This window comes from Schistocerca piceifrons, chromosome 2 (assembly GCF_021461385.2).
Source record: "Schistocerca piceifrons isolate TAMUIC-IGC-003096 chromosome 2, iqSchPice1.1, whole genome shotgun sequence".
NCBI classification, from domain to species: domain Eukaryota; kingdom Metazoa; phylum Arthropoda; class Insecta; order Orthoptera; family Acrididae; genus Schistocerca; species Schistocerca piceifrons.
In genome coordinates, this window is record NC_060139.1 from 498158158 (window position 1) to 498230246 (window position 72089).

The 72089-nt window shown below is 43.0% G+C and overlaps 1 pseudogene; it reads right to left on the minus strand.

The window, feature by feature from the left end:
* Positions 1 to 25563: 25563 nt before the first annotated feature.
* LOC124778193 lies at positions 25564 to 25681 on the minus strand (annotated as a pseudogene).
* Positions 25682 to 72089: the final 46408 nt, after the last annotated feature.

Below are 72089 nucleotides of genomic sequence, written 5' to 3' on the forward strand. Positions count from 1 at the left end.
TGCCACCCGTGCTGATGGATACCGTGGGCCACGGGCCGCGCGCGTGCCCACCCCGCTGCCGGTCACGTGGAGCGGCGGAGGCGGCGGGCGGGGGCGCTCGCCAGAGCAGTGAGACTCACCACCTCGTTGCTGGGGCACACAGTTTTAATCCATAAAAAGTTTCACATTTTGGTTTTGATTGTGTTGTAAAGTCTATGCTGCTACACACAACACATCAAGTACCAATGTTGTTTTTTATTCTAGCAACAAAACAACAATAATTAATAATAAGAGGAACTGCTAATAACCGCTTCCGATCATATCTGAAAAAGACAGCACAAAGGGTAGGAGTATCACAGTCTGCAAATAAAGCCAAATTTTTGTGAATAATTCGTGAAATACTAGCTGAGTACCCGGCATTGCCCAGGTATGCATTTATTCCAATTATATTAGCCCATCTCCTCCTTCCACATCTCTCTGTTCATCTTCCCCGCCATTTTCTCAGTCGATCTCCTTATTCCGCGTCTCTGACCGCCTCCTCCACCCCAACTATCCGTCCATCTCATTCTACCCTCCTGCCCATATGCTACTCCCCCCTTCTTTTTGTTCATCTGCTCCTCCCCACTCCCTCTGTCACTGTTCCCCCTGTATCTCCTCCCCCCCCTCTAAGTTCATTTCTCCTACTCCTCTACTCGTCCTCACCACATCTCTTCTTCCTCTCTCAGTCCATCTCCTCCTCCCAGCCTTACTGCCATCTCCCTCCCTCCCCCCTCCCTCAGACCACCTCCTTCTCTTTTCTCTCTCTCCCTCTTTCTCTGTTTATCTGTTCCTTTTCCTTCACCATCTCTCTGTCCAACTCCTCCTCCCACGTATCTGTTTCCATCTCCTCCTACCACCACTCTAGTTCACATCCCCCGCCCCCTCCCCAGTCTCTCTTCACATTATTACCCCCACCGGAGTAGGAGGCTGCTGACTCTCTTCCCCACAGAATTTTCAGTTGCTAAGTACTATGTATACCAAGTTTGATGCAAATCGAACCAGGGATTTAGGTGGACTTCTTTATTTGTGGCTTTGCCTGCATGTGCACAAGTAACATATATGGTTCACATAAATTTAACATATATTTGTACACATCACAAAACCATGGTATGAACCTCTGACAATGGGATGCCTGCAGCTCAGGCTCTCTGTCAAAGTCACTAATGCACAGTATAGGCCGGCCGCGGTGGCCGTGCGGTTCTAGGCGCTCCAATCCGCAGCCGCGCTGTTGCTACGGTCGCAGGTTCGAATCCTGCCTCGGGCATGGGTGTATGTGATGTCCTTAGGTTAGTTAGGTTTAAGTAGTTCTAAGTTCTAGGGGTCTGATGACCACAGCAGTTGAGTACCATAGTGCTCAGAGCCATTTAGCACAGTATAGAACGTTTACAATCGCGACGCTAAAATGTTTTTTGTAAATGCACGTGTTCCCTGAAGTTGATTCAAGCAATTCTTCCCCTAACGTATCGAGACCTTTCTCCTAAACACGTGGATGCTAGTAGGTATGAGATGGGTCGTACTCTGTTGTCATCTTCTCCTCTAAGTAGTCCATCATGCTGCACATATAATCCCATTCCTACCATGAATACTGCACTCTAGTCCCGCCGTGTTGAAAGTATTCTCGGCCGCTGTGGCCGAGCGGTTCTAGGCGCTTCAGTTTGGCACCGTGCTGCTGCTACGGTCGCAGATTCGAATCCTGCCTCGAGCATGCATGTGTGTGATGTCCAGAGGTTAGATTAAGTAGTTCTAAGTCTAAGGGACTGATGACCTCAGATGCTAAATCCCATAGTGCTTAGAGCCATTTGAACCATTTTTTGAAAGTTTTCCAGTTCAATTCCTACATCAAATTCATTCACAGGTGCTGGGTCAAATAGGAGTATTCTTGTGGCACTTAAAAAATAACTGAGGCATGGCAAGTTGAGGACGTCCCAGTGGCTGTGACTGCGGTGGCGTCGGTAGCAGATCACGTCTACGAAGAAAATCTTGTGATTTGTTTATGGTTATGGTATAAAACTAGATTACCGGAAATTGGACACGTTTAACGTAGAACAATAAATTATTTGCAACACGCGGGATTCGGGGTATAAAAACTTGCTAGCCTGCACCACTTCCCTTCAAAATTCCAGCCGCTATGATGTTACGTTGATGAGAAATACCCTTAGGCCTCCGTGAGTAAAGTGTCCAGAGGAGCGAGATAACGCATGAAACTCGACCAAAGTTATGTCATGTCTCTCTTTTGGAAGGAGTTCAAAAAGAACGAGTTAAAATGTTCTCGAGCCACTATAAGTATCGCCTCAGGATCTTCATCGGGTACATGAGACCTCAAAGTCCACAGTCTCTTAGTCGTTCTCTAAGCATTTTTATTCGTAAGCCAAACGAAATCAATATGTAGTGAGTAGACACTCACGTCACAAAACAGACCCCATAAATTCGTTTTTTTCTGCTGTTGTTGTTGTGGTCTTCAGTCCTGAGACTGGTTTGATGCAGCTCTCCATGCTACTCTATCCTGTGCAAGCTTCGTCATCTCCCAGTACTTACTGCAACCTACATCCTTCTTAATCTGCTTAGTGTATTCATCTCTTGGTCTCCCTCTACGGTTTTTACCCACCACGCTGCACTCCAATGCCTCAGAACATGTCCTACCAACCAGTCCCTTCTTTTTGTTAAGTTGTGCCACAAAATCCTCTTCTCCCCAATTCTATTCAATACCTCCTCTTTAGTTATGTGATCTACCCATCTAATCTTCAGCATTCTTATGTAGCACCACATTTCGAAAGCTTCTACTCTCTTCTTGTCCAAACTATTTATCGTCCATGTTTCACATACATACATAAAAACACTCCATAGAAATACTTTCAGAAACGACTCCCTGACACTTAAATCTATACTCGATGTTAACAAATTTCTTTTCTTCAGAAACGCTTTCCTTGCCATTGCCAGTCTACATTATATATCCTCTCTACTCCGACCATCATCAGTTATTTTGCTCCCTAAACAGCAAAACTCCTTTACTACTTTAAGTGTCTCATTTCCTAATCTAACTCCAGCAGCATCACCAGACTTAATTCGACTACATTCCATTATCCTCGTTTTCCTTTTGTTAATGTTCATGTTATATCCTCCTTCCAAGACACTGTCCATTCCGTTCAACTGCTCTTCCAAGTCCGTTGCTGTCTCTGACAGAATTACAATGTCATCGGCGAACCTCAAAGTTTTCATTTCTTCTCCATGGATTTTAATACCTACTCCGAATTTTTCTTCCTACTTGCTTAATATACAGATTGAATAACATCGGGCAGAGGCTACAACCCTGTCTCACATCCTTTCCAACCACTGCTTCCCTTTCATGCCCCTCGACTCTTATAACTGCTATCTGGTGTCTGTACAAATTGTAAATAGCCTTTCGGTCCCTGTGTTTTACCCCTGCAACCTTTAAAATTTGAAAGAGAATATTCCAGTCAATATTGTCAAAAGCTTTCTGTAAGTCTACAAATGCTAGAAAAGTAGGTTTGCCTTTACTTAATATTTCTTCTATGGTGAGTCGTAGGGTCAGTATTGCCCCACGTGTTCCAATATTTCTACGGAATACAAACTGATCTTCCCCGAGGTCGGCTTCTACCAGTTTTTCCATTCGCCTGTAAAGAATTCGCGCTAGTATTTTGCAGCTGTGACTTATTAAACTAATAGTTTGGTAATTTTCACATCTGTCAACACCTGCTTTCTTTGGGATTGGAAATATTATATTCTTCTTGAAGTCTGAGGGTATTTCGCCTGTCTCATACATCTTGCTCACGAGTTTTGTTAGGGCTGGCTCTCCCAAGGCTATCAGTAGTTCTAACGGAATGTTGTCTACTCCCGAGGCCTTGTTTCGACTCAGGCTTTCAGTGCTCTGTCAAACTCTTCACGCAGTATCGCATCTCCCATTTCATCTTCATCTACATCCTCTTCCATTTACATAATATTGACCTCAAGTATATCGCCCTTGTATAGACCCTCTATATACTCCTTCCACCTTACTGCGTTCCCTTCTTTGCTTAGAACTGGGTTTCCATCTGAGCTCTTGATATTCATACAAGTGGTTCTCTTTTCTCCAAAGGTCTCTTTAATTTTCCTGTAGGCAGTATATCTCTTACCCCTCGTGAGATAAGCCTCTACGTCTTTACATTTGTCCTCTAGTCATCCCTGCTTAGCCATTTTGCGCTTCCTGTCGATCTCATTTTTGAGACGTTTGTATTCCTTTTCGCTTGCTTCATTTATTGCATTTTTATATTTTATCCGTTCATCAATTAAATTCAATATTTCTTCTGTTACCCAAGATTTCTACTAGCCCTCGTCGTTTTACCTACTTGATCCTCTGCTGCCTAGTGAAGGATAAAAATAAAAAGTGCTGAAAGAAACAAAGTAGTCTAGTTAAATTTCTAATATACATCACGAACCAGTATATTTGTTTATCCTAGCCAAGTAAATACACTTTAGTATGTATTCGTAAAGTGAAGATTGCGGCTCTTAATTCTGTAATAGGAGTAATTCTCTAACAGAAGTTAACTTCCGCAATACACCTGTCATCGACTTAAATAACTGAAACATGTAAGTTTTGTAACGTAACTGACAGTAACCTGCAACACATCTTTTTGAATAGAGTGTGGCATTCGAACGTGTATTTTATCTCGCCGCTTATGCACTTTGCCCTGTAGTCAAATTTTCTGACTGCGAGAAATAAACGGTCAATAACTTTAAAGCAAATCAAGATTACATGAATTTATTTAACACAAAAACTAAATCTCATGCAACAGTATTGATTTGAAATTGGTCCTCGCAATAAAACAAAACTTGATAAATTTGAAAGTAATGGTCCCTGTGCCCAATGAAAACTATCCTTGAGTACTTTGAATTGTATAGTTAGCATACAGCTATTGTGCAAAGCTGTTGCTCAGCAAACATTTTAATTAAATCGAATACGAGTGATACAATAACTTCTTGAGCAAAATAGTTAATCAAAAACGATATGGATCTGGGAACTCGTGCCGGCCGGAATGGCCGAGCGGTTCTAGGCGCTCCAGTCTGGAAGCGCGCGACCGCTACGGTCGCAGGTTCGAATCCTGCCTCGGGCATGGATGTGTGTGATGTCGTTAGGTTTAAGTAGTTCTACGTTCTAGGGGACTGATGACCTCAGCAGTTAAGTCCTATAGTGCTCAGAACCATTTGAACCATTTTTTGGGAACTGATATTGACTTTTGATAAGTAACAGCATGGCTTTAACTTAAAAACTTCTTTTGAAAAGTAATACTGCTCACAATTTACACACAATAAACTGATTATACATTAACAATTAGCTTTACAAAATCATTGGATGTGAGTGCTATACATTGTCTCAATCATCATGTGCATTGCATTGGTAACAAAACAACTTTCTATACCTTAATTATTTCCAGTGTGGTATCTTACAAATAAAAATAATTACTGCCCGTAGCGGGTAAGTATATATCCAGCACACATCAGATACAACACTTCTTTACAGTTGACAGTCCTCCATACATCTCTATCTAAAGTTACTCTTACGCATTACCCCTAAAACCTTGAACCAGCGATAGCTGTTGAGCAGCGACGCAGCTACACAATCGATACTACATTTTACCACCTGTGGTTCAATATAAAATTTGAAACTTCCTGGCAGATTAAAACTGTGTGCCCGACCGAGACTCGAACTCGGGACCTTTGCCTTTCGCGGGCAAGTGCTTTACCATCTGAGCTACCGAAGCACGACTCAGGCCCGGTACTCACAGCTTTACTTCCGCCAGTACCTCGTCTCCTACCTTCCAAGGCTCGCAGGAAAGCTTCTGTATAGTTTGGAAGGTAGGAGACGAGGTACTGGCAGAAGTAAAGCTGTGAGTACCGGCCGTGAGTCGTGCTTCGGTAGCTGAGATGGTAGAGCACTTGCCCGCGAAAGGCAAAGGTCTCGAGTTCGAGTCTCGGTCGGGCACACAGTTCTAATCTGCCAGGAAGTTTCATATCAGCGCACCCTCCGCTGCAGAGTGAAAGTCTCATTCTGAAATATAAAATTTTCTTACAAAGTTTTACCCTGTGTATAAAACTTTAAATCACGATTTTAATGAAGTAACTCATGTATGTTGCATCAAACTACGCTCAAGTTACCTGCAAAAACTGCATGAAAATTCATCTAATAGTTTTGGGGACTAGCATATAAAAACAGATAGACACGGCGGTTTGCACTTTTGTTATTAATATAGATGGGCCAGTCTTCAAATAAATATGAATGTTTCAGGACATTAAAAACCTAGGGCATAGTCTCTTATGAACTCACCCATTAACATAAATAATGCAACACAATTAAAGGATCACTTTTAGGAACGCCGTATTTGTCTCCCATTACAACGCAGAAATTTGAAATTTGGCTAAAGGGTACGTACAGCTTTTCTCTATTACAGTGCAAAAGCATGGCGCCCTGGGATGTCATCTCGGGGCTGTGCGGCGCTTTAAACAGCAAGGCGTTGACTCAAGCGAAAATAAAAGGCCAGGGTTGAGAAGCACATGTGTCGAGTATGATGGGCTAACGATATCACACTGGCTCCAGATCTCATCACAATTCTCCCCACTGCCACTGTGGTCGTGTCACACGTTGCGAAGGTCGTCACATTCCCTCTTATCCACATTGCATGCCTTCTTTTAACACGTCTGCGATGGACTGCTGTGAATTTAATACACTTGTGAATATTACTTGTTTCGTATCAGTAAATTAGACCGAAGGGCAAAGACCATGGAAACGCAAGGCAAAGGATGTGACGTTAGTAGCGAGTAGTTGCGCAGTCTGCCCTCGATACTGCAGTAACACGTCGAGGCGTGGACCCTGCGATTTGTCAGAATGGTTCTGGAGAGGTACTGACTGGGCTCACATCAGGCCCGATGTTAGCAAAAATTCCACTAACAGTCAGTAAAATGGTTGTTCGTTAAAGCACAATAGGTTTCGCGGCCTAAAACTCAATCATTAGGCGCAACCTACACGGTAAAAAGCCAAGTACAGCGTCATCACATTTCGTGGTGTAATGGTACTTGAATTACGCAACCACTGCGGCACCTCACCTGAACCTGTCGATACCGGTAATATTCTACTGTGTTTCTGCAAAGTAGTTGACATACACTCCTGGAAATTGAAATAAGAACACCGTGAATTCATTGTCCCAGGAAGGGGAAACTTTATTGACACATTCCTGGGGTCAGATACATCACATGATCACACTGACAGAACCACAGGCACACAGACACAGGCAACAGAGCATGCACAATGTCGGCACTAGTACAGTGTATATCCACCTTTCGCAGCAATGCAGGCTGCTATTCTCCCATGGAGACGATCGTAGAGATGCTGGATGTAGTCCTGTGGAACGGCTTGCCATGCCATTTCCACCTGGCGCCTCAGTTGGACCAGCGTTCGTGCTGGACGTGCAGACCGCGTGAGACGACGCTTCATCCAGTCCCAAACATGCTCAATGGGGGACAGATCCGGAGATCTTGCTGGCCAGGGTAGTTGACTTACACCTTGTAGAGCTCGTTGGGTGGCACGAGATACATGCGGACGTGCATTGTCCTGTTGGAACAGCAAGTTCCCTTGCCGGTCTAGGAATGGTAGAACGATGGGTTCGATGACGGTTTGGATGTACCGTGCACTATTCAGTGTCCCCTCGACGATCACCAGTGGTGTACGGCCAGTGTAGGAGATCGCTCCCCACACCATGATGCCGTGTGTTGGCCCTGTGTGCCTCGGTCGTATGCAGTCCTGATTGTGGCGCTCACCTGCACGGCGCCAAACACGCATACGACCATCATTGGCACCAAGGCAGAAGCGACTCTCATCGCTGAAGACGACACATCTCCATTCGTCCCTCCATTCACGCCTGTCGCGACACCACTGGAGGCGGGCTGCACGATGTTGGGGCGTGAGCGGAAGACGGCCTAACGGTGTGCGGGACCGTAGCCCAGCTTTATGGAGACGGTTGCGAATGGTCCTCGCCGATACCCCAGGAGCAACAGTGTCCCTAATTTGCTGGGAAGTGGCGGTGCGGTCCCCTACGGCACTGCGTAGGATCCTACGGTCTTGGCGTGCATCCGTGCGTCGCTGCGGTCCGGTCCCAGGTCGACGGGCACGTGCACCTTCCGCCGACCACTGGCGACAACATCGATGTACTGTGGAGACCTCACGCCCCACGTGTTGAGCGATTCGGCGGTACGTCCACCCGGCCTCCCGCATGCCCACTATACGCCCTCGCGCAAAGTCCGTCAACTGCACATACGGTTCACGTCCACGCTGTCGCGGCATGCTACCAGTGTTAAAGACTGCGATGGAGCTCCGTATGCCACGGCAAACTGGCTGACACTGACGGCGGCGGTGCACAAATGCTGCGCAGCTAGCGCCATTCGACGGCCAACACCGCGGTTCCTGGTGTGTCCGCTGTGCCGTGCGTGTGATCATTGCTTGTACAGCCCTCTCGCAGTGTCCGGAGCAAGTATGGTGGGGTCTGACTCACCGGTGTCAATGTGTTCTTTTTTCCATTTCCAGGAGTGTATTTCTGAGACAACATTCAGATTTGATTTCATTTGTGATGCATCGATATGTTTATATTGCAATGATAATATTCTTATGTGTATTCTTTCTTTTGTCACTATGATCTCTGACGTATTTGTAACTCTGAGTTTTGGGCGCGTAAGCGATTATTGGTTAGTTGTTGAGTTGTTAGACAGTCGGTCCTTGAGAAAGTCAAGTGTTGGACGTCATGTTGGAAAGACGCGTAACGTAGTCAGCTTATAAAACGTGAACTTTAACAGTGACTGTGAGAGACATGTTTTCAAGTACGTTTTGTTTTGTGAAGTGATGTTTTGTGTTTACGTGATATTGCAATAAAAGCAATTAAAAGGAAGTGTAACTTAATTTGGGAGTGCTGATTATTTTTTTACATCAGTATTGTCCAGCAAATGTGTAATCTCCATGAATGGTTTGGAGAAGCGCACCTACAAAACTTTTGAATATAGCAGAATAAAACCTAGGCCTCTTTGCATCCGAGCTTGGAATCATAAATACCTAAATCTTCAACGATTGAGCCATGATTTTACGACGAGGTCAGCGTGAGAAACGCGAAAAGAAGAGTGCCTAGTGTTTTCATTATTACATGAAATGACTTTATTAACTGTGCTCTAACGACACCTGCCACATAATATGACTGTTTTTGCCCGAAAATGCAGTATTTAGCAGCGTGAGCAACACCACAATCGTTATTAAAATTTTGACCTTTGTTGTGGAAGGGTTGTTGGAGTGGATATTAAAATTAATAAAGGAATGTCTAAAATATGCTCACAAAGTTAAAAGATCGTATGCATACCCATCGCTCCTAGTCCAACTTTGCTATTCAGTGAATATTGTCGCCGACCTGTGTGGCCGTGCGGTTCTAGGCCCTTCAGTCTGGAACCACGTGACCGCTACGGCCGCAGGTTCGAATCCTGCCTCGCGCATGGATGTGTGTGATGTCCTTAGGTTACTTAGGTTTAAGTAGTTCTAGGGGACTGATGACCACAGATGTTAATTCCCATAGTGCTCAGAGCCATTTGAATATTGTCAATAATATGGCGAGCGAAAGGTAAGGAAGACGTGCTCCAGTCTTTAAAATTTACCTACATCTAAGAATAAAAAAGATAAATATTTTATAGTGAGCAGACGCTAAAAGTTTTTAAAAAGGAGTCAGATTGTCAATAAGAAATACACACTGCACTATGCAAATTACTATGTGGATGTATCAGGTGGCATTAACAGCACACTTACCGCGGAGAAGGGCACAGCATCACAAGCTTTTCAGAAAAAATACAAGCACAATTCATAAAAAAGAGAAAGCAGAAATTTTCAGATATAAAAAGGAAAATGTACAGTTCACATTGAATAACCACTTAGAATCACAGCACCTTAGTTTTCTGCCTAATTTTATTTATACGATTGGGTACTACAACATAATAACATTCTTATTGTTCTCGCTTGTAAAGGTAGCGACCCTGCGCTCCCCGTCGTGAGTACATGACGTCACACTGTGCACACGGATAGCTTCCGTTCGGCCACCCAGCAGGTCTTTCTTTGTCGTTCGCGCGGGCCGCTTTTACTTTGCCTAACACCGAGCTACTCTGCCGTCACCCCTGATACATCCTACATAGTGGTTTGCATAGTACCGCGACTAATCATGTTAGAGTGACCATTTTCTATCGCAAGCCACCGATCACTATAAATATCTTTGTTTCTTCTTTTTAGAAGCAGGCAATTTGACAATATTCATTGAATAGCAAATTTGACTAGGAGCGATGGGTATGCCTATGGTCTTTTAACATTGTCAGTATATTTTAGACATTCCTTTATTAATTTTAATATGCACAAAAGTGGTGACACTGTAGCGTGTTTTTACCTTGTAGGTTGCACCTGACAATGCGGCTTTAGGCCGTGAAATGGTTGTGTTTTAATAAACAACAATTTTACCAGCTGTTCGCAGGATTCTTCCTAACAACACGCCTTTCAACAGATCAGATTCCCAGAATATAAGATAGTTTGTCACAGCAGTCCGTCGGTCACATCTTGTAACATTTCATCGAACACTTGTGGTCCGTCCTGTGCGGCGATATATGAGTGTGGAAGCCTTCTTCCTGCGTTATTCCACATACATGACCAGACGCTTTGACCTTGAAAACATGAACTACGACTTCAGATATGCAGTGACTCGTGAGTCTTGCACAGATTATCGACCTGCGTTCAAAGTCGATTAACCGAGCGAGGTGGCGCAGTGGTTAGCACACTGGACTCGCATTCGGGAGGACGACGGTTCAATCCCGTCTCCAGCCATCCTGATTTAGGTTTTCCATGATTTCCCTAAATAGTTTCAGGCAAATGCCGGGATGGTTCCTTTGAAAGGGCACGGTCGATTTCCTTCCCAATCCTTCCCTAACCCGAGCTTGCGCTCCGTCTCTAATGACCTCGTTGTCGACGGGACGTTAAACACTAACCACCAACCAACCATCAAAGTCGATTAACTAACGATGTGCCCCAATGTTCAGTACACACCTGCTTGTAGCGGTCTGCCCTTATGTCGTGACTACATTAGTGTCGTTCACAACATATAGCCGCATCATCCACTGCTCATCTTCAAACGAGACAATCCTTCCCGCGACTTTTGCCACCTCAGTTTATTCGCGCAAGTTCTACCTTAAGCAGCTTATACTGCTCTGTCCCTCTTTTCCTGACGATTTTTGTGTTTCCTTATTTATCGCACAGGTAAAAGTGTGCTACTGACAGCTCCAGTAAAAGGAATGAATCAGTCATTCTCCCCCAGGTCTGTCCGTAAACGGAATGGGAAGAAACTTTGAATTATCACCCAGTTTACAGTGATTCGGTAGAGTACACGGTGTTTCAAAAAGAAAGCACTGATATCAATACACCATATTTATTGACCAACACCTACTACAAACATGGAATGAATTGCAAAATACTCACAAAATCTTCAAGTTTTAGCTGTGCTGTTACAAATACTCTATGCGTCAACCAGCAACAGCACGAACAACATGCAGACGATACCTAAAATCGTCCTAACCTTTGCACAATTTACCGGCTTTTAAAATTTATGGCGGCTGTTATTCTGCTCTTCACTTCTTCTATGTCAAAAGGTTAAGGGGAGCTAACACACTTTCCTTCACATATCCCCACAAGAAAAAATCGCATGGGGTCATGTGTGGCGATCTTGGAGGCCAAGAATGCATGGCGGTGTCTCGGGGTCTCGTGCGTCCTATCCATTGTTGAGGTGGAGTGTACGTTTGTAGGGGCCCTACATGTTTTCCACGAAAAACGGCACGAAAAACGTTCACTTTAGGTGAGTCTCTTTAGTGCTCTACAATGTCATGGGGGTTTGAAGTCCCAATTTCCGCACATTACATGGATTCACTTTACCGCTAACATGAAAATTAACCGTGGTAAAAATGTATCGTCTTCCATGTCCTCTACTCAAATAAACCTGTTCCTTTTACCACCAAACCCGAAGAGCTAGCACTAATCGTAAACTGTATGATTTGTAGACCAAACGATACCTTAACGCGTGCCACGCAGTTGTATGTAGCATGCCAGGTCTCTCCTTATGCGGCGAGGAGACATTCGTGGACTCTGCAGAAATTTTAGTCGAATTCTTTCCATCAAGTGCTAGGTCGAGCTGGACTCTTTACCTTTGCACAAGCATCCTGTTTCTTCGAATCGGCGATACGAGTGACAAATGTTTTTGGGCGCAGGCGGATCAATGCTAAAACGCCGACTAAAAACTCGCTGGACCGCAATTACTGACTCATTCTTTGTAAACTGCAGCACGTAAAATGACTTATGCTGAGTGGACGCAACATACTTCGACTGACTGCAAACTGACATCCAACGGCGACTTTCTGAAACTCTACGCCCATTCAAATACCCACACATTTCGTTGCCGGCAAGTCCCACGTTTCATAATTATCACCGTCCAAAATCATGCCATTCCTTTTGAAGCGCCCTGTATATCTCGTGGCCTGCGCCATTATTCTTCGTTCATTTATAATGACTGTACGAGGTTTCACCTCGGCCCACTCCGCTTCGAAAACGCTTCTGTTGCAATGTTGTTGGTGAGTGGGACTGGTGGAGGATGGGTTGAGTAGAGGTGGGGGGGGGGGGGGGGGGGAGGGGCGTCACCGGAGCAGCTGGCCGCGTCAGGCAGCTGCACACCAGAACGACTTTACGATCCTAGTCTTAATTGGAGAGCCCCAACATTTCGAGCCGCCACCTTCACCCTGCGTCTCTTCTATAAGGAGCGCCTGGCAGCTGTATTTGAGAGAGCAGACAGGGAGCTTTGCGACGTAATTGCTGCCAACAAACACCGTAACGGTACCAACTATGGCGGATTGTGTTCATTGAGTGTGCGAATCGGTTACTTCACAGTAACGTCTATTAGGCCGCAAAACCCTTCTGGCAATCTTAATAAAAATGCTAGAAACTATCAACAAATGCATCTTTTTTAGTTGACTGAGGCACTTACTTCACACGTATTTGGAAATCCGTCGAAGCGTGATACAGAAAAGTGTGCGGTTCCAAGGTGCTACCCCAGACGGGTGTAAAATGAATGTGCGCAACGGAGAATAATAAAGGCTAAAATGATGATTTGACCCTGTCTGCCTACCCCCTGAAGCATATCTTACGATCTTTTAATTCTATAAATTACAATCTGAACATAAATGAATAATGAAGGCAACTAATCCTACTAAATGATAAACGTAATTCCAGCTTTCATATTTATTGCAGATTTTAAAAAAATCTTTATATTACAAAGTTTACATTTCCTGAGTAAAATTACTAATCATTTGCCCAATTCTGCCCCTTATTACGACTGGGCGATCTATTATCAATAACGCGAAATAACTGACATCATCTAAGTACCAAACACTAGATGACACAGTGTGTGGAACCTCAGTGGAAATAAACTAACATGATCACAGCTGTTTGGCTTTTATAGCCCTAATAAGCCGAAGCAAATTGCGATATCACTGTAATTACTAATCGTATGCCCAACTCTGCCCCTTATTATGAGTGCATGATCTATTATCAATAACGCAACATCATCTACGTACCAAACACTAGAAGACACTACTTTCAAAGGTGATCTACGGTGGTGTGGAACCTCAGTGGAAATAAACTAACGTGATCACGGCTGTTTAGCTTTTATAGCCCTAATAATGATACTGCGTGAAGAGTTTGACAGACCATTGACAGACCAGAGTCGAAACAAGGCCCCGGGAGTAGACAACATTCCATTAGAGCTACTGACAGCCTTGGGAGAGCTAGTCCTGACAAAACTCTACCATCTAGTGAGCAAGATGTATGAGACAGGCGAAATACCCTCAGACTTCAAGAAGAATGTAATAATCCCAATCCCAAAGAAAGGAGGTGCTGACAGATGTGAAAATTACCGAACTATCAATTTAATAAGTCACGACTGCAAAATACTAACACGAATTCTTTACAGACGAATGGAAAAACTAGTAGAAGCCGACCTCGGGGAAGATCAGTTTCGATTTCGTAGAAATATCGGAACACTTGAGGCAATACTGACCCTACGACTTATTTTAGAAGCTAGATTAAGGAAAGGCACCCTACATTTCTAGCATTTGTAGACTTAGAGAAAGCTTTTGACAATGTTGACCTGAATACTCTCTTTCAAATTCTAAAGGTGGCAGGGGTAAAATACAGGGACCGAAAGGTTATTTACAATTTGTACAGAAACCAGACGGCACTTATAAGAGTCGAGGGACATGAAAGGGAAGCAGTGGTTGTGAAGGGAGTGAGACAGGGTTGTAGCCTCTCCCCGATGTTATTCAATATGTATATTGAGCAAGCAGTAAAGGAAACAAAAGAAAAATTCGGAATAGGTATTAAAATCCATGGAGAAGAAATAAAAACTTTGAGGTTCGCCGATGACATTGTAATTCTGTCAGAGACAGCAAAGGACTTTGAAGAGCAGTTGAACGGAATGCATAGTGTCTTGAAAGGAAGATATAAGATGTACATCGACAAAAGCAAAACGAGGATAATGGAATGTAGTCGAACTAAGTCGGGTGATTCTGAGGGAATTAGATTAGGAAATGAGACACTTAAAGTAGTAAAGGAGTTTTCCTATTTGGGGAGCAAAATAACTGATGATAGTAAAAGTAGAGAGGAAATAAAAGGTAGACTAGCAATCGCAAGGAAAACGTTTCTGAAGAAGAGAAATTTGTTAACGTCGAGTATAGATTTAAGTGCCAGGAAGTCGTCTTTGAAAGTACTTGTATGGAGTGTAGCCATGTATGGAAGTGAAACATGGACGATAAATAGTTTAGACAAGAAGAGAATAGAAGCTTTCGAAATGCACTGCTACAGAAGAATGCTGAAGAATAGATGGGTAGATTGCATAACTAATGAGGAGGTATTGAATAGGATTGGGGAGGAGTTTGTGGCACAACTTGACTGGAAGAAGTGATCGGTTGGTAGAACATGTTCTGAGGCATCAAGGGATCACCAATTTTCTATTGGAGGGCAGCGTGGAGGCTAAAAATAGTACAGGGAGACCAAGAGATGAATACACTAAGCAGATTCAGAAGGATATGGGTTGCTGTAGGTACTGGGAGATGAAGAAGCTTGCACAGGATAGAGTAGCTTGGAGAGCTGCATCAAACCAGTCTCAGGACTGAAGATCACAACAACAACAACAACAGCCCTAATAAGCAATTTGCGATATCGCCGTATGTACTGCGTCCAGTGAGTCGAAGTGATTGCTCTCCTACTCGCCTGCTACGATGTAAGAACTCCAACACAAATAAACTCTTTCAAACACTAGGACGGCAGAAGGCGGTCCTCTGACTAATATACTCTAATACTGTCTACTCCTCTCTGTGTTCTACAGACGAGAAACGCGAACTCCCAACCACAAGGATGGAGTTCAGACAACAACTCAATGTAAGTATAGGCAGAGGAAGTGCTCTCATTTACTTATCGCTGCGTACTCAACGACGACTTCCAACCCGGAGGTGAAGTCCAGAATCGTATTGGTTGTGGTTGTAGATCATGGCAAAATATGCGGATGAGTGCTTGTAAGGTGCGAAATTACAGCAACCTCACACGGTGCAGCACTGACGTCTGCGTAACGTTTAACGTTTAGGTCTTAACCCGTGTGATGGTTATTTGAAACAAGATAAAGGTGGATCTAGACGACACGTCTCTTTGAAATCAATGTGTTCCATCCATCCATCAATCGCAGAACTTGTTGTGCGAAAACTAGGAACAGCTCTGTTGCGTACATTAAAGTTCGTAAATGATGACGTTGACACCATCGTGATTAATTGTCAGTATCTCTAATATCAGTCTGACAAACCGTTTCCCTAATCTAGAATTCTCTTGCAGTTTTCGGTCATGCATGCTCTTTATACATCTGCACGAACGTGGCCCTTCATCAACACTTTGCTTACCGTTCCGAAAGTTTGTTTGCCTTTCGTAGATACATTTTCTTCTAACGACTTCTCTGCGTATTATAACCGCTTCCTTCATCGTTTTTTGTCACTTGTGACGCAACTTCATGTTTGTACACCCTTTGATAGAGCTATGGTAGGTATAAAACATTGTTAGAAACTATACAAAATGTTTTCTCCGAACAATATTTGGAGCAGTTAGTACAGAAGCCCACTCGAAGTGTAAATGGCTCCGGAAACATTATTGACCTCTTAGCAACAAGTAACCCAGTGTAAAAATGGTTCAAATGGCTCTGAGCACTATAGGACTTAACTGCTGAGGTCATTAGTCCCCTAGAACTTAGAACTAGTTAAACCTAACTAACCTAAGGACATCACAAACATCCATGCCCAAGGCAGGACTCGAACCTGCGACCGTAGCGGTCTTGCGGTTCCAGACTGAAGCGCCTTTAACCGCACGGCCACTTCGGCCAGCTAACCCAGTGTAAATGGGGTGTATGACGAATACAGGGATTAGACACCAAAAGATCGTTATAGCGAGACTGACCACCGCAACATCCAAATTCACCAAAAGTAAACGCAAAAATATCTATTTAAAAGAGCAGATAAAAATCTGCTTGACGCCTTCCTAAGAGACAATCTCCAAACCTTCCCAACTATGTAAGTGTAGACCAGATGTGGCTTGAATTCAAAGAAATAGTAACTCAAGCAGTTAGAGATTTATACCGAATAAATTAATACAATATGTTACTGATCCCCCATGGTACGCAAAACAGGTCACAACATTGTTGCAGAAGAAAGTTCCGTCATCAAAGAATACGAAATAAAGATTCCAGATTCGAATAAAAAACAACTGTCAACGTGATTAAGTTAGAAGCAAATATACTTGGTATTCCGAAGCAGCTTGAAGCACTTAACAAAGGCAAGTCTTCTGATCTAGATAGGAATTATCTTAATTTCAATTGCTGATGCAATAGCCCCCTACTTAGCAGTCATACACACTGAAGAGTCAAAGAAACTGGTACACCTGCCTAATGTCGTGTAGCGCCCCTGCGAGCTTGCAGAAGTGCTGCAACACGACCAGGCGTTGACTTGACTAATATCTGAAGTAGTGATGGAGGGAATTGACACCCTGAATCCTGCAGGGCTGTCCATAAATCCGTAGGAGTACGAAGGGTTGGAGATCTCTTATGAACAGCACATTGCAAGGCATCTCAGATAATGTTCATGTCTGGGGAGTTTGGTGGTCAGTGGAAGAGAAATTCAGAAGAGAGTTCCTGGAGCCACTCTGTAGCAATTCGGGTCATGTGGGGTGTCGAATTGTCCTACTGGAATTTTCCAAGTCCGTCGGAATGCATAATGGACATGAATGGATGTAGGTGATCAGACAGGATGCTTACTTACGTGTCACTTGAAAGAGTCGTATCCCATATCACTCCAACTGCAGACGCCCCACACCATTATAGAGCCTCCATCAGCTTGAACAGTCCTCTGCTGACATGCAGGGTCCATGGATTCATGAGTTTGTTCCATACCCATCCGCTCAATACAATTTGAAACGAGGCTCTTCTGACCAGGCAACATATTTTCCAGTTACCAACGGTCTAATGTCGCTGTTGACGGGACAAGGCGAGATGTAAAGCTTTGTGCCGTGCAATCATCAACGGTACAAGAGTGGGCCTTTGGCTCTGAAAGCCCATATCAATGATGTTTCGTTCAATGGTTCGCACGCTGACACTTGTTGATGAGACAGAATTGAAATCTGCAGCAATATGCGGAAGGATTGCACTTCTGGCACGTTGAACGATTCTCTTCAGTCGTCATTCATCTACATCTACATCTACATGGCTACTCCGCAAATCACATTTAAGTGCCTGGCAGAGGGTTCATCGAACCACCTTCACAATTCTCTATTATTCCAATCTCGTACAGCGCACGGAAAGAATGAACACCTATATCTTTCCGTACAAGCTCGGATTTCCCTTATTTTATCGTGGTGATCGTTCCGCCCTATGTAGGTCGGTGTGAACAAAATATTTTCGCATTCGGAGGAGAAAGCTGGTGATTGGAATTTCGTGAGAAGATTTCGTCGCAACGAAAAACGCCTTTCTTTTAATGATTACCAGCCCAAATCCTGTATCATTTCTGTGACTCTCTCTCCCATGTTGCGCCATGATACAAAACGTGCCGCCTTTTTTTGAACTTTTTCGATGTACTTCGTCAGTCCCACCTGATAAGGATACCACACCGCGTAGCAGTATTCTAAAAGAGGACGGACAAGCGTAGTATAGGCAGTCTCCTTAGTAGCTCTGTTATAAGTGTCCTGCCAATAAAACACAGCCTTTGGTTAGCCTTCCCCACATTTTCTATGCGTTCTTTCCAATTTAAGTTGTTCGTAATTGTAATACCTAGGTATTAGGTTGAATTTATCACTTTTAGATTAGACTGATTTATCGTGTAACCGAAGTTTAACGAGTTCGTTTTAGTACTCATGTGGATGACCTCACACTTTTCATTATTTAGGGTCAACTGCCACGTTTCGCACCATTCAGGTATTTTTTCTAAATCGTTTTGCTGTTTCTTTTGATCTTCTGATGACTTTATTAGTCGATAAACGACAGCGTCATCTGCAAACAACCGAAGAAGGCTGCTGAGATTGTCTCCCAAATCATTTATATAGAAAAGGAACAGCAAAGGGCCTATAACATTACCTTGGCGAAGGCCTGAAATCACTTCTGTTTTACTCGATAGCTTTCTGTCAGTTACTGCGAACTATGACCTCTCTGACAGGAAATCAGAAATCCAGTCACATAACTGAGACGATATTCCATAAGCACGCAATTTTACTACGAGCCGCTTGTATGGTACAGTGTCAAAAGCCTTCCGAAAATCCAGGAATATGGAATCGATCCGAAAACCCTTGTCAATAGCACTCAGCGCTTCATGTGAATAAAGAGCTAGTTGTGTTTCACAGGAACGATGTTTTCTAAACCCATGTTGACTGTGTGTCAATAGACCGTTTCCTTCAAGGTAATTCATAATGTTCGAACACAATATATGTTCTAAAATCCTGCTGCATGTCGACGTTAACGATATGGGCCTGTAATTTAGTGTATTACTCCTACTACCTTTCTTGAATATTGGTGTGACCTGTGCTACTATCCAGTCTTTGGGTACGGATCTCTCTTCTAGCGAACGGTTGTACATGATTGTTAGGTATGGAGCTAATGCATCAGCAAACTCCGAAAGGAGTTCTTGTAGGATCTTTTCCCGGCCACAGCGATGTCGGAGATTTGATGATTTATCGGATTCCTGATATTCACGATACACTCGTTAAATGGTTGTACGGGAAAATTCCCACTTCATCGCTACCTAGCATACGCTGTGTCCCATCGCTCGCTTGTCGACTATAATACAACGTTCAATCTCACTTAAATCTTGATCACCTGCCGTTGAATCAGCAGTAACCGTTCTAACAACTACGCCAGACGCTTTTTGTCTTAATAGGCGTTGCCGACCGCAGTGTCGTATTCTGTGTATTTACATATCTGTGTATTTGAATACGCGTGCCTATGCCAGTTTCCTCGGCGCTTTGGTGTACAGCAGCTCACTCGATGAAAGATCCATACCAAAAGACTGCAAAGTTGTACAGATCACACCAATATTCAGGAAAGGAAATACGAGTAATCCGCTGAATTGCAGATCCATACCACTGACATAGATCTGCAGAAGGATTTTACATGTTTTGTTCGATTATTATGTATTACGTCGAAGAGTAACTGTCTATGGACACATTGTGAGCACGGAATCAGAAAATATCGATCTTGCAAACACAATTAGTTGTTTACTCCCACGAAGTAATGAGTGCTATCGACAGAGCACATCAGATTGGTTCCACATTTCTAGATTCCCAGAAGGTTTTTGACATTATTCCTCATAGGAAACCTCCAATCAAGAAGCGTGCCTATTGCTGCACGACTAGATGGATGATTTCCTTTCAAAAATGTCAAAGTACAGAGCAATCCAATGAAAAAGATCATGTAAAAATTGATAATCGGCGTTCTACAAGTAAGTGTTATGGACGCTCGGCTGCTCGTAATCTATATAAACGGTTTAAATGACACTCTGAGCAGCCCTCTTAGATTGTCTGCAGTTGAAGCTGTCATTTACCGTCTACTAAAATCATCAGAGGATCAAAACTAATTGCAAAATGTGTTACACAAAATATCTGTAAGGAAAGGTTTGACGTCATCTACATGAGTACGAAATGGAATCCGTTAAATGTCGGTTACACGATAAGTCACACAAATTTAATGACTGTCAATGCAAATATATATCTAGAAATCACTATTACGAAATTAAACTGGAGCGATGTCTCAGATAATGTTGTGGGAAAGGCAAACTATGGACTGTGTTTTGTCATCAGAACACTTAGAAGATACACCCAGATCGACTTAAGAGGCTGCCTACACTACGTTTGTTCGTCCTCTGGTAGAGTACTGCTCTGTGGCATGGGATCTTTACCAGGTAGGTTTTACGGAGGACATGAAAAAGTTGAAAGAAGGTCAGATCGTTTTGTATTATTGCGAAATAGCGGAGATAGTTTCGTGGACGTGATAAGCGAGTTGGTGTGGCAATCATTAAATCAAAGGCATTTTTTGTTGCGGCGAGATCTCTTCACTAAATTTCAATCATCAGCTTTCTCCTCTCAATGATAAAATGTTTTGCTGTCACCAATATACATAAAGAGATATGATAACTGTGATAAAATAAGGAAAATCAGAGCTCTCACAGGATGATTTGAGTATCGATTTTCCCCAGGCGCTATTGCAGTGTGGAACGGTACAGAAATAGTCTGAAGATGGTTCGAAGAACACTCTGCCAGGCACTGAAGTGTGAATTCCAGACTACTGATGTAGTTGTCGATGTGATACTTTGGATTATTCACAACGGTAGGCATGCTTCAGTGTGGTGGTTTCGACGCTACGCTGCAGTTTTCGATATGTCACTCCGCGTGTTTGTGTAGAAGTGCATGTGTCACACTCATTGTCGTTAGACGTCAGTTTTCTAAGCCTACTTGTGGTTCTGCTAATGTCCTTAATGACTCTCGTTGATTATGTCAAATCCCTCTGGACATGGTCGATCCCGTTCTATGTCCTTGTAGTCGACGGGTTTTAGGTACCTATCTAATGACTTCATCAAAGCGCAGTTAAAAAGTAATCTTGCTCCCTTATGTAAGTTTCATAACTAATATTTAATATTTACATACCTAGTTTTGGAACTAATACTTTCATAACATCTATGTTCTACCGCTTTCAGCTGGTTTAAAACAGGGTTCAGAATACTGGTTGAGCTGCATCTCTTCTTTAAGAAAGCAACCACAAAAACCGTACTCTGTGATTTCTGTAACTTTATGATAACGAAACTGTGCTGTTCCGACTTTGTGTTTACACAGTTTCAGATTTGCAGAAAAAACAGTAGTGGGGTAGAAAATTGAATTCATTAGACTATTCGTAAGTTACCGTAAGAATTCACTATTCTTCAAGTAGTCTGCTAGTAGTTTCTAATAAATTAATTTTAATTTTATTTAAAAAATTATTTAAATTCAACCATTATTGAATTATTTCACGGTATACTTTAAATTTGTAAACTTCGTCAAGCGTAATTTTCATTTTTGGGAATGATTATTTGAACGAATCTTGATACTTAATGACGTTGTTCTCTTACACTGTCGTTTTTATTTTAAGTGACATAGCGTACTGTTTATAGAGTGTTCACTCATAAGGTTAACAATTGACCTGAACGTGAAACAACTGAGGTAAGTCTAGATAAAAAATGATGTCATAATTTTACTTTCATTTCTGAACGATCTTTTGCTTTTATCCGGAGTACCAAATGTGTACAAGTGTAAACAGAAGCAACAGAATACTGTTGATCACATTCGTAAATTTTACTGCACGATCCGGTTACGATAACTTGTATCTAGAACCCAATTTACGGAAAACCTATCCAGTATTTATTTTTAATTTCACTCATAATACGGAAAGCAGCGGTGGTATATTCTGCAGCTGCTGTGCTAATATTAAATCAAGAAATCGTAAGAGAGCGTTGAGCCCTGAAATAGGATGAAGTTCATTACATTTACGATCGGCGTTGGGAGACGGAATTAAATTGTCCGATAAGCATCGGGCGCGGAGCGGCGCAGAAACACTCGGAGGCACGTTGCTCAGCACGTTATCCAAGATGCTGCCATTACAGCCTGGGATACATAGAAACAGAGGATAAGATGCTAACTGTAGACTTAACGTGCACTGAAAAGTGGCGGAATCACATGGCACAGGGTCACCACATTGAAGTTTGTTGTACGTGCCCTGAGACTAGATTGCACGCCTAAATAGGGGATTTGAGTGCTGTCTTACTTTCATTTCATTACATACTGAGGTGACAAAACTCATGGGATGCCTCCTAATACCGTGTCGGACCTCCTTTCGCCCGGCGCAGTGCAGCAGCTCGACGTGGCATGGACTCAACAAGTCTTTGCATGTCACCTGCAGAAATATTGAGCCATGCTACCTCTATAGCACCCATAACTGCGGAGGTGTTGCCTGTTCAGGATTATGTCAAGGAACTGACTTGTCGATTATGTCCTATAAATGTAAGATGGGATTCATGTCAGGCGAGCTGGTGGGCCAAATAATTCGCTTGAATTGTCCAGAACATTCTTCAAGCCAACTGCGAAGAACTGTGGCGCATTGTCATCTAAAAAAATTACATCGTTGTTTGGGAACATGGAGTCCATGAATGGCTGTAAGTGGTCTTCTCCAAGTAGCCGAACTTAACCATTTCCAGTAAATGATCGGTTCAGTAGGACCAGAGGACACTGTCCATTTCATGGAATCACAGCCCGCATGGACGCTTCTGTCTAGGCCACGGTTTTCCAGTCGTCTAGGGTCCAAGCTATGTGGTAACGAGCCCAGGAGAGGCGCTGCAGGCGTTGTCGTGCTGTTAGCAAAGGCGTTAGCGTCGGTCGTCTGCTGCCACAGCCCATTAACGCCAAATTTCGCCACACAATCCTAACGGATACGTTCATTGTACATGCCATACTGATTTCTACGGTTATTCCGCCCATTGTTGCTTGTCTGTTAGCACTGACAACTCTACACAAACGCCGCTGCCCTCGATCGTTAGGTGAAGCCCGTCGATCACTGCGTTGTCCGTGCTGAGAGGTAAAGCCTGAAATTTGGTGTTCTCCAGACACTCTTGACACTATGGATCTCGGAATATTGAATTTCCTAACGATTTCCGAAATTGAATTTCCCATGGTACAACACCTATGTGCGTCCATTGTGCCAAATGTGACCTTGGCATGCAATAACTGTTACACTCTGGGATGAATTTTGACATATTCGACCGTGGGTTAACCTAATGGACAGAGGGCATTTAACATGAATTTCGTGACTATGACAATTAATAGAAAACTGAAAGAATTTACCCTAGGAAATAATGAAAGTAGTGAAAGTTTTTTGTGAATGAAATAATAAACGGTCGCCAGCCTAATTAGGCATAATAATTTTAAACATTAATCTGAAAGAATTTAAATATAATTTAGCAAAGGGTGGTTTCATCCTTGCTCTCTTGGTAGAGTGCAATGAACACACACAAATACCAGACGAACTGACCAGTGGTAAGCATTAGTCATCATTTGCATAAATTGGCAATCACAAAAAGATAATTAGCACTTTACTCCTATTCATCATAATCACCACCTCAACCATTAACCAATTCAGCACCAAAAGGTTGTAACCTCCCCACCGTAATTTAAAATGACAATACTTAATACAAATGGGAGCCGAGTGTAACCTCCCCACAAAAATTTTAAAAGATGGACAATATCTAATTAGAAATGGTAATGGACATTGCGCTAAGTGTAACCTCGCCACAATGAAATCTACTGACAATGACAATCAAACAAAAATTAGCAATCTGACTCAAATATAAATTCTTCACAAAAAATTAAAAGTCCATTCCGTGATAAGAAAATTCAATTAAACCGAAACATCGGTCTTTGGCCCTGTGTAAAACAATCAGAATTAAAGTCTTACCTCAGAATAACTGGATGTCAAATTTCTGCTCTTTTTCGTGCGCACGGCTTGGAGGAACTGCATTGCAAATAATAATATTCCTTTTTTTTGTGATTTTACTGAAATTTTTCTTTAAAAAAAGTGGAGTGAAATGGGAAGTGCAACGAAATCTTTAGTTCAATAAAAATTAAATTTTTGAAAAAATGCTTTTGAAATAAAAATTATTATTGGGGCATTTGTTGGAGAATAATTACAATAAATAAATTTTTACATTATCTAATGATTATATTAATTAACAGTATACCTCATTCAGCATCTTGACCATTGTTGCCGACCGCCTACATCACACAACCGCACTGGGCTGCTACTACTGACCGACCGCTCTGCATGACGACTACTAGCGTACTGCACTGCACGACTACTACTCGCGAACTGCCCTGCACGACTACTACTGACCGACTGCACGCAACTAAATCGAGCTACAGACTGAGAACCGCTCGCAACACTCGCGCGGTCAAGCGCAGGCTCTCTGGTCAGAGACGCTGCAATGCCTCGCCATCGCTGCTGCGTTACATACGTGTTTCAAGGTTATCAAAGACCTCAGGAGACGAAACGAAGTATGACAAGAGTCCTGGTTTGACTAACACACACAAACCACAAATGCATATATATAACACTGTACAAACACTTTTTTACCCTCTCTCATTTATGGAAATACTTCAGATTCCTTTAGCAAAACAATGTTTAGTTTAACCTTCTCATAATAGAAAAGAATATAGTGGGGACCCATAAACTGTAACTTCCTTTATAAGCAGACTATACACACATTTCATAAACAATTTGCATCACACTAATACTGATTTCTAACCCCAATTGAAATGATTTATCTTTCACTGCTTTACAGCAATTTACACTAAGAATATTCTTAATTGACTTCAGAAATAAGTTCAAGGTAAAGTGAAGTTTCAAGTAGATTCAAAATTGTGCGCGTCTTTCATTACTTGCGAAGCAAGTGATTTTAACAACATTTACATGCGTTAACACTAAAACTTAGGCACTTTCAAATAGAAACAAGGTAGTGGTTCTTCATAAACAGGATACTTGGTCTTTAACACGTTTAGGATAGGACCCTGCTTTTTTTCATGAACAGGACAGTTTCAATGTTCAAACACGAATTTCTATCATTGAAATTACTATTGAAAAACTAAAACTAAGAAAACTCCTCCCGAATTGATCATGAAAGCCCAACGGCACCGACCGGCCGCCGTGTCGTCCTCAGTAGATAGGCGTCACTGGATGCGGAAATGGAGGGCATGTAGTCAGCACACCGCTCTCCCGGCCTTATGTCAGTTTCCGAGGCCGGAGCCGCTACTTCTCAATCAAGTAGCTGCTCAGTTTGCCTCACAAGGAGTGAGTGCACCCTGCTTGCCAACAGCGCTCGGCAAACCGGGTGGTCACCCATCTAAGTACTAGCCCAGTCCGACAGCGCTTAACTTCGGTGATCTGATGGGAAACGGTGTTACCACTGCAGCAACACCGTTGACCATTATTGATAAACACTCACATCAATATACTGGTCCATACTGTGACACATATCTGAACTCCTGTAGTTGGTGGAGCAGTCGCGCAACACTGGTGGCAAGCACTTGGCGGCTAAGTGGTACCATGCTCTTGAAGTTGAATACTCTTTATGAATTCTTCTTGGCGACGTCTTTCCTTCATTTCAGAGTCATTCTATGATAACAGGAGCACCATAAGACAGCCAAAGCCCCATCCGAGGCAATTTCAACATCAATTGACTTTCAAATGCCTTACTTGGCACCCGCGTTGTCAACAATACAACGTCTAGCCACTGACTGCGAGCTGTGCTCTCTCTCTCCTGTCACCCAGATTGACCACCAATACCACCTTTTCCAGCGCGCCAAGCCACTTCCTTGTAATGCAACTTCCCTAAGTATGAACCAGTTTTCTACATACAATTTCTCTTTTATAAACAGGTATATTTTATAAATTTCAATAATTTAAACACACTGTTAATTTTTTTCATTACACATATTACACATATCAACTTTCCTTTCACAACTCAATGAACTTAATCAGCAATGAAAAACCACTTGATAGTCGCATAATCTCGCCGGGAACCTTTTCACATGGATCACCTACAAATGGCAACTCCGCCGAGGCACAGTTCTTTTATACCTTGTGTATGCGGTACTACTGTACATGTGCACGTCGCTATTCCACCACTTCATCACCTCAGTGTATTGGCGAACAGAACTTTCTAAGATTACCTTTCTTTGAATTTATATACGCCAAATTCATTTTTCATACATACCGTACAGAAATGAAATGAAATGCTCGTGTGGCGTTGATGGCCAGGTGTCCCCATCTCCGCGCGACCGCTACGATCGCAGGTTCGAACCCTGCCTCGGGCATGTATGTCTGTGATGTTCTTAGGTTAGTTAGGTTTAAGTAGTTCTAAGTTCTAGGAGACTGATGATCTCAGCAGTTAAGTCCCATAGTGCTCAGAGCCATCTGAACCTTTCTTTTTTTTGTTCCCATCGGGGGAAGTTCGGCCGCCGAGTTGCAAGACTTTTCAGTTGACGCCACATTGAGTGACTTGCATGTCGATGATGATGAAATGATGATGAGGACGAAACAAAACCCAGTCGTCGAGCGGAGAAAATTGCCAACCCACCCGGGAATCGAACCCGGGTCCGCCGCATGGCCGTCAAACGCCATGGCTACTCAGCTAAGCAGGCTAGATTTTAGCCCATAAACCACAGGCTTGTCCCCATAAAAAATGTGGAATAGTCATTAATAAATTATTTAATTACTCAACGGATAACACAGATGCCGATCTGGGTTATAAGGAATGGTGAAAGGGGCTTCATAAGCATGGGAGATTTTCTATCCCTCGTTAATACAGGTACTACATTTCACATCGTAACAGACAGTGGTTTAAAGTTGCTTAGAGCGAGCACATGATAAGGAAAGAAGTGACCCGACTTACTTAGCGTCTAAACTGGCTTCATTAATTTGAACTGTTTTATTATTTCAAAGCAAAGTTAAAAGGTGTATGCTACGAGCTTCCGCTATTTCAATTAATTTTGAATGCACATACAAATATTTATGATAAAAATGATCCCTTATGTTGAATTCCAATAGTCAGGCTTAAATACATTTAACCTTACGAACTACTGGTCGGTGGTGAGTAAGAGATGATCATGCGTTCTTTTTCTCAAACACCCAACGGCGGACGCCCACTAAGTTATTGATCCTTACCACGCACCACATACTGGGACACAAAACCTGATGGCGATATCTGATATGCTTCATCTGAAATCTCCGTACCGGGCATAGAAAAGAAAATTTAAATTCCTACGAATTTTCTAAAACTCCAAAACATCGACTTATGAAGTGATCACCACGTGGCTCGATCATGGGCAAAAATTAGAGTATCGTTCACGAGGAAAATTATTTTAAAAAATTCAGACACCAGGTAATTTACCTACCATTTTATAATCGTTCTACAGTAGTAGGAGGCAGAGTAAGGACCACGTATTTGGGTGGAGGCCACAATACCAAAGCTGTTGATCACAAATAAGATTAGTTAAAATTACGAAAATTCACGCGGAAATTGTACATCGTCATGCTTGTCATAAAACACTTCATAATTTTGTAATCACTCTGCAATAGTAGGTGGCAGAGTAACGATCATGACGTTGGCTGATGGCCACAGCAGCAATAATGTGGATCACAAAGAAAACTACTTAAATTACGATGTTTCACACACATCTGTGCACGAAATATACTATAACCTGTTCACTTGTTGAAAAGCTAACATGACCCCTAACAAAGTCTAGAATTTGGAGCTTGAAACTGGAAAAGGCTACGAAACAGGCAAGGAACTTTGTTCGAAAAATAAAAGAAATCGCTTACCGGAGACCACCACACCTTACCTGTCCAGATACCAGAAACTGAATATCCCCAAGCGGCTTTCCTAACGTCCCGGCCCAGGTTTTGGGCACGGGAAAACCGGTACCAAATGACCGCAATGGATTCGAAAACGGTGGTTCGATCACACCACCAGGTGATCTTCTTTGGTCCCAGCAATGCCTGCCCAGAAGTTACAGTTGGCAAATACTGCATCAAAACATACCTGACTACCAAACACTCTGACTGTGCTGGAGCGCCTTCGTCTCTCTTCTGATTATTTTCTTATTCATACAGAGTTGATGAAAGATAGAACACCAATAAATAAATAAATAGAAACAGGCGCTCATTACTCTTCCAGAGGCTCTTTGTCGGACTGTCAGAGCACCGAATCGCAAAACAGACACACAGCATGCCTCATAAGGCTAAAGTTCTTCCCTCTCAAGAGATATATAATGAGTATTCCTGCTAGTAATAAGTGACTTTCCTTGAAAATCGCAATATATATATAAGTGGTTCTTCCCTTAAGACTTGAAGAGAAAAAGCAAAGCAAAGGAATACCGGCATAATTTGCCAGACGGTGCAAATCTCACATTGGTAATGCTTTCACCGACGGCAACGCAAATGATAAAGGGTCCTCTCGTGATGAACGCGTACGACGAGACTAGCTCATTAGATACAATGAAGAGCATCACCACTTCGTAGGTAGAACGTAATTAATCTCGTTATTTACGTAAGAGAGAAATAAATTGTGCTGTAAGTAAGATTTGGGGGAGAGCGATTTCAAGGGGTTATTTGCATGTGTTTTGGATGGGTATCTTGTGTGTTTGTTTCCAGTTATAGTTAGCACAAATTTTAGAGTGTGGAGATCATCAGACCTCATTAAAATTGTAATTGCTTGTGGAAGTAAAACATGTAATTACATGCAAAGTATGAGGTGGGTTTCTGATAATGTAGTACATGGATTAATTTATGTTGTAACTTATTCTCGAAGATTTCTGAATAGCTCTCAGTGAAAAACAACGGGGAAAACTTCCTAATATGTTTGAGAGAATAATTCTAGGGATAAGTGTTTTATTAGCAAATAGGATATTGAGGAATTTAGAAAGCAATTTCTGCTGAGGTGAAAGGAAATTTAAATGGACGGAGTGCGCACAGGGTAGCATTAGTTTTAAAAGTTTCTGATTAAATACGGTAAAATTACAGAAAAATGTTAAAATATTAGTTGATTTGTGGTATCAAACAATTATCGTAGCATGGAAGACACGTTTGCTAGTGGGAATGTGTGCAGAGTGTTTCCACTGTCGAGCTAAATCAAATGTGTTCTGTCTATGCGGTACATCAGTTTTTGCTTGCTATTCTGTATGTGAGTGTATCGATTCCAGTGCGGAGGGCGTGATCTATGTGAATTTGGAAGTTATGAGGTTACTGGTAACTCCACCAAAGTCGTATTACATCTATCATCCTTCACCATTGACGGTGACAGCGGACAGACGCATCTTTTGGCGCAATTCTTGGCCAAGAGGTCTTGAATTTCTGCAGAGGCGGCTGGACTGCGAAAAACCTAAAATTCGAAGCCAGAACACCGATCGTGTGCTGTTTCTGTGAAATTGAAGTGCTGCGATGTTGTCAAAGCACAAAAGCACTGTTGGATGAGCGCCGATGCACTAAAAGAACAGAAAGAATTAACTCAAGCGTTTTTTTTTAATTTAGACGCGTATTTTGGCATTTAATTAATATGCTATGATTTCATAATTTGTATTACATTTAGAAAATTTAAGCTTATAATTTGGAATATCCTGGAAGGTACATGCTGTTTCACCCACCACCACAAAAGTAATTATTGTTCTGACATACAAGGAGGGCACTCTATTTATTACTTTATGTATGTGTTTATTATGTTACCCAAGTCAAAGTTGGTGCTACTTTATGTGTCGAGTTAGCAAACTAACGTGCCACATTAAGTAGACGTGTGTAACATTACGCGTATGTAGGCGAACTAATTGTGGCCTAGAATTCCTGTGAGGTAAGGCGAATTATTGTACCGCTGAACACTAGCGGGCTCGGGTCTCAGTTTCGCCTTTTGGCAAGGTGGTGAGTATGATCGAGTTCAGGTACAAAGACTAGCGGCTTGGGGATTTGGATGGCTGTTGCTCGCGCAGCAGATGTTCCGACAAATGGCGGAGCGTAAGATAATCTTAAAAATGGCTCATTTACAGCTCTTAGAGATTCTACAATAACTTACAGCAAAGTATTAATGCAGATCTGAATACACTGACGATCTCAGATAAATGAGGCATATCCAATGACATAACAATGTTTCAATATCTTTAAAACTACAGAAGTTAATATTTCACAGTGCATAAACTTTTACACAATGAACATCTGAATTAACAACTTTTAATCGTTTCATGAGATTTCAGTAAACGGTTCTTGTATGCTGCAGCCGGCCGCGGTGGTCTAGCGGTTCTAGGCGCTCAGTCCGGAACCGCGCGACTGCTGCGGTCGCAGGTTCGAATCCTGCCTCGGGCATGGATGTGTGTGATGTCCTTAGGTTAGTTAGGTTTAAGTAGTTCTAAGTTCTAGGGGACTGATGACCACAGGTGTTAAGTCCCATAGTGCTCAGAGCCATTTGAATCATTTGTATGCTGCATTGCACTATAGCAATGATTACTGGAAGCTACATATCTGTATCCATTTTTCTATTGATTTACATCTTTTAGATCCTCTTTTTAATGCAAATGTTTGTCTGAACATCCTATTCTTCACATTTACACAGATAATGAATACAGTATGAATACTCACCTATTTTGTTACTTGTGTAATTATTTAATAAATAGTTTACTATATAGGCAGTAACTTTATTTAAAAGTTGATTGCAAGTGCTGTTAAAGAACTGTGCTTGTTTAAAAGTGGTCAGTCGCTTACATTAGCGGACACTACAATTGAGAAGAGAACCGAAAGACCCTTCTGTCAAGTGGGCATAAATATCTGTTTAAACAATATTTAACGGGAATCTATTTTCATTTATCGCGAGCATACTTGTGCAAGAATGCTGGCTTATTTTATTATGAACCAACTATTACTTATAGTTATTGTAAATGATCTGATTGTATCCGAAAGATTGTGACACTTCTTTATTTAAATATTGTTGCAGTAATTTGGTCCGAGAAGTGATCAACTTGAATCAAATCATGTCTGTAGAGCTTAAGAATGATGTATTTTTGGTGAGGATGGCCTTCGGCCAATGGAAAAGTAGGTAGTAGCGGAACACTACGGAAGCCACATGGAAACTGGGATTTTTCAAGTGAAGAGCTAAAGGGAGAGAGTACTTGAAGAAGGCAGACCTGCCTGAGGTAACGTGTGTGATTCGGTCGTGTAGCTGTTTGATTCTGGGTGATGAACGGTCGCTACCATACCTTAACTTCTGAAGGGATTTATGTTTCGAGAGGTTTGAATGTGCTCCAGTACAGATCTTATTCCGCTTTTGTTAAGGAACTGGAGATAGAGAAAGTATGAGATGATGTTCTGTGTATCACATGTTTCAGTTTGTGAGTTGTCATGTTGCACACTGAACTACACTACTGGCCACTAAAATTGCTACACCACGCAGATAACGTGCTACAGTCGCGAAATTTAACCGACAGGAAGAAGATGATGTGATACGCAAATGATTAGCTTTTCAGGGCATTCACACAAGGTTGGCGCTGGTGGCGACACGTACAACGTGCTGACATGAGGAAAGTTTTTAACCGATTTCTCATACACAAACAGCAGTTGACCGGCGTTGGCTGGTGAAACGTTGTGATGCCTCGTGTAAGGAGGAGAGATGCGTAGCATTACATTTTCGATTTTGATAAAAGGTAAGATTGTAGCCTTTCGCGATTGCGGTTTATCGTATCGCGACATTGCTGCTCGCGTTGGTCGAGATCCAATGACTGTTTGCAGAATATGGAATCAGTGGGTTCTGAAGGGTAATAGGGAACGCGGTGCTGGATCCCAACGGCCTCGTATCACTAGCAGTTGAGATGACAGGCATCTTATCCCCATGGCTGTAACGGATCGTGCAGCCACGTCTCGATCCCTGAGTCAACAGATGGGGACGTTTGCAAGACAACAACCATCTGCACGAACAGTTCGACGACGTTTGCAGCAGCATGGACTATCAGCTCGGAGGCCATGGCTGCGATTACCGTTGACGCTGCATCACAGACAGGAGCGCCTGCGATGGTGTACTCAACGACAAACCTGGGTGTACGAATGGCAAAACGTCATTTTTCGGATGAATCCAGGTTCTGTTTACAGCATCATGATGGTCGCATCCTTGTTGACGACATCGCGGTGAACGCACATTGGAAGCGTGTATTCGTCATCGCCATACTGGCGTATCAGTCGGCGTGATGGTCTGGCGTGCCATTGGTTACACGTCTCGGTCACCTCTTGTTCGCACTGACGGCACTTTGAGCAGTGGACGTTACATTTCAGATGTGTTATGACCCGTGGCTCTACCCTTCATTCGATCCCTGAGAAACCCTACATTTCAGCATGATAATGCATGACCGCATGTTGCTGGTCCTGTACGGGCCTTTCTGGATAGAGAAAATGTTCGACTGCTGCCCTGGCCAGCACATTCTCCAGATCTCTCACCAATTGAAAACGTCTGGTCAATGGTGGCCGAGCAACTGATTCGTCACAATACGCCAGTCACTACTCTTGATGAACTGTGGTATCGTGTTGAAGCTGCTTGGGCAGCTGTACCTGTACACGCCATCCAAGCACTGTTTGACTCAATGCTCAGACGTATCAAGGCCGTTATTACGGCCAGAGGTTGTAGTTCTGGGTACTGATTTCTCGGGATATATGCACCCACACTGCGTGAAAATGTAATCACAAGTCAGTTCTAGTATAATATATTTGTCCAATGAATATCCGTTTATCATATGCATTTCTTCTTGCTGTAGCAATTTTCATGGCCAGTAGTGTATTTTGAACTGATGAATATTTCGTGTTGGTGATCACGAAATGTACTTAGTTTTTGCGCCTCTGATGACTTTTTACTTTGGGGAATTTGCTACCATTCTCGTAACGCTCTCAGCGTAACTGTACTGCGTTTGATAAGGATATTTTCTGTCCGTATTGTAACTGAATATGGTAGGGCCGTTTCCCATTTATTTGAGATGTTCTTTCTTGAATAAACATTATTCATCCTAAGTCTCTGTCGTCTTCATCAATTACAGACGTTAGAGTAGAACCCTTTTTATGAAATTATTCGTTGATATTTTACTTTATACTTCTGTATATTTTATTAATTCGCACTTCTAGCCAATGCTTAGCCTCTTTCACGGCAGGATCACATTTTAAGGTTATTATTATTATTTACATCGATTTAGCTGGGGGGCATGATACAGATGTGCACTGCACCACTCTATGAAACATCGAGCTATTCTTTTTGAACACAGCCGCTCATAGCCCACGTACCAAAGGTACAAGCGAAATCAGGCAAAGTCGCAACTGGTTTGCGTGTATGGGATGCTGTTTAAAACAGCAACTACTCAGAAGTTCTAACCGTTAGGTACTATGGCAATCCGTTGCTTTAGATAGCCTGGGAGGGTGGGCAAGAGAGAAGAGGAGTCAAGGGACACAAGAGGGAAGGGAGGTTACATCTACCAATCATCGCTGAAGGAAGGATAAGGGAAAGAACAGCCAATGGTGGATTTGAAGTAATCGTGGAGAAACACCAGCTGGACGGTAGAGGGTAGAGGGGGGGAGGGGGGGGGGCAAAAAGGAGAGGAGAAAGGTGAGACATGGGGAGGATGGGTGGCGGACCACGGTAAAGAGGATGTAAGAAGTAAAGATGAATCAGGAACAATCATTTTGCTTAGCACCTTCCTTCCCTTCTGAGCATTTGAGAGTGGGTTATGAATAAAATCCCTAAACTAGTCATCATCAAGTAATAAAAAGAGCTATTTTGCAACTTTAGCTGTTTTATGTATTGAAATAGTATCACAAGTTGCTGACCCTTCGGCACCCCATCATGCCCGAAATCCATGCTACGCAAATGTATCTTATGTTCTTCGCGGGTGCTAAAACAGAACTGTAGTAAGTAAGCAGTAGGATTCAATAGACCGGTGTCTTATCTCAAAACAACGTGAACAATAACATATTGACATACTGTAGAAGTATTACTGTTACCTATAAACACAATTCAGAATTTCTGAAAGATTTCGCACGAAATTTAGACACAAGCACGGAGTAACTGTTTGTGGTCTTACATGGTGGGCGTTTCTTCTGAATGGATAAAGACGAGCATTGCGTAGCTTTTATCCGACAGTACACTTCAGCCGACTAATACCAACGATGATTAAGATGAAGATGATAATGATGACATTTCCGTCGTTGATGATAGCTATACTAAACGAGTTACCGACTTCTACTGCAGGCACACAGCTAAACAGCAGTCGGAAACATCTAAATGTCTTCCACAAGTGAATGCAGAGAGACCTGGAGAGGAGATCTGACGAGCAGACAGGAGAGTTCTTAGTAACCGTGTCTTCTACCTCCCTTTCGCAGAGAGATTCTCATTCGCGGCGTTATTTCATCTTCAGAGCCTGCACATGACGGGCAATCTCCTGTCCAGGAGTTGGAAAGTTTTCTGCTTGTATTTCAGCTGACGGATGCCATTCCTCTTGCCATACCGCCATTTTCCGCTTCTTTGAAAGTATACACTACGTAGCTGTGAGCGGCAGAAGCTCTGCTCGGTGAGAAATTGCCTTTAAAATGGGTACCGGAAACCATCTCAGAAGCCTCATTTATTTTGGGCAGTGTCATAGAACAACGATCATTTGGACTAAAAGAGAAGTCCTTAGGTATATGATGTCCCCTCGACAGCAGGAGAGAAAATACCAAAACCAACCTATCACTGGAGTAGTAATAACAATGTCCGAAGGGTTAGTGAGAATGTAAAAAAATATTTCGTGTGTAAATACAGTGCAGTTTTGTAATCTTTACAATGTATAAAGACCTTCCACAAAAACATCTTGTTTTAAATGTGAAAAGGGAATAATTTACGCTGTGATTTTATTATACCTGTGTAAGAGCCATCTAGAGGCTCTAACACAGTGTGTATGGTTTATCTTTGTTACACTGCCACCTAGTTACACCAGATACTTCGTCTAAGGTGGATCATCAATGTATGGAACACGTCACACAAACGTACACAGTTGTGCAAATGTGCATTTTACTGTATACTGTCATTTTTAAGGCTTGACAATCATCTGTGAGAACTGCGTATACGAACATGACCATGTGCACAAGGTGCTTTTTAATTGTAGACGTTATGTTTCTGGGGAACCTTTGTATCATGTTCTACGTTCTGTCCACCGTTATGGCAGACAACTTGGCGTGAGGTTCTAACTCATTATGAACGCCTTTTGCAATAAAAATTTTTTGAAGTTACGTAATTGTACAGTTTCCATTTCCATTTTCTATAATGTCAAACAACAAATTTTTTCTCTGTAATTAGGTCGTGTATCATGATAGGAGATATACACAAAGTCTTAACCTGATTATAAAAAATTATAACAGAATAATCGTTTGACATAATGTGTTACATTTGATGCCGTTAGTAGTAATTTTGAAGACCACTTACGTTACTAAACGTCAACGTGTGCTCCCTTGGTAGCTCGGAGAATGTCGAGGCGGTATTCCATTTCCCGCCAGGTGTTTCGTAACATGTGTTCTGTCACAGTAACCATAGCAGCTTGTATTCTAGCCTTCAGTTCGTCGACATCAGCAACTGGTGTGACGAAAACTGTCCTTGATATAGCCCCAGAAAAATAAAGTCAAGGGGCGTAATGTCTGGCGAGAGGGGTGGCCAGGGTGTTGGACCGTTCTTCCCAATCCGCTGATCCGGACATTACTCTCCTCTCCATTCGACTTTTTTTCTGGGGCTCTATCAAGGACAGAGTCTTCGTCACACCAGTTGCTGATGTCGACGAACTGAAGGCTAGGATACAAGCTGCTGTGGCTACTGTGACAGAACACATGTTACGAAACACCTGGCGGTAACTGGAATACCACCTCGACATTCTCCGCGCTACTAAGGGAGCAGAAGTTGAGGTTTAGTAACGTAAGTGGTCTTCAAAAAACTGGTAACACTAATCTACGTAATGGCATCAAATGTAAATTATTATGTCAAACGGTTATTCTGTAATAAATTGTAATAATCAGGGCAAGACTTTGTGCTCACTTCTGTATTACATGCACATTCATTAAGATACATATCAGAAGGCGACAATTACATCCGTCGAAACCGGTAGTGAAAAGTAAAGAAGAATCTGTGCCATCTTGTCCAGATAAACTTTTCTACCGTTTGATAAGGAATAGAGAGATTCTCTGAAGAGTCGATGAGGGGAGAAACATGTGGAAAACATTGACAAGAAGAAGGGAAAGGGTGATATATGTCTTAAGACATCAGGGAATTACGTCAGTGGCACTAAAGGTAGCTGTAGAGGGTTGAAACTGTAGTGGAAGACGAAGACTGGAATTCATCCAACCAGCAATTCATAATGTAGGGTGTTACAGTACTATTCTGAGAAGAAGAGATCGTCACAAGAGAGAAATATGTGGCAGGACGAATCAAACCACAAAGAAACTCAAGAAAAAAAAACTGCACAGGAGTATCAGATCCAATGGCAGTGAAAACAGGAGTAAAGCACATGGTTGCCTACGCTCGCCGATACTATTTAACATGGTACTGAATCTTGTATATAAAAAAAGCAATGGATAAAGTGAGAGGAATAAAGTAGAGCAATGGAACACACCTAGATAACCTAGATGTTGCAGATGACCTCTGCCTTCTATCCCATAGCATTAACGACGTGAAAGAGAAACTAGAAGATCTGACATTTGAAGGCGAAGAAAGTGAGTCTGAATATTAGTGCCCAAAAAAATTAGACATGCGAGAAAACGATAACAACCCCGCAGAGCTGAAGCTGGGAAACCAGGTAATAGAAAGGGTGGATACGTTTTGCTACCTTGGAAGCATGATTACACCATTTGGGGGTGCAACAGAGGAGATTAACATCAGTATCAACAAAGGTAGAGGCGCTTTTACAACTCTCCGCTCTATCTGGAGATCAAAGGAATAACACTGAGGACCAAATCACGGATACTTGAAAGTAATGTAAAATCTGTGATCCTGTATGGATGTGAAACATGGAAAGTGACGAAGCAGGTAAACCACAAGCTGCAGACCTTCAACAGCAGATGTCTGAGCAACATCCTGCTTTATGACAGCCAAATGTCACCTCTAACGAAACAATCTGGGAAGGAACCAACCAGGAGCCAACTGCACTGCAAATAAGAAGCAGGAAGTGGCGATGGTTAGTACGTACACTTCGGAGACGAAATGAACGTATTGCGAAGGAAGCGCTTTATTGGATCCCGAAGGGAGGACGGAAACGAGGCAGGCTCAGATGACGTGGAGACGATCAGTAGAAGCGGAAGGTCAACAGCAAGCAGTGGGATTATAAGAACTGAAGATACTAGCAGAAGGCAGAATAAGATGGCGACCTGTCGTTGCAGCCCTATAACACATAAGAAGTTAAAAGAATTAATAAATAATAATAATCAGTTTGGTATCTTTCAGTTAAGGTGTCCTTGGTATGACACGTTCCATTTATGATAGTTTCCTCTGGCCTCTAATAGACAAGCGTTCACGCTTTCTGTAGTACTGGAAAATGTGATATTAGCAGTTCGCCAAGACATGCGATTCACGGGCGATTGCACCCTGCAGTGTTAAGTTCGGATATGCTCTTGTTTCTGGACAGTCCCTACCTAAGACGATTGATTGGATCTCGTCTCACGGTCCGTTTACCTGCCCTGTATCCTAACACGTGCTCACAGAATGAGAGTTCCACTCTGCAGCGGAGTGTGCGCTGATATGAAACTCCCAGGCAAATTAAAACTGTATGCCGGACCGAGACTCGAACTCGGGACCTTTGCCTTTCGTAGGCAAGTGCTCTATCATCTGAGCTACCCAAGCACAACTCACGCCCCCTCCTCACAGCTTTACTTCTGCCATTCTCGAAACATCCGTCAGGCTGCGGCTAAGCCATGTCTCCGCAATATCCTTTCTTTAGGAGTGCTAGTCCTGCAAGGTTCGAAGGAGAGCTTCTGTGAAGTTTGGACGGTACGAGACGAGTTATTGGAAGAAGTAAAGCTGTGAGGAGGGGGCGTGAGTTGTGCTTGGGTAGCTCAGATGGTAGAGCCCTTGCCCGCGAAAAGCAAAGGTCCGGAGTTCGAGTCTCGGTCCGGCACACGGTTTTAATCTGCCAGGAAGTTTCATATCAGCGCACACACCGCTGCAGAGTGAAAATGTCATTCTGGAAATACGCTTACTAATTCTGTTATGAACCTAGGAAAGACCCTGAAGTAGAAACCTCTACAAGAGATGAAATTCTGGGCACCGGGGCGTGATAAATACCAACACGGAGTGATACGATAAGAATAAAGCTTAGCTTTTGAAAGACTAGATAATCGATCTCTCTGGTATAATGCGAAGCCAGCGTTCTGTTGCACTTCTCTGCGTGTCAGCTACCAGGAACTGTTTCTGCCTGCCAGCTCCTGTTGCTTCGTAACAGCACCTGTTTCTTCTGGCAGACTGCTGTCGTAGCATTTCTCGTACTCCCTGAGCTACGAAGCGGCCGTCGTGTGCAGCGCCGATGGCCACATGTGTTAGGTCTGTGCAGCGGTATTTATTCAGCTTCGCGTATTACTTCCATACAACTGAGGCCGCAGAATAACGCAGTACTTTTCGTCACTGCTCCCCGAAGTTATAAAGTTTTATTTGTCCAGGGAGATTCTTAGCATCGCGTTCGCATTAAGGTTTCCCAAATAGCTTGAATCGGTTTCAAGCACAGTTTTATCTTCTGCTGCCCTGGAAGCTTCTTCTTTGTACTGCAACCCACAACGAACAAACCTATACGTGCACAGAAGCAAATGTTTAAGAAAAAAATTTAAATATTCTCTGATCATGTTAAACTACTTTTATACATATTTTAGAGTTACAGAATTACATCAATTCAAGATGTTTCGTTTAAAAGTTTCCAGAATGTTATCGATTCGTATAAATGTATTGGTCGTCCACTTCCTAGAAGGAATAACCATTGGATACGTGGATACGGCGGCAGCACATTGTGCTACAACTGCAGCTGTTTACATTGTTAAGTTGCTGTGTTTTAACAGAGGGAAAGAAATATCAGTGGACGAGCAGGAGGAACAGAAGTTAGGACACAATGTCTACATACAGAGAAGTGGCGTTCACACTTCTGTCCCGTCAGATTTGCTTGCTTGAAAGAAATAAGGTTATAGATCCATGCGCCGATGTCCTCTTAGGTAGTGTAGTATACAAACCTCCCCTTCCACTATTATTTCAATTTTTGGCAGCCGTAGGACGGGTATGTAGTGATCCTCAGAGAAAACATGTTTCGCTGCTAAATGAACCTGACCGAGTTGCCTAATATGTAAAACGTGTCTCTCTACCTCCCGAATACTAAAATTCCTCAAATTCAAGTGAAAAAATGTTGCTTTGACATGGTGATACTAAAGACTATTTTGTGTTGGTTATTGACTTTTAGTACATAATACACTTCCTAACAGCACCTCGATCCAAGCATATTGTTATTAATCAGTTACTATGGACAGAGGTCATTCTTGGCAACCGGAATAAAATAGTAATTGGATCCTTTTACAGACCTCCCAATTCAAATCATACAATTGCTGAGAGGTTCAAAGAAAACTCGAGCTTGATTTCAAACACGTACCCAACTCATACGATTATAGCTGGTGATGACTTTAATTTACCTTCGATATGTTGGCAGAAATACATGTTTAATTCGGGAGGTACGCATAAAATCTCATCCGAAATTGTGCTTAACGCATTCTCTGAAAATTATTTCGAGTAGTTAGTCCATGAGCCCACGCGAATAGTAAGCGGTTGTGAAAATACACTTGACCTATTAGCAACAAATAATCCGGAGTTAATAATAAGCATCAAAACCGATACAGGGATTAGTGAACACAGGGTGGTCGTTGCGAGACAGCATGTTGTAATCCCAAAATCCTCCAAAAATAAGCAAAAAATAAACCTATTCCAAAAAGCAGATAAAAGTTCACTTGACGCCTTCCTGAGAGACAATTTCCACTCATTTCAAATCAATAATATAAGTGTAGACCAGATGTGGCTTAAATTCAAAGAAATAGTATCGGCAGCAATTAGGAGATTTATACTAAATAAACTAACAAACGACGGAGCTGATCCTCCTTGGTACACAAAACTGTTTAGAACACTGTTGCAGAAACAACGAAACAAACATGCTAAATTTAAACAGACGCAAAATCCCCAAGATTGGCGATCTTTTACAGAAGCTCGAAATTTAGCACGGACTTCATGTCCAGAAACCTGGCAGAAAATCCAAAGAGATTCTGGTCGTATATGAAGTATCTTAGCGGTAAGAAACAATCAATGCCTTCTCTCCGCGATAGCAATCGAGATACTGTCGAAGACATTGCTGCCAAAACAGAGTTACTAAACACACCCTTCCGAAATGCCTTCACAAAAGAAGACAAAGTAAGTATTCTAGAATTCCAATAGAGAACAGCTGCCAACATGAGTAACGTAGAAGTAAATATCCTCGGAGTAGTGAAGCAACTTAAATCACTTAATAAAAGTAAGTCTTCTGGTCCAGACAGTATACCAATTAGGTTCCTTTCGGAGTACGCTGATGCATTAGCTCCGTACTTAACAACACATACAACCGTTCGCTCGACAAAGGATCCTACCCAGAGACTGGAAAATTGCACAGTTCACGCCAAAATTCAAGAAACGTAGTAGGAGTAATCCAGTAAATTACAGGCCCATATCGTTAACGTGGATATTCAGCAGGATTCTGGAACATATACTGTGTTCGAACATTATGAATTACCTCGAAGAAAACCGCCTATTGACACACAGTCGCCGCGCGGGATTAGCCGACCGGTCTGACGCGCTGCAGTCATGGACTGTGCTGCTGGTCCCGGCGGAGGTTCGAGTCCTCACTCGGGCATGGGTGTGTGTGTCTGTCCTCAGGATAATTTAGGTTAAGTAGTGTGTAAGCTTAGGGACTGATGACCTTAGCAGTTAAGTCTCATAAGATTTCACACACATTTGATCATTTGACACACAGTCAACATGCGTTTAGAAAACATCGTTCCTGCGAAACACAACTAGCTCTTTATTCACATGAAGTGTTGCGTGCTACTGACAAGGGATTTCAGATCGCTTCCATATTTCTGGAATTACGTAAGGCTTTTGACACTGTACCATACAAGCGGCTTGGAGTGAAACTACGTGCTAATGGAATATCGTCTCAGTTATGTGACTGGATTTGTGATTTCCTGTCAGTGAGGTCACCCTTCGTAGTAACTGACGGAAAGACATAGAGTAAAAGAGAAGTGATTTCTGGCGTTTCCCAAGGTAGTGTTATAGGCCCTTCGCTGCTCCTTATTTATATAAACTATTTGGGAGACAATCTGAGCATCCGTCTTCGGTTGCTTGCAGATGAAACTGTCGTTTATCGACTAATAAAGTCATCAGGAAATCAAAATAAATTGCTAAACGATTTAGAAAAATATCTGAATGGTGCGAAAATTGGCAGTTAACCCTAAATAAGTATGAGATCATCCACATGAGTGCTAAAAGGAATTCGTTAAACTTCGGTTACACGATAAATCAGCCTAATCTAAAAGCCGTAAATTAAACAAAATACCTAGGTACTCGTATTTCAATTGCGAACAACTTAAATTGGAAGGAACACAGAGGAAATGTTGTGGGGAAGGCTAACCGAAGACTGGGTTTTATCGGCATGACACTTCGAAAATGTAACAGATTTACTAAGGAGATTACCTATACTACGCTTGTCCGTTCTCTTTTAGAATAATGCTGCGCGATGTGGGATCCTTACCAGATAGGACTGACGGAGTACATCGAAGAAGTTCAAAGAAGGGCAGCGCTATTTGTATTATTGCGAAATATGGGAGAGAGTCACAGAAATGATACAGGATTTGGGCTGGACATCATTAAAGGAAAGACGTTTTTCGTTGCGACGGAATCTTCTCACAAAATTCCAATCACCAACTTTCTTCTCCGATGCGAAAATATTTTGTTGACACTGACATACACAGGAAGATATAGGTGTTGGTTCTTTTCGTGTGCTATATGAGATTGGAATAATAGACAATTGTGAAAGTGGTTCGATGAACTCTCTATCAGACACTTAAATGTGATTTGCAGAGTATCCACGTAGATGTAAATGTAGATGAAATGGTGAACAGACATTGAGTAATGTCTGTTCACCATTTGTCCATTGAGTCTCTTCTGACTGTGTGCTCGACTACTCATTGACTGTTGATTCTCTGTCCTCTCGGCTGCTATTGCTTGGCAGTTTCGTTCCTGGTTTTCCTCAATCTGTCCTTCAGGACGCAATTAAACGGTCAGCGGACGTGAGCAGAGAGCGAGAAGGCAAATAGATCAGATGGTCAATGATCGAAGAGTGAACAATGAAATCAATGAACTGTGAATTATTGAGTTAGCAGTCGGACATGACGTGTGAGACAGTGAGTTTGCCTTTGGAAGCATGCCGTCCTACAGTCGACTCAGCCTTCAGACGATGAGTCTTATCCCCGCACTGGTTCCAGTGTCAATCGTCATTTTGTGATACATGTGTTATTCACTTAGTATTTGGTGATGAATAGATACCATTTGCAGCCATAACCTATGTTCGAATCTTTAGACATCCGGTTGCGCTTTTTGCTATGACCTCAGCCTGCAAATATTATGCTAAGGGCCTCCTCCGCGAGGTAATCACCTCAGGTAGTGGTGGGTAGGAGCGCAAGCAGGAAAACACCTCCGGCAGCCCCAAGGTCGCGGTGCACCTGAGGGATTAAGTCAGCCAGCACAAACAACGAGAGGTGATCGATGTCTCGTGTCAACATCGGATCCGCTGCACCCGCCATCATCCAAAATTCACACCGTCGAGTGGCGAGAGGAGACTATCGTTTCTCCCCCTACTTGGCCAATTACTGAATGACGTGTAAGTCCATTCATGTCGTCCTGAGATTTATTTTGGTACTGATGTGATAATAATAAACGTTTCCATGTTCCAATCCTCTGATCAGTTTATTATCACTGCAGTCTAATTATAAATTTCTACGTCTTGGTGACCAGTATGGGGTGACCTCATTCTTATATCCTTGAGTCAGTTTTCATTTACTACATTTCTGGTGCTCAGCTTGGGGTGACCTTGCTTGTGATTTGTAAATTATTTTGAACTGATTAAACTTTTGCCCCCAATATGACTTAATTTGAGGATGAAATATTTCAGAATATATGTTCAGGGTGTAGCACTGTATGACAATAAGTCAGCGACTGTAGGAAAACGGGAATAGGAGAGAATAGAAGCAGTTGAGATGTGGTGCTATAGAAGAATTTTGAAAATTAGGTGAACTGATGAGGAGGTTTTCCGCAGAATCGTCAAATAAAGGAATATATGGAAAACATTGACAAGAAGAAGAGACAGGATACACGGCATGTGTAACTTGCATAGTACTAGAGGGTGCTGCAGAGGGTAAAAGCAGTAGAGGAAGACAGAGGCTGGGATACATTCAGCAAATAATTGATGATGTAGATTGCAAGCGCTACTCCGAGAGAAAAATAAAGGAATATATGGAAAACATTGACAAGAAGAAGAGACAGGATACACGGCATCTGTAACTTGCATGGTACTAGAGGGTGCTGCAGAGGGTAAAAGCAGTAGAGGAATACAGAGGCTGGGATACATTCAGCAAATAATTGAGGACGTAGATTGCAAGCGCTACTCCGAGAGAAAAGTATTGGTACAGCAGAGGAATTCGTGGACGCCTGATCAAACCAGTCAAAGGACTGAGACTGATTTGCGTATTAATTTCCATGAGTAAATTTTGAGTTCATTACATTTTGGAGCCATAAATGAGGCCTTTTGATTTCATACAAATATATTATCTATCTGAAATATTGCAGTCTAGGACTTCTTCTCTTCCCTTTAATCACTTATTCCATTATATTAACTAGAAAACTACAGTGTTGTTAGAAATGGTTAATTTGCTTTCAGTACTGTTGAAAGCCTAGATCCCTAGCTTTCAGTACTGTGAAAGCAGTTATCTTTATTCGCCTATTGAGCTTTCCTGTCCACGAAATCTTTTCAACGCTCCTTCTAGATGTCTCCTGTCATACACACATATAGTGAGTATTTCCGACCCATACAATGCCATGGTCCAGATAAAGTCTGAATAACTCTGTTTTTCGTCTCTTACAATAAGGTTCCTCCATGTCAGCAACACCTTTTTCTGTCTGAGGTTATTTTACGTTCTAAATAGTTAAAGATATTTAATTGTCTGAGTGGTATATTATCAACTGTAAAGTGTGCTGCTGATATGTTAGAATTTGCATTCTATAATTTCTGTCTTCTTCGTTTCAATTTTCATGTTATACTTCTCTTTCTAACTAATGTTTTCCTCAGTTTATCTGTATATTCCTCAACCGTTTCGGCTTTCACTCCATTAATTTTCGTGTCTTCCACATCCTCTTTACATTCCTCGACATCTTTCTCAGTATACAGGTTGAACAATTCTAGTAACAAATTACACCTGTGACATACTCTTTTTCATATTCAAGCTCCTTGTTTTGTCCAAAATCCTTGAAACTGCGCTGAAGTATATGGTACAATTAATAATTCTGATTGTGATGGGCGTCAGGCTGAAATCTTCTTTGAGCATTTTTGCTGAAATGAGATTTGTAGTTCCAGATGTGGACAGTACATGTGAGTAACTATGATTTGAACGGGCATTATAACTTCAAACATCAGATTTTAAAATAAGGAAGTGAATATAAAATACACATAAGGAAATACCAACCATCATTTTACATCTGAAAAACAAAAGAAATGGTTCAAATGGCTCTGAGCACTATGGGACTCAACTGCTGAGGTCATTAGTCCCCTAGAACTTAGAACTACTTAAACCTAACTAACCTAAGGACATCACAAACATCCATGCCCGAGGCAGGATTCGAACCTGCGACCGTAGCGGTCTTGCGGTTCCAGACTGCAGCGCCTTTAACCGCACGGCCACTTCGGCCGGCTCTGAAAAACAACAAAACGCCAGGAGAAGATAGCGTACTCCCAGAAACGCTCTAGAGCGGCGGTGAATTGATTAACAGACCACAAGCCATTATCGCCAATATATGGGAAAATGACATCAGACCAGCAGATTGGAGAAATGCTTTGATTTATTTGCTGCACAAAAAAGTATAAGTAAGATCCAAACTATTACCGGGGTATTTCACTTCTATTAACTGCCTACCGTGCCCACCAGAATGGAGCCACATACAGAACATTTGATGGATGAATACCAGGCGGGCTACCGACCGGGTCGATCGTGTGCAGAACGGATCTCGAACCTCAAGATTGTACTGAAACATCGAAAGTCAAACCGCACAGTCGCCACTGTCGTAGGCTGCAAAAAAGCTGAAACTCTATCGACCGCATCACCCTGTATAATATACTTCATGAATACGGCGTGGATGACAAAACAACTATGTTAATCGAACAGACCTTGACAAACACATCCTCTAAAGTAAAACTTGTGGGCGAAATCTTCAAACCTCTTCAAATGAGAAGTGGGGCAAGGCAGTGTGATGGACTGTCCTTACTCCTGTTCAGCCTGGTACCCATGAGATCTTCAAAACTTGGGAACAAGAAATACCGGAACAAGTATGCGAACAAAACATGAACGAGGCAATATGAAGTGCCTTGTTTTTGTTAACGATTTAGCAATAATTATCCGGACTCCCGAGGAAGCGAGCCACGCCGCCGAAAGGCTTCGTGAGACCGCCGTAAGACCAGACACCAAACCTCTGACGGAAAAAGAAAATACATTGACTCCAAGGTCTCGAACCTCGCGTCACTTGCAACAATATGTGACATCATGCAAGTTAAAGACTTCAACTATCTAGGTGAAATTATTGAAAACACTAGCAATGAAAGAGTAGCTAAGAAAATACGGCTAGAAATATTACCTAAAGCCTACCTAATTACTTGGAATATGTACAACAAGAAATCGCTGTTCCTCACAGCAAAAGTCCGTTACGACCACACAGTCGTTCTTACAGAAGCATTCTACGCTATGGAGACGTTATTATTAACTTCCAATGGCAAAGACACTGAGAAAAAATAAAGACTGATACTGAGAAAAATATTTGGACCCAAAATTCTTGGTGGTATTCGGATGCGTAAAAGAGGAATTGTATTCACTGACTTGAGTGGTTCACCTCATTTAACTGAAAAGACATGTGAAATTCTACTGTCGTATAGCACGAACGGACGACTCTCACTTGACCGATAAAATCTTCCACATCACCAACGGAACCCGGCAATCCAAAGTCGTTTTCCGGTAAACACCCAAAGTGACCCTGCAGAAAACTGTATTGACCCACTGGCGACTACACTGGCTATATATAGGCAGGAAATCGATAAACATAACTGAGCCGTGGCGTTTTGCTGGCGCGCCAGCGTATTTGCAAGTACCTCGTCTTCGCGCACTTATCTTTGCTTGTGGATCGTACTAAGTTTTGGCTGCCTTATCTTTGTCGTAGGAGTTAACTGGAGGCTCTCGCCAAGGCCGGGAACAGTTGGCGTTCGATGTTACCTGAGGCCGGAGTGCGCTTGTAGTGGAGCGGGAACCGATTGCGTTCATGGGGCAGCTTGGCGGAGAGCCTTTCCTGTCGCCTGTGAGGAGACTTGTTGCTGCCTTGGGTTGCGTGCTGCTAGTTCCGGACACGGCTGTCTACGTCCATCCTCTGCCTTATTGCCGCCTGCCGTAACCGACACAAGCCATATCGGACATCCAGTGAAAGGTTAAGTGAGATTGTACTTAGGGCATGTGTGTGAAGGTGTTCAGGGTTGCTACCTCACTTCTGGTAACTGTAAGCGCATAGGTGTTACATTGGAAGTAAAGGTGTGCCTATGAAGAGTCCATGGTGTTTAAGGCAGGTGTTAAATATTAATACAGGGTTATTACAAATGATTGAAGCGATTTCACAGCTCTACAATAACTTTATTATTTGAGATATTTTCACAATGTTTTGCACACACATACAAAATCTCAAAAAGTTTTTTTAGGCATTCACAAATGTTCGATATGTGCCTCTTTAGTGATTCGGCAGACATCAAGCCGATAATCAAGTTCCTCCCACACTCGGCGCAGCATGTCCTCATCAATGAGTTCGAAAGCATCGTTGATGCGAGCTCGCAGTTCTGGCACGTTTCTTGGTAGAGGAGGTTTAAACACTGAATCTTTCACATAACCCCACAGAAAGAAATCGCATGAGGTTAAGTCGGGAGAGCGTGGAGGCCATGACATGAATTGCTGATCATGATCTCCACCACGACCGATCCATCGGTTTTCCGATCTCCTGTTTAAGAAATGCCGAACATCATGATGGAAGTGCGGTGGAGCACTATTCTGTTGAAAGATGAAGTCGGTGCTGTCGGTCTCCAGCTGTGGCATGAGCCAATTTTCCAGCATATCCAGATACACGTGTCCTGTAACGTTTTTTTCACAGAGAAAAAGGGGCCGTAAACTTTAAACCGTGAGATTGCACAAAACACGTTAACTTTTGGTGAATTGCGAATTTGCTGCACGAATGCGTGAAGATTCTCTACCGCCCAGATTCGCACATTGTGTCTGTTCACTTCACCATTAAGAAAAAATGTTGCTTCATCACTGAAAACAAGTTTCGCACTGAACGCATCTTCTTCCATGAGCTGTTGCAACCGCGCCGAAAATTCAAAGCGTTTGACTTTGTCATCGGGTGTCAGGGCTTGTAGCAATTGTAAATGGTAAGGCTTCTGCTTTAGCCTTTTCCGTAAGATTTTCCAAACCGTCGGCTGTGGTACGTTTAGCTCCCTGCTTGCTTTATTCGTCGACTTCCGCGGGCTACGCGTGAAACTTGCACGCACGCGTTCAACCGTTTCTTCGCTCACTGCAGGCCGACCCGTTGATTTCCCCTTACAGAGGCATCCAGAAGCTTTAAACTGCGCATACCATCACCGAATGAAGTTAGCAGTTGGTGGATCTTTGTTGAACTTGGTCCTGACGTGTCGTTGCACTGTTATGACTGACTGACGTGAGTGCATTTCAAGCACGACATACGCTTTCTCGGCTCCTGTCGCCATTTTGTCTCACTGCGCTCTCGAGCGCAGAAATCTGAAGTGCGGCTTCAGCTGAACAAACCTTTATGAGTTTTTCTACGTATCTGTAGTGTGTCGTAACCATATGTCAATGAATGGAGCTACAGTGAATTTATGAAATCGCTTCAATCATTTGTAGTAGCCCTGTATAATGCACGAGCGCGCCTCTTCCAGCTCGTGGGAAATTGTTGTTTGATAAAATACGTAATCAGCTCTAAGACCGTAATCTGTTTATGAAATATACTGCATTCGGGCGTTTGGTAGCCTTATCGCAGCGAGCCCCAGTAAAACTTGTAATGAAATTTCCAGAATTGTGGTTGATACGGTTTTCACTGAACAGTGGGCATAAGAGTTTACGTAATTTAACTGTGACTAAGATTGGAGTGCCCGCTGGCCTTGCTACTAATTGTAAGTTTTTTCTAATATCTTAATAGCAGGCAATTCCCATTAAGGTTATTGATAAGATTTGCTCTGTTGGTTTTACCTCGCCTGTGTAGTTCATTCGTAGTGGGGCAGTGTGCCGTGTTACTAGTGAATAATTTAACCTGTTATTTAATTTCTTTTGGAGGTCGTTTCATTGTCCCTCCGGATCTGTTCTGTGCGCTTGTTAAATTTTCAGTTGGCTGCTGGTGTTTTGGAGTAAGAGCTACCTTTCCACCTATGGGTACCGAGGCTGTGAAATCCTGGGTAGCGGGAAGTGACTCCGGCTCGAAGCTCGAGAAGTGGGTCTTGTACGAACTGCCGCCTTGCGTCTTGGCTTCTCCAAGTTAAGTTTTCGTTCTGCCTTCAAGCGACCTGGCGTCACTCCTCGCTAATTAATTCTGGCGCTAATTATATTTACTTGGGTATTTATTATATTTATTAAACCTTGTCTCAAGAGCAAGATACGACTAATTGTGTTACTGGGCCGTGGAGCCGAAGTTTGATTGGGTGCATTTCTGGCAGGTTGTTATTGTGTGTCTTAATTTAAGCCGTCAGGCGCATAATTGTCAGTAGGTTTTAACATATTCTTATATTTGAGATAGACTTTGTTTCATGAAAGGACATTGGTAGCAGATTCACTTAATTCTTGTGATTTGCTATTCTTATTACCTAAAGTAATCAGGATCAATATATTGTTGTTCTAAAGGAATTTGTTGATATGATTGTAAAATAAAACGAGTGATAACAAAAAGGGTCCAGTCCTTTCTATTGTTTCCCTATTCCCTAGTAGGACACCGTTACAATAAAACCATTCCCAAGAATCCCAACATGAAGGACTTTGAAACCTAAAAACGCATGGACCCAAGAATGAATACAGGCCCAAAGTGAAAGGATGAGGAATTTTTGGAAAGATAAGAACAAGGAAGTCCTGTAGTGGTTCCATGAGCTCCTCGGAGGACGAAACGGAATTATTTAGTCAGACCTTCCCGAGGTCCAAGAAACTTATATAAATTTGTACCTCATGGAGGTTTGACTGGACTGACGCAGCACAATCGGTGTTTAGGATGCTATGGGCACCCTTGTGAGCTGGGTTCGCGGTTTAATCTTACCAACGTATCGGTCGTCGGCGAAGACGTGTAGCGTGTGCGAAGTGCTGCCGTCACGGCTGCCTGTGCGTTAGTCGTCGCCTTATGGCGGATGATTGGCAACAATTGATAGCTGAAAACTTCGGTCCGTTTGGCTGAAGGTCCTTATTCGTCGGCTGAGCCTAAGTCGGCAAAGCCTCTTCGCTATTCCCGTAGGAATGGAGTGGAATGAAATGGAATTAGTCACGGAATCAAATCAGGAATACTCTGGAATGGGAATCAGTACAGCAACTAAGAGACTAATATCACAATAGTATCGGATAAGCTCGATGTATAGAGAGCGAAGTATTGGCTAGATGAAGTCCATGCCACAGGTACCTTTTATGCTTCCAGTGTACGTAACATCACCATCTCTTCATTGACGGGCGGTACGCCAGTGCCAGCCAATAGACATTCCCTCCGGGACAGCTCTCCTCACTTCTCGTCCGAGTGTGCCAACTTTCTGCTGGACTGTCTCGAAAGCCCCTAATCTTGTCGTCTATTGGTGCCTCCTGTCCTGGAAACATTGTAACGGTGTGGCATTTTCTAAAGGGCTCTCCTTTGGAGGCAGGCTGACGACTCTCGACATGTCTCTAAGGGTCTTGAATGGATGCGGAACTGCAGAAAAGTAGCGCATACCTTATGTCTCTGACGCAATCACTGTTTCACCGAAAGGACGTATTTTCCTAGCACAGACAGCCTTGAGCCCTTCAGAGCTCCTCCGTTCAAGAACCTGAATGGTCAGTGTCTACCCATTGAGCCATGTTAAGCTGGTGACGCCTTCCTTGTTTCATGGAAAGGTCTCTCCAATGAGCAACAGTGAGCTGTCGGCGCATCTACTCTGTCCATAACTCGCTTTTTGGTATGCTTTCCTCACAGTCACACAATGACCATCATTTCTTCCCCTTCACTATAATACTATTCGTTTATCTCTGGAGGCTAGACCAATAATAATAGACAAATCCTTAATTAACGAAATACAGTTTCACTTTATAGAAGGCTTTTTGTGCTTCTACGATTCCAGTAAGTAATGGATTTGTTGTGTGCACCATAAACTGTCTATAATCTGTCGGAACATTAACATGTCTTCTGTTGCGTCTCTGTACTGTCTAAATGTGGTTCTGTTTTATAGTTTTTGCAATCTTATGTATGATTCTTGCCAATGTTATGGATGTCTGGGACAAGAGACCCGGGGTATCATGTTTATAACATTTTAGAATTTTGGCTACATTTGTTACTGAGATTACGAGACACTTTTTGGAATCATCTGGAATTTCGCTGGTTAAATAGATTTCGTTGATCGGTCTAGAAATATGTTCGTGTGTTTCATTAATCAATATTTGTATAATTTTTCCGCTTACTATGTCACGTAACGGTGTTTTACTCGTTTTCAAAGGAGATTGGAACTAATCCTGAATTTTTTGTTGAATTTTTTCAATATTTCTTCGAACAGTGTTTGGAGTTTCAGATCCGAGCGATCGTAACTGTGTTTTCGTCAGGATCGTTAAAAATTCTGATGTACTTTCTTGTAGAAAGACAGTGTGACTCCCGTTGGCATCATTTCTGCCGTGAATAGTTTTTCAATGAACCTCGAAATAGCACACTAAAGATGTACAACTAGTTCGTTTACATTCTTACCCCATCTCTTCCACCTGCCGGCTTGTTAGATAACTCTAATTTGGAAAGATGTGTATTACCTACCTCTGAGTATTTTTCAAGGCTTACCTTAAACCTACTATGTTTTAATTCTAGTTCTTTTCGCAATATTTCGTTTTTTCTGTTGTATGTAGGTGAGTAACCTCTTTTTCGGGAGGACGTCGGTTCAATCCCACGTCCGGCCATCGTGATTTAGGTTTTCCGTGATTTCCCTAAATCAGTCCACGCAAATGCCGGGATGGTTCCTCTGAAAGGGCACGGCCGACTTCCTTCCCCATCCTTCCCTAATCCGATGAGACCGATGACCACGCTGTCTGGTCTCCTTCCCCAAACAACCAACCAACCAACCTAACCTCTTTTTATTCACAAAAATTTTATTTCTGGAGTTTTTATTTTCCTTATTGTTTTATTGTACTTTCCCATCCCTCTCTCCCATGAAGACGTGCTGAAACAGCCATCTTTTTATACACTTGTTCATTTTTCCTTATCTAGTCGCGTTTTTTATCTTGATATGGTGGCATTGTACTGTGTAATTGGAAATCTATTCAATTATATATCTAAACCTTTACTATTGTGGTAACCTGATGTTTTCCCAATAAATTTATCGCTTTTGTCTCATTTCTAGTTTTGTTAACACAGTTTGCATCGATGATTCAAGTAGACGAGTGTAGGTTGTAAGTAATCTTCCTTTCTTTTTGTATACAGGTATCCCACATAATGTAATAAAATGAAAATAATTTAAAAAAAAAATGTATTGACGTTACAGAATCACATAATTGGCCTTGCTGCAGCTTGTGACGATTTTGGAATCCCAGAAAATTAAGAAACTCTGCTGGAGACCACTACAAGGTAGAGATTGTAATATATGCAGAAATAGAGGCTAATGAAATTTTGAATGTTCACTGTTGTTTATTCTTATTAAGATTTTAAGCCACTGTACAAATCTGAAAGCAATATGTACAAAAACAAATCACATTTCTGTTACAATCTGCCGTGGACACCCAGTAACAGCTAGATTTTGAATGAATTCATTGTCAGCGTTCCCATGACAAAAAGTGTTACGTCTGTAACGAGCCTCGCAAAAAAAAAAAAAAAAAGTCCTAATGTGTGTGAATTCCTAAGGGTCCAAACTGCTTAGGTCATCGTTCCGTAGACTTACACATTACTTAAACTAACTTATGACAAGAACAACACACACACCCATGGCCGAGGGAGTATTCGAACCTCCGGCGAGAGGGACCGCGCAGTCCGTGACATGACGCCTCAAACCGCGCGGCCCTCGCAAACAAAAGATGCTGTATTGCCGAAGTAGAAATATACTGGAAAGGGATACCTTTTAATCATTATGTAACATTTTATAATTTATGAAGCTTTGAGACCATTGCCCTCATAAAACAATCACGATACAAGTTCATGATCGATTTATGTCAAAAACAAACACATCGGTATAACTATCTAGTTTAAATAATGATTCATTTATAAAAAATAAACGAAGTGTAAACTTGAGGAGAAGTTTAGATGTGATTTGCTTGTGCTCGATTTCGTTTGACTTATTTAGAATGCGTCTCTGGAATGATAAACTAGCTCGGTGTCTGTAAAACATAACTGAAGACGAGCGTAGCTATAGATTTTGCGTGTTTCTATAACAGCAGAATGAATTACTTCGTTTCTAGAGACTGCTGGTGCAGATCTTCAGTAGGTGGTTTCAACAGCTGAAACTCGACGTAGGTTTCTGTGCCATGGCTGGCGCCCCATTATTAGTCCAGAGCTCATTCCAAACCCCTGAATGTTACATAACATATGAAAACGAACTCTGTTACCGAGACTTCTTGCTGAGAATTGTCGACCAAAACTTGTTTTGAGATTTGAAATTTCTCGCTCACTGGGAGCCCAGATGCTGCTGTTACCGTTCACCCCACGCAAGCTCTCTCACTTCCAATGCGAGCAATTATGGGGAGAGTTTTGCAAGAAGGGAAAACCCAAGTGTGGTATCACATATCGGTACCACTCCATGGGCGTCTTTAAGCTAGCAATGAAAATGCAGGTTTCCGCCCAATGCCGCTAGCGGTCTTGCGGGTTCTGGCGGACCCAGTGATGCATGTCCACTGAAACACACCTCCAGCAGTTCTGTAATTCGAGTGACCTCTGTCGCTGCAATATAGGACGGCTCCCGGCAGCCGCTCGGCCCCGCTCGCGCTCTGACCCACATCAGCGCGAGACGCCACGCAGACGCTACGTAGTCGCGGCACCAACTTCGTCATTGTTATTATTGGACTTTCTTTCTTGATATGTAATTTGTAAATGTCTTCATGCGTTTGTAGAAATACAAGTTAAGTAAATCTTTTGTTTGCTGTGTTACTTGTTCATTAATCATTCCTGCTCCTGTCAGCTTTCCTATGACGACAGTTGCTGCACCACTCTGTAGCCCACCTCTCCTTACCTGTACACTGCACAATAACTGGCGATGATATACACTATGTGGTCAAAAGTATCCGGACACACCTAAAAACATTAGTTTTTCATAATAGGTGCACTGCGCTGCCACCTATTGCCAGGTACTCCGTATCAGCGACCTCAGTAGTCATTATACATCGTGGGAGAGCATAATGGGGCGCTTGGAGGGACTCACGGACTTCGAAGGTGGTCAGGTAATTGGGTGTCACGTGTGTCATACGTCTGTACGCGACATTTCCACACTTCTAAACATCCTTACGTCCACTGTTCCCGATGTGATAGTGAAGTGGAAACGTGAAGGGACACGCACTGCACAAAAGAGTACGGGACGACCTCGTCTGCTGACTGACAGAGACCGCTGACAGTTGAAGAGGGTCGTATCGTGTAATAGGCAGACAATTAGCCAGCCCATGACACAGGAATTCCAAACTGCATCAGGATCCACTGCAAATACTATGACAGTTATGTGGGAGGTGAGAAAACTTGGATTTCATGGTCGAGAGGCTGCTCGTAAGCCACATATCACGCCGGTAAATGGCAAACGACTCCTCGCTTGGTGTAAGGAGAGTAAAAATTGAACGATTGAACAGAGGGAAAGCGTTGATTGGAGTGACGAATCACGGTACGCAATGTGGCGATCCGATGGCAGGGTGTGGGTATGACGAGTGCGCGGTGAACGCCATCTGCCGGCGTGTGTAGTGCCATCAGTAAAATTCGGAGGCGGGGGTGTTATGGTGTGGTTGTGTTTTTAATGGAGGGGGCTTGCATCCCTTGTTGTTTTGCGGGGAACTATCAAAGCACAGGCCTACATTGATGTTTTAAGCACCTTCTTGCTTCCCACTGCTGACGAGCATCTTTCAGCACGATCAAACACCTGTTCATAATGCACGGCCTGTGGAGGAGTGATTACATGACAATAACATCCCTGTAATTGACTGGCCTGCACAGAGTCCCGACCTGAATCCTTTAGAACACTTTTGGGATGTTTTGAAGCGCCGACTTTGTGCCAGGCCTCATCGACCGACATCGATACCTCTCCTCAGTTCAGCACTCTGTGAAGAGTGGCCTGCCATTCCGCATGAAACCTTCCAGCATCTGATTGAACGTATGTTAGGTTAGGTTAGGTTAGGGTCATCAAGGCTAAGAGTGGGCGAAAACCAGATTGAATTCCAGCTTTACAGATGGAGGGCGCCACGAGCTAGTAAGTCATTTTCAGCCAGGTGCCCGGATACTTTTGATCACATTGTATATTGAACCTATGTGTGGCGGTCTTCAAGTTTGCCTTTTCCTGCTCTGTCGTCTTTTCGGTGGGTTTTTGCTGTTCTTGCTTACCGACTGTTTTTCTTGCCTGCGCCCTTTCTGTTCTAAGTGTCGCTGTGGCTGCTTTTGCAGCCATTTTTGCTTTCTCCGTGCTGTTTTTGGTTCTTGCTTTTTGTTCATTGCTTAAATGTTATGTTATTTTGCGCTTTGCTTAGTTACAATAGCTACTGCGCTGAAATCGTCTCCTGTGCTGCCTGCAGTTAATTTAGCTCATTTTATTCAGTTTCGGCGTCAACAAATGGTGTATCTGCTTCAAGCGACGAATCACTTCGTGACGGCGCAGGTGACTTCCGACAAGACGCCTGGTCCAATGGCAGCGCCACAGCACCCACTGCCTGCGTACGTGCCGACACTTAGCGAATATGACGAGGCAAAGGGAAACTGAACAGAGTACCTTGCACACTTCAATGGGTCCATCGGAGTGCATCACGTTCCAGGCAATGACAACCGTTCTTATATCTTGGCCATGGCGGGAGTGACTACGGACTTTGCACGAAGTTATTTCCCACGTCCCGCCCTGGGCTAGCGTCATTCGAGGAACTATTGCAGCAGGCGTTTACAAAGAATTGTGAAGACAGGATACAAGTGGTGTCTGCCCGTTGTAAGTTCTTTATGTTGCGTAAGCAACAAGGACACACATACAGCCAGTGGATGACTGAACTGCAAGGTCTTATTAGACAGTGCAGATTCAAATGTGACTGTGCAAAGATGACAGTGATACAATGGTTCGTGATGCCAACATGCACGGGGTAGCTGATTCTTGAATTCGGGAACAGATTCTGAAATAGCCGGACCTTTCCTTGTAAGAGGTTTTGCAGATTTCAGCCGGCCGAAGTGGCCGTGCGGTTAAAGGCGCTGCAGTCTGGAACCGCAAGACCGCTACGGTCGCAGGTTCGAATCCTGCCTCGGGCATGGATGTTTGTGATGTCCTTAGGTTAGTTAGGTTTAACTAGTTCTAAGTTCTAGGGGACTAATGACCTCAGCAGTTGAGTCCCATAGTGCTCAGAGCCATTTGAACCATTTTTTTGCAGATTTCAGACGGTCAAGATCCTTGCGAAAGTGCAGCAGACAGTTTTTAGGTAGTGCCTGTTTGTTCTGTAACTATCCGCGACAAACAGGTCTCGCCCCCGGCTCGCAAACAGCGGCCTCGCCGGCCACAGACAAAGCGCTAGCGTAAACACTTGTTGCGTCGGGCTCAAGGTGTGAAGTTATGCCCGCGTTGTAATGTGGCACATGTACGCCGATCTGGCCCTCGCTTTAAGCCACTTTTTTTTGCGTCAAAAGGGGCCTGTGCACTCTGCGTGCTTACAGAAGCTTGAGGTGTGCTCTCTGCTACTCTTCACGCAAGTCGAAGTCACAAACAGTGCTTAGTGTGTGTGTTCAAAGCCCTATAGTGTCGTTAGTACAAAACAATTGTGTAATAGCTTTTCAGAAAAGGCTCGCAACTCACTTGCAGTGCTAGATGAAGACAACAATCTTTCTGTATCTCTTACTATTGCTGGCCAACAAGTCCATTTGCAACTTGACACTGGAGCTTCAATAATTTTGCTCAACTGTAGCACTTATGAATTGCTTGGCAAACCTAAGCTGTGCACATCGCGCCATACTCTAACAGCGTATAATCGGCAAGATATTCCCGTTTTAGGCACGTGAAGCTGTCTGGAACTTTCCGAATTCTGACGAAGACAGTGACGGTCACAGTGCTTTCCTCTCGAGATAGTGCCATTGTTTTTGGCCTAGGCACTTCCGATTTGTCTGAGTTATTTACATTGTGTTTCTTTCTTTGATCCTCAGGGCAGTGTTGATAAGTTATTTGCAGAATTTCGGTATTTTTGGGGATTTAGGCGAAGTCAGTTATTTTGTTGCCCATTTCACAATCTACATCTACAGCTACATCCATACTCCGCAATCCACCTGACGGTGTGTGGCGGAAGGTATCTTGAGTACCTCTATCGGTTCTCCCTTCTATTCCAGTCTCGTATTGTTCGTGGAAAGAAAGACTATCGGTTTGCCTCTGTGTGGGCTCTAATCTCTCTGATGTTATCCTCATGGTCTCTTCGCGTCAATTTGTTGCAGATCCTCCTGCATTTCAATACAATTTTCCATTGTTACAACCTCACGATATACTACAGCGTCATCCGCAAAAAGCCTCAGTGAACTTCCGATGTTATCCACAAGGTCATTTATATATATATATTGTGAATAGCAACGGTCCTAAGACACTCCCCTGCGGCACACCTGAAATCACTCTTACTTCGGAGGACTTCTCTCCATTGAGAATGACATGCTGCGTTCTGTTATCTAGTAACTCTTCAATCCAATCACACAATTGGTCTGATAGTCCATATGCTCTTACTTTGTTCATTAAACGACTGTGGGGAACTGTATAGAACGCCTCGCAGAAGTCAAGAAACACGGCATCTACCTGTGAACCCATGTCTATGGCCCTCTGAGTCTCGTGGACGAATAGCGCGAGCTGGGTTTCACACGACCGTCTTTTTCGAAACCCATACTGATTCCTACAGAGTAGATTCGTAGTCTTCAGAAAAGTCATTATACTCGAACATAATACGTGTTCCAAAATTCTACAACTGATCGACGTTAGAGATATAGGTCTTTTGTTCTGCACATCTGTTCGACGTCCCTTCTTGAAAACGGGAATAACCTGTGCTCTTTTCCAATCCTTTGGTACGCTACGCTCTTCTAGAGACCTACGGTAGGCCGCTGCAAGAAGGGGGGCAAGTTCCTTCTTGTACTCTGTGTAAAATGGAACTGGTATCCCAACAGGTCCAGCGGCCGTTCCTCTTTTGAACGATTTTAATTGTTTCTCTACCCCTCTGTCCTCTATTTCGATATCTACCAATTTGTCATCTGTGCGACAATCTAGGGAAGGAACTACAGTGCAGTCTTCTTTGTGAAAGAGCTTTGGGAAAAAAAAGTTTAATATTTCGGCCTTTAGTCTGTTATCCTCTGTTTCAGTACCATTTTGGTCACAGAGAGTCTGGACATTTTGCTTTGATCCACCTACCGCTCTGACATAAGACCAAAATGTCTTAAGATTTTGTGCCAAGTCGGTACATAGAACTTTACTTTCGAATTAATTGAACGCCCCGCGCATAGCCCTCATCACATTCTTACCTATTCTTAGATACATCAGGTATATAATAGATGAGTAAAACTTCCCTTGTGGTTTCCTCTGAATTGCCAGAGTAATACATCTTACTACTTGCACATTGCGTTGTTTTAATGGCCTACAGAAAGTGTATGAAGTTTGAAGTAAATCATTGATCCCAACGTCATTGCCTCCCCTTGTAAGTATGCCAGTGCAGATGGTCTTTCTCGCCTCTCTGTTGGCCCAGATTCAACAGTCAACGAATTCTTTGCTTCTTGTTGCAACAATCACGCACAAGACACAGATGCTTTGCACTGCTTTCCGCTTAATCACTGGAAAATTGCCGAGGTGAATTCTGATTTGCAGGTTCTGTAGCACTATACCTGAACTGGTTGGCCAAGCGCAGCCACACAGATTCGTAGGTCTGTGGTTCGGCGATATTTTCCCCGTCGCGAAGTCATTACCCAAGGTGTTGTTTCGCTACGCAACGATAGTGACCAGTCACATCTTGTGGTTCCCAGGGCTGTCCAACTTGACGTGCTTCGTTTGTTACGCCGACGTCAATGGGGCATCATCAGCATCAAGCAGTTGGCGGCATGTCATTGCACTTGGCACGGTCTGGATGCACAAACTTAACAGTTGACTTCTCTGTGCCAAGCCCGTTCTTAACATCAGCCAGCCCCAGCTCAGCAGTTCTACAAATGCCCCAGACCTCAAGTACTTTCTTCGCAAGCTCCCAACCTCAAGTACTTTGGCAACATATGAACTTGGATTTACGGGTCCTTACTGGAATACACCTTGGCTCATCGTCGTTGACGCTTGCAGCAAAATTCCCTTCATCATTCCTGTGCACTCGACCATGGCCTGCTCCACAATTCAGGCTCTGTGATCGATCTTATGCCTCGAGTGATTGCCTGAAGCGATTATGGCTGACAATAGGTCACAACTTCTTGCCAACGATTCTGAACAGTTTTGCACCACCTCTGGCATCATCAGTTTAACGAATGCACCACCCCACCCGGAATGCAACAGTGAAGCTGAGCTCATTGTACCAACATTTAAGCAGCGTATAGACAAACCTTATGTCTTCCACACGTGGGTCCAAGCTCTGTCGCTCTTCTTGTCTTCCTGCCGCTCCTAGCCACACTGTGGACGGCACAGTTATTACATGGGTGGCATGGGTGACGCCACCGCACCTTGTTCCAGTTTCTGCATCCACCATGATGGGTGGCACCCGCACTGTCCAGAAAGGTTAAGTATCGTACTAATGATTAGGTATTTTATAGATTGTACGGCGGATGGCTGTGCTGGAAGCGGGGCACCATTGTACATTTTCTTGAAATTCTGTGTTTCTTCTGCAGCGATGGAGAGGATTGCTAAGACGCCACCAGAATCAAATTCGTCCTTGTGAATTCCTTGATCCTGCCAAGGCTTTGTGCTTCCAGATTCCGTGACCGCCTGAATGCGGTTGTCCTCACTGCATCTGACACCCACAGGCACTGTCGATTCCGGGCCTGAGCCTGATAGACGTCGATACCCTTTCATAGCTGTCGCCATCTCGACAGCTACTGTCATCAGGGGATGGTCACCTCTTCCCAGTGTATGTTCCATGTGCGCCCTCTGCCTGGTTTTTTGGTTGGTATTCCCAGGCTGGTTTAGGGCATATGCCAGGGCATGGGTGGGAGCTCACCATCAGCCTTAGTTTCAGCTCCCATCTCCTTATTTCCACTTCCAGTCCTCCTCACCGTCGTCGTTCGCTCGTCTACACTACATAACGATGGTGAGGACGTATAGTGGGGAGGGATGTGGTATCTCGTACTGTTGCCTGTATGGGTGTCATTAAGCTGGTAACAGAACAGCAAGTTTCCGTCCATCACTGACTGTGCTCGCGTGGAATCTGGTGGACCCAGTGATGCTTGGCCGTTGGGCCACACCTTCAGCAGCTCTGTACTTTGAGCAACATCTTCCACTGAAATATAGAATGTGTTCTAGCGTAATCACAAATGCGGGGATGAAGAAGAAGAATGCAAGACCAGAGAAGGTGGTGAAGCGACGTCGGCCAATGGTGCGCTGATTAGGACGGCGGCACGACAGGAGTGACATCTGTAAGAAGTGAATATAAGTGCCTCTCCTGCCATCCTCGGCCGGACATTGGTGGAAAGTATTCATAGAGGATTAATACGACCTAGCAGAGAGTGCTACAAGAACAGTTAGTAGTGATCCACAAACTGTGACAGACTTGCCTGAATATTGCATTTACCACAGGATTTATATTGCCTGTCGCCCATCGCTTGCGACACTAGTTCTAAATCAAAAGTTAGGTATTGTCAGCCTCTCTCTCTCTCCGTATGAACGGGCCTTGCAAGGCCCAACAGTACTGACGGTACCGACCGGCTGTCGTGTCATCCTCCCCCCACAGGCGTCACTGGATGCGGATATGGAGGGGCATGTGGTCAGCACACCTCTCTCCCAGCAGTATGTCAGTTTACGAGGCCGGAGCTGCTACTTCTCAATCAAGTAACTCCCCAGGTTGCCCATGAGGTCTGAGTGCACCCAGCGTGCCAACAGTGCTCGGCAGACCGGATAGTCACCCATTCACGTGCTAGCCCAGTGCGACACCGCATAACTTCGGTGATCTGATGGGAACCAGTGTTACCACTGCGGCATGGCCTTTCACATTGTCAGTGTGCTTCATAGAAATAAAACTACTAATGCTTCAATTGTTGCATAGCATTACGAGAACACAGCATCCCTTAGGCACCCTATACGAGACGAGTGGGCTAGACCAAACAGAATGGCTGGCAGCAGTGGTTCTGTTCACTCGCACTCAGAGACACATCACTACGTGACGCCATATAGATGCTACAGTCGTGGCTCCAACTTCATCATTGTTGGTATTGTACGAGTTTGAACTCTATTTCTTGCTGCTCTGTTTGTAATGTGTATACTTTGCAGAAATACAAGAAAAACTTTTGTTTGCTGCTACAATGGTGCCTCGTTTTTGCTCCTCAACAGCTTTCGTATGGTGGCAATTGCTGCAACAATTTATAGCCCATCTCTTCTTATCATCGTATACAGCATCACGAAAAACACAAAGCAATTAAAAAACAGGAATATAAATCATTTTTAGAAACTGTAATACGTACATTACCGTACGCCTCATTTCATAGTCATTTACTAAATATTTCTTTCGTATAATTCCTTCAAGTTCATTTCTCTTGTTGTCTTTCTATCTTGTATATTCTTTCCACCTTTCATCCTTCCCTTCATTACTTGGTACTAGATTTCCGTTTTAACTCTTGATATTCATACAATTGTATTTATTCCTCCAGCGGTTTGTTAAGTTTTCCTATTGGCGGCATCTGTGTTTGCAATAGCTTTGAATTTGTTCTCTAACCATTCTTCGACAACTTGTATTTTCCGCCAGTCACATCTATATTCCCTCTGGCCTGTTTAATTTTCTGCATATTCGTATTTTCTCTTTTTGTGGGTAAAATTAAATGTCCAGTATTTTATGCAAGGGTGTCTGCTGGACCTTGTCTATTTGCCTATTTGACTCTCTGCTATCTTCACTGTTTTCATCTCTCAAAGCTGTTAATTTTCTGTATTACCACTTTCTTCTGTTTCAGATAACAGTTACTTAATGCTCCCGTCTGTAGCTCTTTCAAATTACCCAGATCCTATTTCCTTAATTTCATATAGCTTCTGCTATGTGAAGATCTTGAGTTCAGTTCCCAGTATTTTAAGGCACTTTTTCCTGGTAGGAGGGCTGGAATGGGGTTCATTCGATCTTTTGATGCCAAATGAGTAGCTACTTGAATGATAAGTAGCGAGTCAAAGGTCTGGGAGGCCAAAAGAGCAGTGTGCCAGCGCCACGCACCCCTATACAGCAGCCTAAATATGCCCTTGGTATAGTATCACGAGACGGCTGCACGGTTCATAATGACACATCAAGACGAGTACACGGAGCGGTTTTCTTCTTAATTCCCTAACTTTCTGCAGTTTCTCAGTTTTAATTAACAGATCCTGACATGGGACGTAACAATGAAAGTTAACCCATTGTGCAGACTGCATAAAATGATTGAGAATGTAGTAAAATTTACTAACAACATTTATTTTTTAAAAGAAAAAAAAACAGACATAAATTGTAGTTATTGATTAAATACTGTAAGCAACTAACAGTTGGGTTAAGAGAACAATGGACAAGGATCCTGGATGGCAGAAGTGAGTCAAGTACTCTGGCCCTAAAAAGTGGATAACACAGCCTGAATTGATCTGACACTGAGTAGACTTTGAGTGATCAAATCTACTGACGATTACACAGATTAAGCTGAGAGCAAGTAGCCATTGAGATCTGTACGCCCTGAAAAGGCCGGAGCAGCAATAAGTTACCTTGTTTGCTTCATGCAGTGATGTAACTTGCGGCTGGCGAGAAATGCGCGGCAGTGGCGAAACGTAGAGGTGGCAACTGTGCATCGACTGCAGCCACGAAAGAAATGCAAAAATCTCGCGGTATAGCGGTCAGGCACGCGGATCGCAATTTACTCTCTACCAGAGCTCTGAAGTCCGGAGATTTCAGAGTGTGACACATCCATTCGCGCTAAATATCCGCTCCTACACGACATCACAAACTCATGTCAAACCAGCGCAAGAATTAAGAAACCTGCGTCTCTAAAAAAAAAAAAAAAAAAAAAAAACCGCCAATTACAGGTTTTTTTAAGTTTTTGCGGAGGGAGAAGATGTTTTTCCCCGAAATCTAGTCGCTTCCCGGCGCAACAGGCGAACAGATACAATCTTAAAGATCCTTATCGAAATCGCCTATGCCTTGGACGATGTTAGTCCTAGCTCTCTAAACCTTTGTCAGATGCCGAAGTTTCTTACACAACCGAGGCGGCCGATGGAAGTCGGTCACAGGCCTATTTGCAGTATGGGCGAACACAAAAACTTGTAAATTTTTATGACATGTGGCTCTGCACACAGTGCCTGCCTTAAGACTCCACTGTGTAAAAGCGTCCCTTCAGTCCGTTGTCCCCAGCCCAGCATTCGGCTGGCGCCAATGCAGGTTTAGCGGCTTCGTCGTGGTGGAGACTTGTCTGGACTAGGGGCTGCTGTGCCTGCCCTGTACGGCTGTGGGCCTGTCCGGCAAGATTTACTGAGGGATGGGCTCACCGCCAATTGCTTTCAACTTCTAACTTGCTGTTCCTACAAACTAAGAACCAAAAAAGTACCTCATATTTTTAGCGTCCTACCAGGCTCCATCAACGTCTGATCAGGCCATTAACTTTCTAGAGTCTCGCTGAAGGTGCGTAAGGTTGTAACTAAATCTTTAATAATTTTCCATATACGGAAAATAGGTGAGAGAGTAACATGTACTCTCCCATCATCTCTAAAAAATTGTGGTGGGTGTCCCCATCTACGCTTGAAATATGGACATAAAAATATGGTTATCAAATCTCTGCCTTATCTTTACATAATCTAGCTGAAACCATCGAGTTCTAGAGATCTCTTCCAGGTATTTAAGCTTCTCTCACGAATCTTTAAACAAGTGTCTGCTTTGACTACATTGTGATCCGTACAAAATTTTACCAGTCGACATCTCCCATCAGCCCTTTCCCCCCGTCCAAGCTCACCTGCTGTTTCTCCTTTTTCTTCCTACTATCGAATTGCAGTTCGACGTCGCAATTGAATTTTCGCTTCTTTCAGCTGTCTTATTAATGCATTTTATTTCGTCAGAGATTCTTTCAGTCTCTCCATGTTCTGCGAAGCAAATAGGCACATGAATCTTTACCACTGTGGTGAGAGTTGCCTTTGTATCTATCTTGGCGATGATATGAGTGGTATGCACCTGAAACCATTTTCGATAGAAGACTAGGGCGGAAACTATGTGTGGTGGGCATTTGGAGGCGGGTGCCTCACAATGAGCAATTTCCTGCAGCAGCACATGTATGTCTTCTCGGTAATACGACACATAAACTGGAGGTAGTCGCCTGGAGATGTGCATTGTTTACTGTCGCATCGAGGTTTTGCCGCTTGTCAAATGATGGAAGGCATGGAGTGCATCGGTCGCCCGTTCGTGTCTGAAGTACTGTGAATAAAATTGGGTGTGCTAGATGCTGGATGTGGTTCTGTGATGCTTAGGGCACGTCTTCCATACAGTAACTTGAGCCCGCATATTCAGTTTACCGTAAGCACGAACCAGGATGTTTATTTCAACACTCTTGATGATTAGTCTTTGTCCTATATATTCACCATAATTATGTTGTGGACACTGCCATCGTCTAAGATGACAACAGAAATGAACAGAAGACAGAGGAATTAAGTTAATAATATGTAATCTGGAATGAAAATTTATTCTTCAGAGGAGTGTAAGCTCATTTTAAAGCTAAAAACTTGGAAATTAAAAAAGTAAAATAGAGTGGCGGATCGAGATACCAAAGTGAAACGTTTGCCTTTAGAGCGTAATACACTGAGAAATGGAAGCGCGGCTCTTGACTCTCAGTCACAGCTTTAACCCTCCCAGTACGTTTCCTACTTTTCCTCTAATCCCACATGATATGCTCAAGAACTTCTGTCAAAGTATGGAAGGTACGAGTGATATACAGGTGGAATAAAAGCTGTAAGGGTGGTTCGTCAGTCATGCATCGATATTAAATACGAGGACGTGCCTACGAAATTATTATGTGAACACTCTTGAAGCTTTCAAATAAAACAAATGTTATGAACGTCCTGTATCTTCGTATTTGATGTCTATATATTTGCAGCTATTGCTAGAGGGCTTCGAGTTGTAACGTGTAACATGGCGTTGTGTGGGGTAACTATGTCGGTGCATGAGAAACAGCCTGTCGTAATGGAGTTTAGAATTCGAGGAGTTCGTCCACACATCGAGCACCCTCACCTTCTCATGATAATTCAAGATCAATGTCTTAGGTTTAGTGTCATCGATGATCCTCCATCCGGTCCCGACTTAGCCACATCCGACTTTAATATTTTTCCAAAACTCAAAGACGTTCGTGGACTTCGCTTTGGTAGTGATGAAGAGGCACAAGGACACGTTAAGTTGTGGCTCTGTTAAAAAGTGAAATGTTCAACAGTGACGGAATCAACAAACTGGTGTCTCATTGGGAGTTCGTTGCCCGGGTGACTATATTGATCAAAAGTATTCGGACACCTACAAAAACATAACGTTTTACATATCAGGTGCATTGTGCTGCCACCTACCGCCAGGTACTCCATATCAGAAGTAATCCGCTGAATTACACGCCCATATCACTAACGTCGGTTTGCAGTAGGGTTTTGGAACATATTCTGTACTCAAACATTATGAAGTACCTCGAAGAAAACGATTTTCTGACACATAGTCAGTAAGGATTCGGAAAATATCGTTCTTGCGGAACACAGCTAGCTAGCTCTTTATACTCATGTAGTAATGAGTGCTATCGTCAGGGGATATCAAATTGGATCCATATTTTTAGAGTTTCAGAAGGCTTTCGACACCGTTCCTCACAAGCGTCTTCTAACCAAATTGTGTGCCTATGGAATATGGCGTCCGTTGTGCGACTGGATTTATGATTTCCTGTAAGAAAGGTCACAGTTCGTAGTAATTGACGAAAATTCATCGAGTAAAACAGAAGTAATATCCGGCGTTTCCCAAGGAAGTGTTACAGGCCCAGTATTCTTCCTGATCTATATTAACACCACACGAGAGAATCTGATTAGCCTTCTTAGATTATTTGCAGATAATGCTGTCATTTACCGTCTAGTAAAGTCATCAGATGACCAAAATGAATTGCAAAAGGATTTAGATAAGATATCTGTATGGTGCGAAAAGTGGCAATTGACCCTGAATAAAGAAAAGTGTGAAGTTATTCATATGAGTACTAAAAGAAATCAGCTAAATTTCGATTACGCGGTAAGTCACACAAATCTGAGGGCTGTAAATTCAACTAAATACTTAGGGATTACAATTACAAATAACCTAAATTGTAACGATCACATAGATAATATTGTGGGCAAATCAAACCAAAGACTGCGCTTCATTGGCAGAACACTTAGAAGGTGCAACAGGTCTACCAAAGAGACTGCTTACACTACGCTTGTCTGCTCTATTCTAGGGTACTGCCGTGCGGTGTGGGATCCGCATCAGGTGGGACTGACGGATGATACTGAAAAATTTCAAAGAAGAGCGGCTTGTTTTGTATTATCGTGTATAGTACGACTGACATGATACGTGAATTGGAGTGGCAATCATTAAAACAAAGACGTTTTTCGTTGCAACGGGATCTTCTCATGAAATTTCAATCAGCAGTTTTCTCCTCCGATTGCGAAAACAATCTGTTGACACCCACCTACATAAGGAGAATTGATCATCGTGATAAAATAAGAGAAATCAAGGCTCGCCGTTCTAGAGTGGAACGGTAGACTGACAGCTTGCAGGTGGTTCATTGAACCCTCTGCCAGGCATTAATTGTAAATAGCAGAGTGATCATGTAGATGTAGATGTAGATCAGCGACCTCAGTAGTCATTACACATCGTGAGAGATCAGAAAGAGCGCTCCGCGGAACTCACGGACTTCGAACATGGTCAGGTGATTGGGTGTCACTTCTGTCATACGTCTGTACGCGAGATTTCCGCACTCCTAAACATCCCTAGGTCCACAGTTTCCGATGTGATAGGGAAGTGGAAACGTGAAGGGACACGTACAGCACAGAAGCGTACTGGCTGACCTCGTCTGTTGACCGACAGAGACCGTCGACATTTGAAGATGGTCGTAATGCGTAATAGGCAGACATCTATCCAGAACATTACACAAGAATTCCAGACTGCGTCAGGATCCACCCAAGTATTATGACAGTTAGGTGGGAGGTGAGATAACTTGGATTTCATGGTTGAGCGGCTGCTCATAAGCCACACATCCCGCCGGTAAATGCCGAACGACGCCTCGCTTGGTGTAAGGAGCGTAAACAAAAGACGATTGAACAGTGGAAAAAATATTGTGTGGAGTGACGAATCACGGTTCACAATGTGGCGACCCGATAGCAGGGTGTGGGTATGGCGACAGCCCAGTGAACGCCCCCTGCCAGCGTGTGTAGTGCCAACAGTAAAATTCAGAGGCGCTGGTGTTACGATGTGGTCGTGTTTTTCATGGAGGGGACTTGCACCCCTTGTTGTTTTGTGGGGCACTATCACAGCACAGGCCTACATTAATGTTTTAAGCACCTTCTTGCTTCCCAATGTTGAAGAGCAATTCGAGGATGGCGATTAGATCTTTCAGCACGATCAAACACTTGTTCATAATGCTCGGCCTATGGCGGAGTTGTTACACGACAGTAACATGTAATGGACTGGCCTGCACAGAGTCCTGACCTGAAACATACAGAACACTTTTGGGATGTTTTAGGACGCCGACTTCGTGCCAGGCCCGACCAACCGAATCGATGCCTCTCCTCAATGCAGCACTCCATGAAGAATGGGTTGCCATTTCCAATGAATCCTTCCTGCACCTGTTAGAACGTATGCCTGCAAGAGCGGAAGCTGTCATCAAGGCTAAGGGTGGGCCAACATCATACTGAATTCCAGCATTACCGATGGAGGGCGCCACAAACTTGTAAGTCATTTTCAGCGAGCTGTCCAGATACTTCTGATCACATAATGTATGTATACATGAAGAATGAAGTTGTCGAATGATAAAACATTCCTTTTTGTTAATATGCCTTAGGAGTTTTCAGAAAAGTTTCGCTGACATTAGTTTTCAGCATGCCCTCGTAGGTTGCACTGGAGAGTATTTGACCGCAATAAACTAAAGGTTTGGGTTCGAGTCTCATTTCGACATAGAGTTTTAATCTGACAGGATGTTACAATTCAGTGCACATTCCACTGCAGAATGAGAGCTGATTCTTGACATGCAGCTTTATGTAACTGCCTTGCATTGCTACAATGTGGGTTGTCAATACTACCTCTGTAGTTAACAACAGCGTCTTGGAAGCGCTTTTTCTTTAGTTGCATCATCACTCTTGTGTCTGGTATGAGGCGTTTCGTAATGAATTCCACTTCTGTCTCAACTTCTCCAATGGTCCACCCAACGTCCGCAATCATATGTTTGACGTGCCCTTCAGTTTTTAGCATCTACAGCTCACTGTGGTACCATGGAAGTTATTCTCTGATTTATGAACAAATGAATCTTTCTGTGCCTTCCTTCTATCAGTGCTCTCCATACGTCGCTCTCTTCGCCTAATCTGCGGAGAACCGTCCCACTTCTTATCTCATCGGTGCACCGAATTTTCAGCTTCCTTCCAGCGCGCCACACTTCGATAGCTTAGAGTCTCTCGTTTTTACCGTTTTTCCCACAGTATAAGATTCATTTTCGAGCAATACTGAGGTCGAAGCTTAATATTTTAGAAATTTGATCCTTAAATTAAGGCCGATATTTATTGCTAGCAGACTTCTATTGGGTATGAATGTTTTATTTGCCAGTGGTAATTTTCTCTTTATGTCTATCTTTTACTTCCAAGTTAGCAAAATTCCTTGAATTTATATGCTCCGTGATCACAAAGTTTGATGTTAAGTGTATGCCCAATCTCATTTCTGCTACTCTCCAATCCTCCTTGGGTTTATTCTCGATACAAAATGACTGATTAGGCTGTTCGTGGCAACCAACAGGTAGTGCAGTTCTTAACTTTCAATGAAGATAGCAGTGTCATTAGCAAATCTTATCACTGATAGACATTCATCACGAACTTTAATCTCACACGTGAACCTTTCTTTTACTCCGTCATAATTTCTTCGATGTAGTGTTCAAAGACCACACTCGTGTCTTACGCTCTTTTTGATCCGAGCACTTCGTTCTTGGTCTTCCCTGCTTGGTCTTCCATTTCGTACATCCCTGCTCTTGCATATTGTGCTCCTTTACGTTTTACATTACTTCTGAATGGAAGTCAATTATCGAAGAGAATCCGCGCGACAGCTATAGAGGCAAGACTGCGCTTCAGAGAGACCACACGTGTGAGTCTCGCAGCTGCTCCGGGGTCGGACTCAATCTGCGGCAGTGCGGCGGCCACTCGGCCGTCCAATCTGTGGCCGTTGTCTGCTTTACGGCGGTGGCTGAGGGCAGCCTAATTACGGACGAGTGCGTCCGACAGGCGACGCTGCAGCCGCCACAGCACACGGCCCTCCGCACCCCAACCCGCACAGCCCTGCTGCAAAGGTCGCCGCTGCACTCCAGCGTCGTGACTTCTGGCAGTTCCGAGGCACACGTGGCATCGAGGTCAGGCACTTATGTACGCACCGCATGGTAATCGCTCCGCACAGAAAACTAGTCACAGCCCGGAGACTTCACACTAGTAGTGTATAACACAACGCGTTCCATTGGTAACTGGCTCACTTCGGCGAGAAAATGAGCCTACAAATATCTTTAGGTACGCAATAGCCACTTGAAGCCAGTAATTGATGATTAGATCCCGCAGAGCTACCAAACTGCTACGATATTCTCGAGGTGACAGTCTGGTTCATCTTAATGGTAACTGGAATGAGTCGGTCCAAGTCATGGTATGCAAAATATCTCCAAAACATCACCTGACCACTTCCACCCCCTGCTACACCCACCACACACTGTAGGTAAACGCCTCATAGTGCTGTTGGTGCATTAGACATCCTGCAGCACTTGAAGAAAGGCACATTTTGATATATCAGGTCACACTATATGCTTCTGGTCAGTTACTCTCCAGTTTCATTGTTCTTTGTCCTGCTGGAGACACATGTGTTGCTGTGAGGAATGGCCTGTTCCATAAATGTCCAACACATGCAGCTCCTTTCCCAGTGTCCTCTCAGAAACTGATTGAGATGCAACTTGCAGTGCACCTGATACATTATATATATATATATATATATATATATATATATATATATATAAAGTAGACTTAATGTTTTTAGATGCCTATATCCAGCATCTCCCCCCAAACCACTGGATTGATTTCAACCAAATTTGGCACACTGTTGGGTTTGTAACCTCCTAGTTTCAAAAGGAGTGAAGATATGGGCAAATGGGCGAAAACCTGTGTTTTCTAGCCCCTGGTGCATAGGCTGCCCTGCATAACTGGCATGTTGCGTGGGAATAGTAGCAGGCCGCCAAACCAACCTTCTTTGCAGGGCAGCATGCATGTCAGGGGCATGAACGAATTTTCTGGGCTCAGACACGTAAGCTACCCTCGATGAGAGGCATAGTTTTTTGGTATATTATCACCCTCCTTTATTGACCTGCTTTGCATGGCAAACAAAGTCATTGATGTTTAGTGTGTGCCACATGACACTTTGTTATAGGAGTAATACGGGCCTGCTTTATTGAAGTATATTTCAGGGGCTACATGTGCCGACGAACATAGCTTAGAGGGAGAGAGGGGATGTACAGTGACAGGAGGAGGCGATGGCCAGAGAGAGTAGGTGAATAGGCATAGGGCAGGTGGAAGATGGGTAGTTGGCAGTTGGAAAAAGAAGAGGTGGAGGTAGAGTTTGATAGAGAGAGGGGGAGAAGGATAATGTCAGAGGGAGGACGAATATGGTCAGATAGAGGGGGTGGAGCAAACTGACAATGAGCTAGGAGGTTGGAGGTGAACAGACAGAGAGAATGGGGAGAAGGAGACAAATAGAACTGGCAGTATAAGGTGGACAGATTCAGGAAGGAGATCTGGAAACAGGGGGAGGACAAAATGTGTTCAGTATGTGTGTCGAACAAATCTACAGACAAAGCCTCAGGGAAAAGGGCAAGTCTTCAATAAAGTGTGCACTTGCATCTCCTGTGATGTTTCGCTAACGTAATCTATATCTCTCTATTTCTGGTTCTTTATAAGGGTGACTGCTATGTAGACAATACTGTGCGAAATATTCTCTTATTTGGTTCCAGCTTCTTGCTAATAACACACAGAAATGCTTTCCCAAAGCAGTAATTTGACTGTGTTAAACGACGCACGCTCAATGCATACTGTGCTTTTTTCTGTTACATTCCTGTGCCCCTGTTAACTGCGATTAGATTAAATAATTCTTCAAATATCTAGCAGAGCTTCTAAACTACGTAGGAGAGAATGGATTGCGCCAGAAAGTTTATGCAAGTCGCCGTTGAAGTGTGAAATAGTGAACGTTTCCTTAAGAAACAGTGAAGAGTCCCCTCAGCAACTGACAATGCACGGGTTCTGATTAACTGAACTGCTCCACAATATTTCCATGTATCACTGCAGACGGTTCCACCGCTACAAATTCGAAGTTTCACTGTTGAATCTAATATTTGATATACTTCTTAGTTATTCCTAGTCAACATGTTTCAGAACACATTTGAGCACTAAATCAGTTAACGGTAGGCATCCATAGATGTTACGATTTGTTGCAAGCTTACGTTATGTCTAATGTCCTTAGATCAATTGGCTTGCATATAAATTCTGATTTGAATCACTAACTGAATAATTTTACAGACTTGATCCCCAGCTATCACTTATAAAGAAATTAATTATTACTTTTTAAAATGCCACTAATGTGACTAAAGCACTTTTTTCAATGTAATAACTTACGAGTCATTTTCCAAAGATCAATACACTCAGCAGTATGATCTGAAGTTTTTAA